The sequence below is a fragment of the Lactuca serriola genome, chromosome 8, assembly GCF_051521515.1.
Source record: "Lactuca serriola cultivar US96UC23 chromosome 8, Lser_US96UC23_V15, whole genome shotgun sequence".
NCBI classification, from domain to species: domain Eukaryota; kingdom Viridiplantae; phylum Streptophyta; class Magnoliopsida; order Asterales; family Asteraceae; genus Lactuca; species Lactuca serriola.
Genome location: NC_136415.1, coordinates 11,838,009 through 11,910,097, shown reverse-complemented (window position 1 = coordinate 11,910,097; position 72,089 = coordinate 11,838,009). Strand labels below are relative to the sequence as shown.

General features: G+C 37.7%; 1 protein-coding gene across 1 annotated transcript; it reads left to right on the top strand.

The window, feature by feature from the left end:
- The first annotated feature begins 43,336 nt into the window (after nt 1-43,336).
- On the top strand, nt 43,337-45,229 carry LOC145070640 (MATE efflux family protein). The gene has a single exon (XM_079017597.1). It carries the CDS (start codon nt 43,419-43,421, stop codon nt 45,027-45,029), a length of 1,611 nt encoding a protein of 536 aa, XP_078873723.1. The 5' UTR covers nt 43,337-43,418; the 3' UTR covers nt 45,030-45,229.
- The last annotated feature ends 26,860 nt before the right edge of the window (nt 45,230-72,089 follow it).

Genomic DNA, 72,089 nt, shown 5'->3' with positions numbered 1-72,089 from the left:
CTGATATGATTCTCTATCGTCATATGATAGGTTCATTGATGTATCTGACTGGTAGTCATCCAGATATCATGTTTTTTGTCTGCTATTGTGCCGAGTTTCAAGCGAATCCTCACGAACGCCACATGACTGCTGTTAAGAATATCTTCAGGTATCTCAAACGAACATCCTCGCTAGGAATATGGTACCCTTCAAGTCCAGGTTTCTTTGTGCAAGCGTTTTCGGATGCTGATCTAGGAGGTTGCGGTTTAGATCGAAAAAGTACAACTGGAGGATGTCAATTTCTTGATGGCAAACTCATAAGTTGGAAATCTAAGAAGCAAACTTGCATCTCCATATCAACTGCTGAAGCAGAGTACATAGCCGCTGCCTCTTGTACTTCACAAGTAATCTGGATTCAAAGTCAGCTTCGTGACTATGACATTAATATGAAGCGGATCCCATTGTATTGCGATTCTGAGAGCGCCATTCGCATATGTCACAACCCAGTGCAACATTCAAAGACCAAACATATTGCACTGAGGTATCACTTCATCAAAGATCATGTGGAAGATGGAAATGTCGAGATACACTTTGTTAGATCCATTGATCAGCTAGTCGACATCTTCACAAAAGACTTGCTTGAGCAAACTTTCAATCGCATTCTTCAAGGCTTAGGAATGATTTTCGAAATCACCTTCGCAGTCATAAGGTTTTGGTAGACATGTGAATTGGTGCGAACGCTGTTCACACTGTGAATTGGTGCGAACACTCGCAGTAACTCGTAGTCAACGGTTCACGCTGCGAACCGGTGCGAATGTTCGTAGTGACTCATAGTCTACTGTTCATCATTCGTGGTTTGGAAGTTCATGTATGCTTTGTACATTTTATTTATTTCTTTTTACTTATTTCTGTTTTTACTTCATTTTCAGACTATAAAAAATCTAAAAATATTTTATTTTTGTTTTTATTTCTTTTTCAGAAAATTGAAAATCCAAAAATATTTTATTTATTTATGTTTTTATTTCTTTTTCAGAAAAACAAAAAAACAAAAATATTTTCTTTATTTTCATCATTTATTTCTTTTTGTAAAATAATCAAAAATACCAAAAATATTGGATAATTGAGCAGGTTTGAAGGCAGATATCTTTGTGATCTCAATTACGAATGATGTGGCAGGTATAAGATTTCTACTCTATACACTAGTTAAGTATCTCTAGAAGCATGCTAATGCATGTAGTCCAAAGCCTCAAAGACTCTCTATGTTGAAGCCTTAATGAATCGATAACACCAATCGTTTCTTCCCAATAAGGTTGTTCATTCACATAAGTCAAGAGCTACCTAACTCTTCTCACAATGAGTTAAGAGTTAACTGCTTGGTCACTTTCGCATAGCAGAGGTACATTATTTCTTTGGAAACACCTCCTATTAATTCTCCATCACTTTCACATTCATAAATGTAACCCTTGACACTCTCAGATATTGCCACAGAGGTTTATGGTTACAAGAAATTATGTGTTTATGATCTTAAATTAGTTATCACCATGAATTGAGTGAAACCCAAAATCCAACACATATTTACAAATTGACGGTGAACAATATAAATGTTCTAGCTTATTCACCAAGGAATTAACGAATGTCCACCTTCATAGTCAATACTATGAAATCTCTTTTTCTTTTTGTGTGATTTTAATGAGACCTTCTAGTCCTAAGATGTTTCTTCCCAATAGATCCAGTTTTTAATTTTTCTTGAGATTTCCATACTTATCCTAGTCACTTAAAATAATTCTAAAGCATACTTGTTTTTATGGCTACACTGGTCAAACAAGTACTTCATCCGAACGTTCGGACTTATATCAAGTGTCGTAGTTTGGTTGAAGATGAAGCCACCATTTAAGCTTAATGAAAAGAAGCCTTTCATTATTTCTAAACAAACATATGATTGTAATTCAACGGGAAACTACACAGACACTTTAGAGTCTCTCTTAACTCCGAAGGAAGAGATCATTGTTCAGGATCCATCTGCTTCATGTCTTAATAGACATCACTAGAATCCCTTAGAATAATGTTGATTTATTTTTTTTATCTTTGGCACACTCTCGCACGAAGATCCATGTGATTTTCCAAAGTCTGGTTCGTGGTACTCATGATTACTTTTAGTTTTGCAGAATTGTTGATAACTATTAATTGCGAGAGTTTATATCTGGATTAATTGAGAAAGGGCGTAACTGAAACAACACTTTAAAATTTGAGCGTGTGAATTTGAACGGATGCCGATTTGACGCTGCCTGACACACGTCACAGCTGTCTTTCATGACTTTTTAAGCGAATTTTCATTAATCGATGCAACCAACCGTCGGGTTCTCTCACTTACTATACAATATAAAAGGATTTTGATGATTCTATAATTACTTACCACTTTCAAAAGAATTCAAAATCTTCCTGTCGATTATACTCTCTCCTATTCATCATCGTCCTCATCAAGCTTCCATGGTCGCTTCATTAGAGACCCCCTCCGTTGCAGAACAAATGGCTCAATCTTCGATTCTCAACCTCAAGACAAACCAGAACCTTATTCTGGAACTTGACCCAACCAAATATGACGGTTTTCTTCAGCCAATCGTCGAGTGCTTGAGATACTCTCCACTGGTCATTGCTCTGACGAAATCGGAGATAGTTCCCTTAATTCATATGTCCAAGGCGTACATCAAGTTACCAAAAGGGCGAGGAGATGATTACTTTCAAAATCTTTAACAAGAAAACCAACATCACCAAATCCCGATTTTGTATCCTGCTAGGGCTTCCTCAACATCGTGAACTGGTTGACCCTGAGACCATCTCCAACTCTTCCATCTTGGAGATGTTTTACCAGATGGGGTACAAGGAAACTCTTACCGTTGTCTCAAAGTTTAAGAAACCAAACCTATTGTCGATGTGGAAAGGACTGTTCACCCTCATCTTCAAGAGTTTTTCTGAGAGGGTCACCGGTTCTGACTGTGCCACCCAAATTTTTATGCCGATTATGTACGGGATCTTCTCCGGCATCAATTTGGACTATGGCCCAGTGCTTTGGGCTTAATTGGTCCAAAGTACTCTTTCCACTACACGGCACGGTGAGATTTCCTGTGCTCGTTTCTGGACTATTGTGGTTAAAGGGCAATTGATAAGCTTAACATCCTCGTCCTTGAAGATTCATGTATGGCTACTATTCAAATCTTTCACACCACTAACATTGTTCTTGCAGATAATTCGAAGTTCAACATTATTGGCTCAATTCCGAAATCTATACTTCGCGATGTCCCAGCTTCAAGTGACGTACTGCGAACCTATCGTAGTCTATCAGTCTCTGGTTTTCGCCCAATGACTGATGAAGTACAGAAGATCCTTGACGAGGCAGACAAACCAAAGAAAGGAGAAAAGAAAAGAGGTGCGAAAGCTGGTCCATCTGAACCTCCTCAATCTTCGAAAAAAAAAGAAGGTAAAAAAGACTGCTTGTAGGCCACAAACTCCAACACTGACTGACCAAGAAGACTCGCAGTCAAACACGGTTTCAGAGATTACAGTTCAAGAAGGAACTCACAAGGAACATGATGATAGTGTTGTATCTTCGCAACCACAAGTCTCACAACCAGTCACTTTGAATCCTTAGGTAACTTTTGAAATACCTACCTCTTTTTCGATCACAGAAGATTTGTTCTAGGATTTCTCTGTTCCTTCACCCACCTCTACTGTCGCCAACCAAATCACCATTTCTCCTTGCCCACCTGTATCTATGGGAGTTTCGCAGACCCAAACCACTCTCGCACAGTCAACCTCGCTATTCACAGATTCAACAGCCACCACAACCGCTACCACTGTTGAACCTCCAGTATCTTTCAACGCATCTGATGTTTCACTTTTGGTACTTCTACATCACCACTCTCACCTCTTCGACAGGACGATCCAAATACAATTTTTGGTGAATAAGAAGAAGACTTTGGAGGCTTCACTTACAATCCCTTCAACATTAGGACTGAGAGTGATGATGAAGCTCCAGTCACCAAAGGGCAACTCAAGGCCATTAACGAGAAGCTGGATTCACTGATACAATCCACCAAACCTCAACCATCGATGATTATTCTCAAGCCACGATCAAGTCTTTTCTTGAGAACCTCACCAAAGAACATACTACAAATCTCGAAAAGACAAATCAAGTTGTTGATGCTTTAGCTTCAATTTGCAAGGAAACGATCGAAAAAATCGATAAACTAATTACTGATGCTAGATCCTTCATGAGCACTTTTTAGAGCTCATTTGAATTAAACACTAAGACAGCGAACGAAGTCATTTCTAGTCTTGGATCAACTCTTCACACAGAGAAGGAAAAGCTTGAAGAAGTTCGCATTTGTCTCCAATCAGACAACTCAGAGCTCAATTCCTCCATAACTTCAAAAATCAACAAGCTTCATCAAGACTTGGCGATTGAGAACGCACTCATAGACAAGCTCGCAATGAAAACGGAAAAAGTGAAAGTTCTAACTGTTAAGCTGGAGCATGCTGAGAAGAAGATCAACAAACTCTTATCTGAAAAGGTTGTAATGAAGAGTTATGTTGCAGATGTGAATGCCTTGCTCTCTAACATAATCGAGACTCATGACTCTATGATCACGATTACTATTAAGAAGCATTTGGCTGAAAAGCTTCACCCTGTGTTCGTTATACTGAACAGGTTAGAAGGTGTTTCGGAGTCAAGTTCACTTCTGAAACAAGGGGGAAAAACTGTGATACAAGCTAAGAAAGAAAACCCCAAACCAACTGTGAAGCCAACTGTCAAGCCAAAGACTATAAATGAACCGAAGGATAATGTCGCTTCGGATTCGAAAGGAAAATAAAAGCTCAATGATGAAAGAATTATTGATGATAGAGAAGAAGAAGAGCTAGATGAGCATGAGCTTAAAAGAAGGAAGGATCGTGAAGCTCAAATGGATGAACACAATCAGATTATGAGAGAAGCAGAAGAAAAGGAAAGAGCGGAACGCAAAGCTCAAGTCACATTGGAAAGTCGAAAGCTTTTATCTCCATTGTGGACTTTGGAGCGAATCATGAGCGAGGCTGTAGACATTCCAAGCCAGTATTGGTTAGAACTAGTTGTATCTTTTGATTTGCAAAACACGCAAGATTTGTAGCTGGATCTTCCAATCACTTCGAAAGCCTTCAAGTTTCGTAGCTTCATCGAAGTTGCGAACGTCCCTCCAATAGATAGCGGTGCAGATCATTTGCTATTATCATTCTACTTGAAGCATATGAAGCCACAATACGAAACCTGGAGTGCGAAGAAGATAACAATCGTAAAGGTTTCAGGTCCAATCGAAAGTGATAGTTTCCCAAATGCTCGCTTTAGGGTTGCTAGAGGTTCTACGAGTCAGGTGTGCGGATTCATTTTTTCCGATCTTCCTTTCTTGGATCCATACGACTGGATTATGCTATTCAACATGTTGTTGAAGGATGAACAGAAGTACGAACTGACTTTCATAAAGTTTGCTTCTATCTTGCTGATAAGCATCTCTACACCACTTCGTGCATGCAATACATCTTGGACATTGTGGGTAAAAGCATAGGGAATAGCAAAGGAGATAAGAAGTGCTTCTCAGATATGATCATGTGATATATCCAAGTCCAAGTTCACAAAGCTCTGCTCAGCGTAGTTTCAAAACTTTTTGAAGTGCAGAAGCGAACTCCACAGTGAAGGTCTATTTTGTATCCGGGTTGGGCCTATTCACCCGTTATTTATTATTAGGGTTTATGTATTTAAGGTGCATGCATGCACTGTTTTATGTAATCGTCAAATTGTCTTTTGTAAACCCTACACGCGTTTACAGTAGCAGTTCTTTATCAATCTCTTCTAAGGTTGTGATTCATTAATCATTCGACATATTTGATATTCATTTTGTGTTCTTAGTTTGTTTACTTATTTGAATCTATCGATCATTCAAGATTTATTCTAAAAAAATGGTCATACATTGCTTTGATCCTAGTACAATAGGAAGATATGGTATTCTCACGAACCACGATCATGACGAGTTCATTATTGAGTTGAAACAACTTTGTGTCCTTGTTGACTCTGAAGAGGTTCTCGAGGTTTATCCAAATCGAACATGTAACAGATCTCTTCTTGAGTATCATTTGCACCATAGGCTGAGAGAGTGTCCCACAAATCTAAAGTTTTACAATGGAATCTGTATTCATATATTCAGGAATAGTCGATTGAACATTAGAGGATTCATCAATGTTATCATCACACCAAATTCGATGCAATGTGTTTCAAAGAGCACTCTCAAAGTATCATAATTTAGTCAGTCGGGATCAAGCACGTAAGGAATGAATGCTTTGATATTGGTGATTTTGTAAGGCATCAATGGTTGGCTTGGGGTCACGTTGGTGGTCATGGTGAGCTCGACAAAATCGAAAAAAAAAAACTAGAAAGGGAAGGCGGTGAGGATGGGTCGACGAAACATAAGGGAAGCAGTGGCAGACTTAGGGGGTTTTAGAGTAGCCACTGCAGCCCTACAAATTTAAAGCACAATGTAATTTTTTTCCAAAATTTTCCGACGTAATGTAATTTTTCTATATGTCGCTTCTAAAATCATGTGTATCACAACTAAGATTTTGCCTTGCATCCGCCACCGAAAGGGAAAATAGCAAAAAAGGAAAGGTGGCTAAAGCTTTGACTGTAATACCATAAAGGATATTATTTTCCAATGAAAAAAATATTGTATTGATGCACCAAATATATAAAGAGAATAACATGGTTTTGAGGCTATACAATATCGACAACGAAAGTGGGCCTAACATAATACACAATCACACATAATTTTTTATAACCTAACAAAATAATAAAGGGGTTAGTGAATGGTATAAAACTATTTCAATAAAAATTTTGTTAAAATTAAACAAAGGAGACCCCGAAGTGTTAATAATTAATAGAGGGAATTTGCAATCCATAATACGTCCATGAGCTACACTCCACATTTGGTGACGGAACACATGCCGTCACATGCTCTTTGACGACCCGAAAACGTTTAACGTCACTACAATTTGTTTTAAGAAATAAAGAGAAATAGTATATGTGCTGCTCTCTATAATTATATTTTATGTCTTTCTGCCGCTTGAAGATCATATTTATCTTTTGAGTTCTGATTACTTTAATCAATAGGAGTGTGTCAGCTGGGTCACACTTTACATATACCACTAAAGTCTAAACATGTATGTATATGCCTAAAAGAAATAATACACAAATTAAAATTTCCAAATATATCATGAAATATGATACATGTATTTGATATTTCAGTTAAAAAGACTTGTTTAAATGCTCATTATTAGACTTGAATATTGTAAAATGAGTCGTATAGTAGATTATTAGAAGTATAAAAAAATCAATTCATATGATTTCAAAATAGGATTTATCCTTATCGTCTTCGTGGGAATGACTCATATAAGTACGTAACTTTAAAGCACCTATTGCGTCCCACAAAGGTAGCCAAATCCCAAAATTAGTCTTTTTATTTATAATCATCATGTTGTTGTTAGTCTATCTAATAGAGACATTGTTTTTTAAATTAAAAGTTTCACGTTCTAAATAAGACATTGATAAATTCTATTAATTTTGAAAAGAAAGTGATAAGAAAATGATTTATCCACATAAAATATAATATTATTATAGCTATTGTACAAATTTGAAATTTTGAAATACTAAATTCTAACACTGATAAATTGTTCAAAAAAATAAAAATGTTTAATGTTTTATTTGCATTTAACTAAAAAGATTTATTTCATATGTATTTGAAAATTTGAAGTCTTTCAATTGATCACGTGTGTAGCATCTTAAAGAATTATCTAATAATGAAAGATAACCCACAATCTAATAATTTATGGAACACAAATATATGTAAATTGCCTTTGTACCGAAAATATCATAAATTTTGGAGCGGATCGATTCAGCTAATCACTTAAAAGGCATATTGATATTATAAGTGCTATTTGGTTTTTTAAAAGCAATATGTTGATCATATATACACATCTATATAGTAGAAGATACCAAACGTTTGTAATGTATAAGAATAATACAGTTAATTTAGTTATTCTTTAATGTATGTAGATTTGTTAAAATAAACAAAAATAAATTAGTTTTTTTTTAACTTAAAACAAGTTTTTTAATATTGAAATTTAAATAGCTCTAATTTATAATAGTGAAAGGTTTCATCAAATTCAAATTATTTTCAATTTCAATTCATATAAGATATTTAATATTGAAATCATACATGCATTCTGTGGTTGGTCAATATTTCTATAAAAAACCATCTTTTTAACTTAATACTTTTATGATTTTATTATAAATAATTAACAAATCTAGATCAAGTTTTATATTATTATTGTATAACACTTTCAATTTTTCATAACCGATTTTATTTTATTTCTTTTATATGAAATTATATTATGATCAATATGTTTGTCAAAATTATTTTGTATTTTAATAAGAGTATGATAATTAGGTCATTTTTAAATAATGCTGAAATAAAAAAAATAAAAATAAAATGATATGAATTAACGGACATGTTTTACATATATTGGTTTTTTCTTGTTGTTAGAATCAGAAAATATTAAAAAAAAAGACATTCAAACTAAAAAAATATTAATGTTTGAACATGTTACAAAAAAGAGACATCGAAAAGAACAAGCATTCAATGAAGAAAAAAAGGCATTCGAAAAAGGTGTCTTTTATGTTAAAAAATGTTTGAAGAGGTTAAAACGCTCTAATCCACATATGTGCTTGGAAGAGGACACACAAACGTGTTTAGGTCTGTGTTCTTCTAAAAAATAAACAGTTTGCAAAGGTATGTGTATGGTTTGCATGGTGTCATTAGTATTTTAGTGTAGTTAAGATTCTAAAAGACAAAATAGGCCAAGAAGAACCTGCAGACAAAGAACAAACAACACCTTAATTACCTTCGTGTTGGTGGAGTTGATTCACTTATAGTTTAGGGAATTCAAAAAAAACAATGCTTAATTCATGTATCAACATCAAAATAGGTTGATTTCCTTGCTCATTCCTTTGCAAAAAGCTACTAATATATGTTAGTGATGTTAGTGTCATTAGTATTTTAATGTAGTTAAGGATCTATTTGAGACAAGTGATATTCAAACCAATGGGGGACCTTTGGTGAAAAGATTGACAACTTGATAGTGTAGTAGGACATGTAAATGTACTTCTTGACAAATAATATTTTTTATGAACATGAATTTCCATCTCAATATGAATATGTTTAGTGTGTGCTTGTTGAACAAGGTGCACAAAGATATATTGCACTAGTATTATCACAATAGACCAATGTAGCCTTTATAATAAGATTAAAAAAATTATTAAAGAAGGCTCTATGGCTAACAAGGTGTTGGATAAGGTGTCTAAGTCCATAACTTATTTGGTATATACTTGACCCGACCCGGCATGGTCCATTTGGGTTGCACTTCACCCGAACAATTTATGGATAATTTTATGAGAGTTATACACATATGTTTATTAATATATTATAAGTTATAATATATTAATATGAAGTTGTGTTATTTAATTAGTCTTAGTCTTAAATTAATTATGAATTAATTTAGAGATTAAAAGGAAGACTAATTAGATTATGGGCTATTAGTTTTATATGGTGTGGGCTAGCACTCATTTGTTAATGGGCTAGGCTTATATGGAAGTCCATGGATGATCCATGGAGCTTTTAACCCATGGATCCTTGGAAAAGGAAAGGTCATGGGTTATTAGGGTTTCACCCTAACCATGTACACTATATAAGCATGCTTATGTTGCATGAAATAGCCACTAGTGTGTGTGCTTGTGTGTGGCCGAAAATATAAGTGTGTGTACACTCTCTTAAAGTTTTCCAAGTGTTTGGGGTGATTTGTAATTCCATTTGAGGCATTCACATTATTGGTGCTTGGCTCTCAAACTCCAAAGAATCAATCTCATAAAAAATGTATGTAATCTCATCTAACTCTTTTATGTTTAAATGTTCCCCATGCCATGTTAGATAGGTTATGAACCTTGGAAAATTATTATTTTGCATGAATTTAGACAAACATAGATCCAAGATTTATTAGGGTTGCATGCACACTTAGGAAGTGTTAGATTGCTCAAAACCCAACAGTGGTATCAGAGCCTAGGCTTGCTTGTTTGATATTTGATGCAAAATAGTGAAAAAGGTTGAAATTGTTGCTGTCTGGCTGATGGACTCGCCGAGTCCATGGGGGGACTCGCCGAGTTCAAGGCAAAATGCATCCTACTCGGCGAGTAGGTTCGTGCACTCGGCGAGTAGAATGATCAGAATGCAGAATTTCGACTTTTGCTGCTGGAAATGGACTAGAAACATTACCCTAAACTGTTTTGGTGTTTTAAAACTTGTTTTAGTTGGTGTAATGGTTGTTCTAATCCATTTACAATAGCATATATCAAAATTCCATGATTTTTATGTGTTCATATAATTCTTGAAATTTTGATGATCATGTTCATGTTCTTATAAATTTAGAAGATGATAGGTATTATTTGCTGAATTGTTTAGAATTAATTCTTGATCATTTATGTGTTTTAATGGAGTCCATAATTTTTCCTCAAGTTATGGATATCCAAAGGTCACTTTTCTTTAACACACACATTTAAACACATAAGTTACATGAAAATGAAGAGTCTTCATTTTTATGAACCTTTAATTCATAAGTTATGAAATGAAAAGTTTTTGATAATTACAAAACTTGCCCTCAAGTTTTGGAATTTGTAAAGTTTCACACACTTTAATAAACTTTAATTCCAACCCTTAGAGTTTTAGTAGTTAAAATTCAACCCTTATACTATTTATAACATTAATGGTTAATTATTATATATATGTATAAGAATAAGTCGTTCTACCGTTAGTAGGCCTCATTCACGAAGTCGGTCTATAAGGTGGGTATAAGGTTGTTGCCTATAAAATGACAATTTAATGGGTGTCCACTCTCACCCACCGCTTGCTTGACTGGTGGAGGGTCGTTAGCCGAACGGGTAGGACAATGACTTTAAATCCTCATTAAAAGTATAATGATTATTATAAAGTAACTAAACCTTTTTAATTCCCAATCTTAGTTATTTTAGGAAAAATGTGAACATGGTGCTAGTCCATGGAATTCACACTTTGTACCTTACCAAGTCGTTGGTGGAGCGTGTGTGGTTAACCGGCACACTAACTTGGACTAGTAAGGATCACGAAGGGTGACTTAATGTTTGTCATAGATCAATGGAGCGTGTGTGGTTAACCGGCACATTGATTAGGTGATAATATTAAGGGTACCAAGTGAATTAGCATGGTTATTCACACCTTGTTTTGTGATCCTCGGCATCCCAGTCACAAAACTTGAAGGGCACAATCGAGATTGAAACATGCCATTGAAAAGTTCAATGAATCTCAAAAGAATCTAGGAATTTCAAATCCAATTAAAACCTAATAATTCATTTTTTTTCATGGTGGAAATTGGTGAATCGTCATTCACCTACCTTTCAAATATATTATTTCTTAGATTACGGCATCCCTCTTCTAAGTATAATATATTGTGATTGGGTCCTAGCCTTAATATTACATTTGGGTGTCTTATTAAGGATTCTATATATCTAATCTAAACTTGCTTTCTTCCTTCAGATGTCTTCCAACACTAATGCTTCAGGCTCTAACCCAACTGGTTCTTTCTCTCTCATGAATCTTTGTGGGAGGGTCATCTTTGATGGTTCCAACTTCATGGATTGGATTAGGAACATCATGATGGTTACTCGTTATGAGGACAAGGAATATGTCCTCGATAAGGAGTTAAAAGAGCTTGATGAGTCTACTGCTACTCCTGAGGAGGTCGTTGAATTCAGGACACATGAGAGAGATGCTACTAAGGTGGCATGTATCACGATGGCCACGATGACAGTCGAGCTCCAAAAGTCATATGAAGATTTCTACCCTTTTGAGATGCACCAAGACCTGATGGAAAGGTACCATCAGAGTGCTCGTCAGGAGCGGTATGAAATAATCTCCTCCATAATAACTACCCGCATGAAGGACGGTGATTCCGTCACGGCTCACATGCAAAAGATGCAAAGGTATGTGGACCGTTTGCTGAAGCTGAATGTGAACATCCCTGAGGAGTTGGCAATTGACATCCTTTTGCACTCCTTACCTTCTTGTTATGACCATTTTCGTATGACATATCATATGAACAAGGAGGAAGTTACCCTCAGCAAGCTTCAAGGACTCTTGAAGACCGCTGAAACTAGTCTTAAGGGCAAGGCGGTTGTTACCTCTACTACTCCTACTCCAACATCTACCCCTGTTTTGGCTATCGAGCAAGGCAAAGGGAAAAAGAGGAAGCACCCTTCGAAGGGTACCAAGGGAAAGTCTCTTGAAGGCTCCTCATCGAAGACCAAGAGCGGTTCTGTCACTCCTTCTGCCATTCCCAAGGATGCTGAATGCTTCTATTGCCATGAAAAGGCACACTGGAAGCGAAACTGCCCTAAGTACTTGCAGGATCTAAAGGATGGGAAAGTGAAACCCACCCATGCAGGTATTTACACTATATTGTCTAATTACTCAACATATTCTAACTCTTGGGTGCTTGATACAGGATGTGGTATTCACATATGTTCTGATTTGCAGGGCCTAAGAAGAAGTGAGGATGTGGAGCACGGGAAGATAAACTAGATCATGGGGAATAGGAAGGCTTCACCTGTTTCCAAGATTGGAGTTTATACTTTTTTGCTTAATAATGGGTTAAAATTAGATTTGAATAAATGTGTGTACTCGTCTGAAATGGCGAGGAATATTATTTCTTTTCATGCTTTATACAAACAAGGCTTTACCTTTTCGTTTGATAATGAATGTGGTGGTATTAATGCTTTCTTTAAAAATGTGTTTTATTTTAAAGCGTTACCTTGTGATGGTGTGTATGAAACTGTGTCGATTGTAGACAACTTAGGAAATAATGTGTTGTATATTGATTCTTCTACTAGTCTAGATAAAGCATCATTGTGGCATTGTTGTCTTGGACATGTAAACAAGAAACGCATAGGCCAACTCCAAAAGAGTGGAGTCTTGGAGTCATTCGACCTTAAATCGGATGATAGTTGTGAATCTTGTCTACTTGGAAAGATGACAAAATCACCCTTCACTGGAACTTGTGAAAGGGGTGAGGGTTTGTTGGACCTAATACATACTGATGTATGTGGGCCATTCAAAACCGCCACAAGGGATGCTAATCGGTATTATGTGACTTTTATTGATGATTTTAGTAGATATGGGTATGTCTACTTAATCAAACATAAGTCAGAAACCTTTGAAAGGTTTAAGGAATTCAAACAGGAAGTAGAAAATCAATTGGGCAGGAACATTAAGATGCTTCGATCTGATCGAGGTGGTGAGTATCTTAGTATCGAGTTCCTTGACTATCTTAAGGAGTGTGGGATTGTCTCACAATTGACTCCTCCCAGGACACCACAGCTGAATGGTGTAGCTAAGAGGCGTAATCGAACCTTGTTGGACATGGTTCGCTCTATGATGAGTCAAGTTTCGCTACTAATCTCTTTTTGGGGGTATGCCTTAGAGAGTGCCGCCCATATCCTTAATCTAGTCCCTACAAAGAAGGTTACCAAAACACCTCATGAGATGTGGACTGGGAAGGTTCCCAATTTGGACCACATCAAGATTTGGGGTTGCGAGGCTTTCGTGAGGCGTGAAACTCATGATTAGCTCGAACCCCGAAGTGAAAGGTGTATTTTCATCGGCTACCCACAGAAATCCTTCGGTTACCTCTTCTACAGACCCAGTGAGAATGTGGTCTTTGTAGCGAGAAGAGGGGTCTTTCGTGAGAGAGAATTTATAAGCCAAGGAGACAGTGGGAGGCAAATTGATCTTGAAGAAATTCAAGAAGCAATTGGTGAAGGAACCTCAGACACTAGCAATCAACCTGAGGAGGAAACTCCTGTTGATCAAGCTGACATGTCTGTACCTCCGAGGCGTTCCACACGGGTTAGGAACACACCTTCGTTTTATTATGGCTTTCATATTACTACAGAAGGTGATACGTTTATCAGCGATAGTACACTGGTAAATTTGGATGAACCTAGCAGTGTTAAGGAAGCCATGGCAGGCTCGGAGTCTGCTAAATGGAAGGAAGCTATGGACAGCGAGATACAGTCCATGTATAACAATCAAGTTTGGAACTTGGTTGACAATGTACCAGGCCGTAAAACAGTCGGGTGCAAATGGATCTTCAAGAAGAAGACCGACATGGAAGGAAAAGTGCATACTTATAAGGCTCGACTGGTTGCGAAGGGTTTTACTCAGACTCAGGGTATTGATTATGATGAAACCTTCTCGCCGGTAGCAAAGATTAAGTCTGTTAGGGTTATGCTAGCCATTGCAGCATTTCATGATTATGAAATATGGCAAATGGATGTCAAGACCGCTTTCCTTAATGGAAAGTTGGCTGAGGATGTGTACATGAATCAACCAGAGGGTTTTGTCAGTGCAGAGTACCCTAATAGAGTATGCAAGCTTGAGAAATCCATTTATGGATTAAAACAAGCATCTCGTAGCTGGAATCTTTGTTTTGATGAGAAGGTCAAAGAGTTTGGCTTCTCGAGAAGTGAAGATGAGTCTTGCGTGTATGTCAGAGCTAGTGGGAGTATAGTTAGCTTCTTGGTACTGTATGTGGATGACATACTACTTATAGGAAATGACATCCCAACCTTGCAGGAGGTTAAGTCCTGGCTTGGGAAGTGCTTTGCTATGAAGGACCTAGGGGAGGCTGCCTACATCCTAGGGATAAGGATATTAAGAGAAAGGAGTAAAAGACTAATTGAACTTAGTCAGAGTACCTATTTGGATATGGTGTTGAAAAGGTTCAACATGCAGAATTCCAAGAAAGGAGATTTACCAATCCAAAGCAATGCCAAACTGAGTAAGACACAGAGCCCGAGTATAGAGGCAGAGATAGCTGAGATGAGCCAATTACCGTATGCTTCCGCTGTTGGCTCGATCATGTATGCTATGACTTGTACCCGCCCTGATGTGGCCTTTGCTTTGAGCATGGTCAGTAGGTATCAGGGGAACCCTGGCAAGGGTCATTGGACCGCGGTAAAGAACATTCTCAAGTACCTGCGGAGGACTAAGGATTGGATCCTTACCCTTGGTGGGAGTGATGACTTGTGAGTATTAGGGTATAGTGATGCCAGTTTTCAGACTGATAGGGATAACTTCCGCTCTCAGTCGGGCTGGGTCTTTACCTTAAATGGAGGGGCAATTTCTTGGAAGAGTTCCAAGCAGGAGACGGTGGCTAATTCGACTTCTGAATCAGAGTATATAGCAGCGAGTGAAGCAGCGAAGGAGGCGATATGGCTAAAGAACTTCATCGGAGACCTTGGAGTTGTACCAGCTATTAAAGAACCTATGGAGATTTTCTGTGACAGCAATAGTGCGGTTGCCTTAGCCAAGGAACCAAGAGATCATGGCAGATCCCGACACATTGACAGAAAATATCACTTCATAAGACACAAGATTGAAGAAGGACTCCTCGTGGCAAAGAGGGTATCGTCAGATGAGAATCCTGCAGATCCCCTTACGAAGGGACTGACGAGGGTTAAGCATTTTCAGCATGCGAGGCGCATCGGGCTGAGGGACGATATTAGTTTTACAGATTAGATAGTTTTCCTGAAACTTGTAAAATGTAATCAACATTTGATGATGAATAAAATTTGTGATTTATTTATGAGTAAAGTGTTACTATCATTGTCAATTATTTACTATTGTTTCAGTTTTGCATGTTTTGACTTCCAGAATAATTAATTTATTCAAACTTCCACAATCGGTCATACGTCGGAAGTAGGTATGAATCAAGATTGTCATGAATTGGGTTTGTAGATGGCTAAAGGTGTTTAGACATGGCAATGGTTGCTGCAACGTTCATGAGTACTCATAAGTTATGAGTATTGGTATAAACCCACGCTCACTTGTATCACTTCATGGAATTTATCTTGAGTGATCGTGAGACGATAATATCATATAAGTCTTCAAACCTAGAGATATGAGTTGTTACCTATGAGTTGGTTGTGCATTGATTGCACGTAAACGCATCAGTAACTTGATGTTATAAAACGTGCCTTTGTGTACAATTTAACAAGTAGTAGAACAAGCATATGAGTCGAAGTTTATCTGTTCCTTCTAGAAATAGAAGCGATATCTGGGCCCCTCGATGATTTTGTGTTGACCCATGTACCGGGCCCGGTCAGAACTAAACTGATGTGTTCAGTAAAGTTCTTTGTCAAACAAATCGGAAATCGAGAAACAACTGCCAGACAATAAGCAAGACATAGTTCCATGTGTTTGTCCGGCTGATATCATGAGAACAGAGGATTATATGATCACTTGTCTTAAAATGGCGCTTCATAGTTCAACAGAGTTTTCGAGAGCTACGATTGTTGGTTGGTTCCTGAAGTTATATAGGCAAATACAATTATTAGACTTATCCAAGTGGGAGTCTGTTGGATAAGGTGTCTAAGTCCATAACTTATTTGGTATATACTTGACCCGACCCGGCATGGTCCATTTGGGTTGCACTTCACCCGAACAATTTATGGATAATTTTATGAGAGTTATACACATATGTTTATTAATATATTATAAGTTATAATATATTAATATGAAGTTGTGTTATTTAATTACTCTTGGTCTTAAATTAATTATGAATTAATTTAGAGATTAAAAGGAAGACTAATTAGATTATGGGCTATTAGTTTTATATGGTGTGGGCTAGCACTCATTTGTTAATGGGCTAGGCTTATATGGAAGTCCATGGATGATCCATGGAGCTTTTAACCCATGGATCCTTGGAAAAGGAAAGGTCATGGGTTATTAGGGTTTCACCCTAACCATGTACACTATATAAGCATGCTTATGTTGCATGAAATAGCCACTAGTGTGTGTGCTTGTGTGTGGCCGAAAATATAAGTGTGTGTACACTCTCTTAAAGTTTTCCAAGTGTTTGGGGTGATTTGTAATTCCATTTGAGGCATTCACATTATTGGTGCTTGGCTCTCAAACTCCAAAGAATCAATCTCATCAAAAAGGTATGTAATCTCATCTAACTCTTTTATGTTTAAATGTTCCCCATGCCATGTTAGATAGGTTATGAACCTTGGAAAATTATTATTTTGCATGAATTTAGACAAACATAGATCCAAGATTTATTAGGGTTGCATGCACACTTAGGAAGTGTTAGATTGCTCAAAACCCAACACAAGGTTCAAAGTCTCAAATGATGATCCCTTGGTAATTAACCTTAACAGTAGAGTCGTACAAAGTGGTTACCATTTTAAGGACCAAAAGATTAAATTATATCAAGAAAAATATAATAATAAGTTGGCGAGCATAAGGTAGTTGGACGTACATCTCTACATCTACGTCCGAGATGACACTAGTTGTGAAAGATTAATATGGATGTAAGCCATGCCTTAATATAATGCATAATACACTTGAGATCATGCACTTATTCCTCTATTAGGTATACATGAATAGACAAATTTATTGTACTTCATAAGATTATTTTGAGTCTCACGAATATATGATATTGTAGTGCTCCTAAAATATTATGATAATGTCATGTAACCTCATCAATCCTCCATCTAAAGGTTGTGGTGGAGGTCCATATCAGCTATACACAATCTAATCCAACTTACATATCTTGGAGTTCCACTTTTTCCCCAAGGGATCATTTGTAGATAAAATCTAAAACTACACATATTATACACGATGTCTTATGGGACTTCGTATTATTAGGGTTTCATACATCTATTAGACGGTATGAATTATTCTAGAAACATCTAGTGGGTCCAAAATTTATAGAAGTAATAGTGGATTGAGTGGTTAAAATTTGATAGTACTTGAAAGTGGATTAAGATAAGAAAAATAGTTATACTAATCAAATTCAGAATCATCTAGAGTTCTATAACATTCATAAAATTCTCAAAAAATTTAAACTTTAAAAATATACTCAAAACCATCATTGTTTACAAATTGTTTTCAAAATAAGTTCTACATCATAGAAATCCCAAAATCGTGAAATAAAAACATGAGGAGGTGCACGATCACACCTTCACCTTCCCGTGATCCTCAGATGTACCTGAAACATGATCCAAAACTGTAAGCCCAAAGCTTAGTGAGTTCCCCCAAACTATCAACACACAACAAATAGCACAAATATAATAACAACATGCAATGGGTCCATAACTAACATACTGGATTACGCCTGAGCCCACAAAATAAGTATCGCTTGCCCCATAGGCCCACAACTTATGTTTGGCTTGCTCCCCGACCTGATCAATCCTCAAAATGAATACCACTAAGCCCTCAGTATGAGTCTGGCATGCCCTTCCCGCCCCTTGCTCGCATCTGGAATGCTCATGACCCCACAGTATGAGTCTGGCATGCCCTCCCCAGCCCTCAGCTCATATTTGGTATGCTCCAGGGTTTGTTGGCTACAACACGGAGTAGTATAGCCTCAAACCCACCCACACAATATGTCGACATATAACAAATAATAACATACTCAGATAAATAAACATTATCACAGGTAACCCTACAGACCTACTAAACTAGCATATCAAGACTAACATGCATATCAATTCCATACTCGACATATCAACGATATCAGGTTATCAACCTAAAGGGTCGGCCTTGGTGCCTTCAACCCGAAAGTACAGTGAGGAAAAGTCACCTCACAATGTCGAACCACGCTAAAAACCTCCAGTTGTTGGCTCACGAAGAATCCCAGACTATCATAACAAAATAAACATCAAGTTAACAATTAGATTACCAATCTTGACTAAGGATTCATGCTTAGGGTAAATATCCATTTTACCCTTTCCCCTATTGGGCCAAGGCCCAATGTCCAATTTTGATTCAAAGGCCTAATTACTTCAAGACCCATGATTAGCCCACTTTTCTAAATTGGGCCCAACCCCTTATTGGGCCTTATCCAAAGGTCCAACTCTCTAACTAGCCAAAAACACTTATATTCAGAAAGTCGAATGAGGGCCCAAGCCATACAAGTCCAAAAGGTGGTCAAAATTTAGAAGACGAAACTCAAGAGTCCACAGACGACATACGTTGGGTGCACACCGGAGGTACGCAGGGCGTACACAAACTTCACATTGACTACCTACGCGAGGCGTACCCTCGCAGATCCAAAAGTCCATTAAGTGCTTAATGGCTTAAGCACTTAAGCCTATATCACAAATCCATGGTCCAAATGCACCCTAGAGTCATAAAGTCTCCAACATTTTGACTTTTCACTCCATAAGTTCTTTATGCAAGGTCTTAACCCATTAAGACCCTTTCTCCAAATGCATGAAACACTTCTGGCCATTGGGACCTCATTTTTATGACTAAGGACCCTTCCTAGGGTCTAAAAGGACAACTCAAAACGTCCAAAATCGATCATGCACAAAAATGGGACTTTTAGGGACAAAAGAACATCACAAATCTACCATGATGAGATCTAAGCACACAAAACATAAAAGGTAGCAACTTTATACCTTCTGGAGCTTCCAAATGAGATGATGATCCAAGATCTACAAGCTTGCGTTCCTCCATTGACACTTTGGTGCACTTCCTTCTACTTCAAGCACACAAATAACACAATTTATGCTCAAAATACTTACTTATGGGGTTAGGGTTTGATAAAAAAAATTTCTCAAGGACTTGGAGGCTGAAAGAGTGAAGCAAAATGATCCATAAAGGTGCTTAAATACTCTTCAAACCCTAAAAATTAGGGTTTCACCCGGACATTAGTACGCCCAACGTACATATGTGTACGCCCTAGTATGCTTAGCGTACTAGCCTTGCTTCAAAAAATCACCATTTTGCCACTAGGGCTTCTTAAGGCTACATCTTTATACCCCAAGGATCCAAAATGATATATTTAAATACCAACGGAAGGAATTGAAAATACCTGAAAGCCCAGGATGTTATAACTCTCCCCCACTTGATCTAGAGTTCGTCCTCAAAGTTTTCTGCAACAAAAAAATTTGGGTAATGCTCTTGCATCTCCGCCTGCGGCTCCCAGGTCCACTCAGAGCCCCTCCGATGCTCCCATTGTACCTTTACCAAAGGTACTTCCTTACTTCGCAAGGTCTTTACTTTCCTCTCCAGAATAGCTATTGGTCTCTCAACATAGTTCAGGCGCTCATCAACCTGAATATCATCCAATGACACAACTGCGTCCTCATCCAATACGCACTTTTGCAGTTATGAAACATGGAAAGTGCTATTAATCTGACTGAGCTCCTCAGGAAAATCCAATCTGTAGGTGACCTTGCCAACCCTGTCAATAACCCAGAATGGCCCAATATATCGGGGATCCAACTTTACCCTCTTTTTGAAGCAAATCACACATTTCCAAGGTGAGACCTTCAGCAACACCATGTCGCCGACTTGATACTCCACTCAGATCGACGTCGGTCGACATAGCTCTTCTCCTGACTCTAAGCAGTCTGCAATATCTGCTTGATTTTATGAATCATCTATATAATCTGAAGGGCCAGCTCAGTCCACCCCATAACCCTGTGACGAACCTCGCCCCAACAGACCGGGGTACAATTCCTTCGCCTATACAAAAGCTCAAAAGGCAGAGCACAAATTCTAGAGTGAAAACTGTTGTTGTAGGAAAACTCCATAAGAGGCAGGTTGGAGTCCTAGCTCCTACCAAAATCAATGACATAGGATCGCAACATATCCTCAAGAGTCTATATTATCTGCTCACTCTGTTCGTCGGTCTGCGGATGATAAGCTAGAAAGTGCGCCCTCGAGCCCTCTGGGGCTGCGCCTGACCTGACTCCCATCTATGGTCCTTAAAGTAGTTGACGCTAGAGCCTACGTCGGCCTAGAGGCAAGAGATGGGCAGTTGGCCTTCACATGGCCAACCTGATCGCAATGTAAACAAATCCTAGAACTGAGTGTTGGAGCCTGCTGGCGGCAATCCCTCGCCATGTGGCCCTGCCGGCCACAATTGTGCTACCCAAATGATGATCGACAGGCACCCTCGTACACCTTGCCGCACTTCCCATAAGTGTGAGCCCTTTGGCCCCAAATCTTGTTGGATTAGTGTCTAAGCCCGTAACTATATTTGGTATGTACTTGACCCGACTGTGCATGGTCCTTTTGGGTTGCCTTCACCAAAGCAACTTGACAAGGTAATTTGATGAGAGAGAGAGAGAGAGAGGATAATATGATTTATAAATGTATTATAAGAATAATATATTAAAGGAGAAATCATATTTATTTAATTAGTATTAGTCATAAATTAATTAGGAATTAATTTGGTGACTAAAAGAGTTAATTAAATAAAGGGGCATAAACTGTCAAATGTATGATAGTTGAGTTTTGGGCTGGGAAACCTAATGGACTAAGGGGGAACGAAATTATGATGAAGGATCATCATATTTTCGTCCAAGGCCCTATTCCAGAAGGTTCCTTGGTCTACTTGGTGACTAAGTTGTCCATTAGGTTTTAGACTGAAACCCTAGCAGCCTAGAGTACAAATAAGACCCCTAGCCTTCAATTTTCAGCCACATGCTTCCCAAGAGAAACCCTAGGCCAAAATTAAGCATCCTCCCTCCTCTCTCATAGTTTCCTTCTTGCTTGTGGTGTTTGTGATCCACTAGAGGAGTTACTATTGTTACTCTAAGCTCCAAGAAAGAAGATTCAAGCTTCCATTGAAGAGGTAAACATCCAGATCTGATTCAATATGTTAAATTATGAAATATGTATGCTAATTTAGGGTTTGTAAGTCTTGGATATATTGCATGTACAATAGAGAAACCTAGATCCAAGCATTAGGGTTTGTATGAGCACGTAGGATTGTTCTTATGCATGAAAACCCATCAGTGGTATCAAAGCCTTGATTGGTTTATGTTGTATGTGATGCTATGATCGATTATTTGCTGAAAAACGTTTTCTGGCCCTCTTTTCGAACTGACTCGGCGAGTCACTTCACGGACTTGGCGAGTCATCCCTACTCGGCGAATCGAGTGAGTGACTCGGCGAGTCGGAGCGTCAGACAGAGGGATTTTTGGACTTTCTTGATGTTTTGCTGAAGGATAGTTGCCTTATATGTTTTTAATTGATAAGATTCAATTTTTATTATTATTGAAAGATTATCCTTGCCAAAACACAAGATAATTACCAATTGATTAAATAATAAATTCCTTAAATGATTAAAATTTATTATTTGAATTAATTGGGTAACTTATCTTGCAAGAATATGGATTAGGTCAAATATGGATAATCATTGAATTAATTGTGTGATTTATATTATTTGTTTGTTTGATCCCTTATGTTTTGAAAAGTTCAAAACTTGTCCTCAAGTTTTGAAATTTAAATTTTATGATTAAAAGATTAATTTTGAATGATTTAAATTTCAAACCCTTAGAATTTTACAAGTTTAAAACTCAACCCTATACTATTATATTATTACAAGATTAATTAATATATATGTGTAAGAATAAGCTAGTCTTATCGCTAGTAGGCCTCATTCACCAAGCCAGTCTATAAGGTGGGTATAAGGTGGCTGCCTATAAAATGTCGCTTAATGGCTGTACACTCACACCCACCGCTTGCTTGACTGTTGGAGGGTCGTTAGCCGAACGGATAGGATAGGGCACTTAATTCCTCATTACCAGTATAATGAATTTACAAAGTAACTATAATGTTTTTACAAATTCCCAATCTTAGTTACTTTAGGGTAAAATGTGAAAATGATGCTATTCCATGGAATTACACTTTACACCTAGTGGAGCGTGCGTGGTTAACCGGCACACTAATTTGGGATTGACACTGGTGGCGAAGGGTGGCTCGATGTTTTTCATAGATCAATGGAGTGTGTATGGCTACCCGACACATTGATTGGGTGATAGAGACATTGAGTGCACCATGTTGGTTCGCATGGTTATTCACAACTTGTTTGCGATCCTCGGTATCCCAGTCACAAATTTGAAGTGCATATTAAGATTTAAACTTGCCATTGAAAAGTTAAATGAATCTCAAAGATCTAGGAGTTTTCAAATACATTTAAAAGTTAATCTTCTTTTTCATTTTTCATGATGAAAATTAGTGAATCGTCATTCACTACCTTCAAATTATTTACTTTCAGATTACGACATCCCTTTTCTAAATTGTAAATAATGTTGTTGGATCCTAGCCCCAATTTCTCATTTGGGTGTTTAATTGGGGATTCATTTCTAAACAAACTTTGTTCCTTTCTATTTCAGATGTCTAACGTAAATGCAAACAACAACACTTTTGGGTCATTCTCGCTAATGAACCTATGTCAAAAGGTGACATTTGATGTATCAAATTTCAACGAGTGGATGAGATACATTCGTATGATCACTCGTTACGAGGACAAAGAATATGTCCTTGACGAGAAGCTTGAAAAGATCAATCCAGAAGTCGCTACTCTCGAAGAGTTGGTTGCCTTTGAGGCCCACGAGCGTGATGCTACGAAATTTCATTGCATCATGCTGGCCACCATGAACCTCGAACTCCAAAAGTCCTATGAGGACATGTATCCGTATGAGATGCATCAAGATTTGCTAGACAGATACCACCAAAGCGCAAGGCAAGAGCGCTATGAGATCATTACTAACATGATAACCGCTAAGATGGGGAGTGGAGAATCCCTGACCTCATATTTGCAGAAAATGCAGAGGTATGTTGATCGTCTTCTCAAACTTAATGTTAAGTTTGATGAGGATTTGGCTATCGACATCATCCTCTACTCCTTGCCTTCCTGCCACAACCAGTTCAGAATGACCTACCACATGAATAAAGAGGGGGTCTCCTTGAGTAAGCTTCATGGACTACTGAGAGCAACCTCAAGGACAAATCTGTTGCATCATCCCCTGCTATGGTTGCTCCCGTGTTGGCAATTGGCCAAGGGAAGGGAAAGAAGAGGAAGGCTCCTTCAAAGAGCTACCAAATGGGAAAATCTCGTGATGGTTCATCCTTTAGTGGGACCAAAGCAGGTTTTGCTAATCCCTCCTCTGACCCTAAGGAAGCAGAGTCCTTCTATAGCCATGAGAAGGGCCACTGGAACGAAGCTGCCCCAAATATCTGCAGGACATTAGAGATGGGAAGATAAAACCCACCTATGGAGGTATGTATTCTATTAAATCTAACAACTCATCACTTGCTACTTCATGGGTTCTTGATACAGGATGTGGTTTCCACATTTGTTCTGATTTATAGGGCCTAAGAAGAAGTAGGGAGGTGGAACATGGGAAGATAAACTTGATTATGGGAAATAGAAGATCGTCGCCTGTGACCAGAGTCGGAGTTTATTCTCTAGTGTTGAGTAATGGGTTAAGATTAGATTTAAATAATTTTTGCTATTTGCCAGATATGACAAGGAACATCATTTCTTTTCATGGATTATATAAACAAGGTTTCAGATATTCATTTGATAATAGTAATGGTTCTATTAATGTTTATTTGAATTGTGTTTTTTATTTCAATGCATTACCTTGTAATGGGATTTATGAATCTGTGTTAGTTGTTGATAATTTGGGAAATGATGTGTTGAATATTGATTCGTCCAATAGTTTGGGCAAAGCATGCTTGTGGCATTGTCGCCTTGGCCTTGTAAACAAGAAACGCATAGCCCAACTCCAAAAGGATGGAGTTTTGGAGTCATTCGACCTTAGGGATGATGACGTGTGTGAGTCTTGCTTACTTGGGAAGATGACCAAGTCACCCTTTACTGGCACTTGTGAAAGGGGTGAGGGTCTATTGGATCTCATACACACCGATGTGTGTGGGCCCTTTAGATCCACCACAAGGGATGCTTTCCGCTTCTACGTGACTTTTACGAATGATTATAACAGATATGGAGATATCTACTTAATCAAGCAAAAGTCAGAAACCTTCAAAAAGTTCAAAGAGTTTATGAATGAAGTGGAGAATCAACTGGGCAGGAAAATCAAGATGCTTCGATCAGACCAAGGAGGAGAGTACCTAAGTCTTGAGTTTCACGACTATCCAAAGGAATGCAGAATCGTTTCGCAATTGACGCCTCCGAGAACGCCACAATTGAATGGTGTGGCTGAGAGACGTAATCGGACCTTGTTGGACATGGTTCTATTGGATAATGTGTCTAAGTCCATGACTATTTTTGGTATGTACTTGACCCGACCCGACATGGTCCATTTGGGTTGCATGGCATCATGCATTTGGATAGACTAAATGAGAGAAATAACACTTGCGGTTTATTAATATATTATAAGTTCTAATATATTAATAGTATTATTTAATTAGTATTGATCAAGAATTAATTTGGAATTAATTAAGTGATCAAAAGATAACTAATTAAATATATGGGTTGATTATGTAAATCATCCATAACTTATATAGTGGGCTAAAAGGCTCCATGGATTATCAAGTTGGGTTAAACCCATAGGATGCTCCATGGGAGTTACAAAACCATGGGTCATGGAAATGAAGAGTCATGACACATTAGGGTTTACATGGTGTAACCCTAGATGTGTCATACTATATAAGTAACACCTTCTCCACTAAAATCGGCTACACTAAGAACATAAGAGGGCTAGGCCGATTTTTCAAGTGTGTGCATTCTCCCAAAAGTCATTCCAAAGGCATTTGGTGTTGTGTGAAGCATTTGAGGCATCACACTTGGGGTGCTAGGCTTACAAGGTTTCAAGGAATCAAAATCAACTACAAGGTATGCAATTCTAGCCATCCTTTTAGGATAAAAGTTCCCCATGTATGCTAGATACGATTATGAACCTTGGAAATCATATTTTGCATGTATTTTAGACAAACATAGATCCAAGGTTTATTAGGGTTGCATGTACACTTAGGAAGTGTTAGAATGCTCAAAACCCATCAGTGGTATCAGAGCCTAGGCTTGTTTGTGAATACTTGATGCAAAATAGTGTTGAAAATCGATTTTTTTGTTGTCTGCACAAGGGACTCGACGAGTCCATGGGGAGGACTCGACGAGTCCAAGTGAAAATGCAACCAACTCGGCGAGTCAGTTCGTGTACTCGACAAGTTGGTCATGCAGAATGCAGAAATTCAATTTGTGCTGCTGGAAATGGACTAGAAACATTACCCTAAACTGTTTTGGTGTTATAAAACTTGTTTTAGATGGTGTAATGGTTGTTCTAATCCATTTACAATAGCTAATATCAATTTTTCATGATTATATGTGTTCATGTGTTCTTGTAATTTTGATATGAATGTTCATGTTCTTATGAGTTCTTGATAGATCATAGGAGTTACTTGTTTATATGATTAATTCATGATCTTTATGTGTTTTAATGGAGTCCTTAACTTGTCCTCAAGTTATGGATAACCAAAAGCCTCTTTGTGTTAAAAGCTATTAAAAGAACACATAAGTTATAAAATAAAGAGTCTTCATTTTAATAACTCATAAGTTATGAATATGAAAGGTTTTGTAAAGTTACAAAACTTGCCCTCAAGTTTTGGAACAAGTAAAGTCATGATTAAAACTTTAGTTCCAACCCTTAGATTTTTAAAAGTTAAAAATCAACCCTTATACTTTATAATATTATAAGTTAATAATAATAATAATATATATATATATATATATATATATATATATATATATATGTATAGGATCAAGTCGTCTTACCACTAGTACGCCTCATTCACGAAGCCGGTCTATAAGGGGGGGTATAAGGTTGTTGCCTAAAAAATGGCAACTTAATGGGTGTCCACTCTCACCCACCGCTTCCTTGATCGGTGGAGGGTCGTTAGCCGAACGGGTAGGACAAGGACTTGTAAATTCTCATTAAAAGTATGATGAATATTATAAAGTAAATAAAATGTTTTATTAAATTCCCAATCTTAGTTACTTTAGGAAAATGTGAATAAGGTGCTAATCCATGAAATTACACTTTACACTTTGTTTAAGTCGTTGGACTTAACAAGGTAGGTAAATGGTGACTTAAGGTTTATCATAGTATCGGTGGAGCGTGTGTGGTTAACCGACACATCAATTGAGTGATGAACTTTAAGGGTACCAAGTGATTTGCATGGTTACTTCACACCTCGTTTTGTGATCCTCGGTATCCTAGTCACAAAACTTGGAGGGCACACTCGAGATTGAAACATGACTTTGAAAAGTTCATTGAATCTCAAAAGAATCTAGGAATTTTTAAGAACCAATTAAAAACCTAATATTTATATTTCGTTTTCATGGTGGAAATTAGTGAATCGTCATTCACCTACCTTTCAAATATGTTATAGCTTGGATTACGACATACCTCTTCTAAGTTATAATATATTGTGATTGGATCCTAGCCTTAATATTACATTTGGGTGTATTATTAAGGACTCTCTTAATATCTAAACTAATCTTGTCCTCTTCTTTTATATGTCTTCAAACAATGCTGCTTCTGGCTCTAATCCTAATGGCTCCTTTACCCTTATGAACTTGTGTGGGAAAGTCACTTTTGATGGATCCAACTTCAATGAATGGATCAGAAACATCAGGATGATTACCCGCTACGAGGACAAAGAATATGTCCTCAATACGGGGCTTAAGGAGATTGATGAGACCACTGCAATTCCCCAGGAGTCGCTGACTTCCGGGCACATGAAAGTGATGCTACCAAAATGACATGCATCATGTTGGCCACCATGACAGCAGAACTCCAAAAGTCCTATGAGGACTTCTACCCTTTTGAAATGCACCAAGATCTGATGGAAAGATACCATTAAAGTGCACGACAAGAGAGGTATGAAATCATCTGCTCCATGATAACAACCATGATGAAGGACGGAGACTCCGTCACGAGCCACATGCAGAAAATGCAAAGGTATATGGATCATTTGTTGAATCTTAATGTGAACTTCCATAAGGAGCTTCGAATAGATATCATTTTGCACTCCTTACCCTCGTGCTATGATCAATTCCGCATGACATACCACATGAATAAGGAAGAAGTCACACTCAACAAACTTCAGGGTGTGACAACCTGAAATTTATTCCATCACTGTAACCCGTTTCTGTCAATAAAACTCGTCTTTATCGAATTGTTCCGTTAACATTTTGGATTAGGTTATTTAAATTGGGACTTTTATTATGACTTCATGAGTGTCCAAACACATTAGAAACACATAAACACCCTCGATATTCTTTTTAAAAGTTTCTAATTCACGACCACGTCGGGTTACGACAACTTAATTGGGTACGACCAGAAGCTCCGTTTAACGTCGGTATCAGTTAGATTCCCACCGGGCCACAAACTCGAACCCTATATAAGGGTGAGTGGACTTCATTTGAAGCTTTTTCCCACTCTTATCACTCTCTCTCTACAACTCAAATTTTGATCCAAAATCACCTCTTTCAAGCTCCAAATTGGTAAGTGACCTATCCTAGCTTATAGATTAGCTTGTTTAGCATGCAAATTCGGGTTTAAATCATCCAAAACTCTCAAGAACTTGTGTTTACGGCCCAGGAACAACCCCAAACCGCAAACACCCATAAATGGGGTTTTGAAGCCGCAAAACCCTTCCAAATCACTTCTAGTGCTTAACTATGACTTACGGGCTTCCATGAATGGACTTAGAACACGAAAATCTTATCATTTTGGGAGTAAACATGAGTTTACGGCCCAAGAACATTCTTGGACCGTAAACACTCATTCATAGGCCGTAAACACCATTTAAGGTGTTAAATTTCCCCTTAAACACCTCCTATGGCTTGAGATAATGTCTAGAATCAACCACCATCGAATTAGGGACCTTAAACTTGAAAGAGACCTAGACCTTAAGAGAGTATGGTCGTAAACCCCCAAGGGAATGGTTCTTTGGCCGTAAACTCCCTTAAGGAGGTCAAATGGTGCCCTAAGTTCCCCTTATGGCTTGGATTAATGCATTGAACCTTATATTCTTTCATTTGAGACCCCAAATCATACAAGAAAAGGGTCAAGTAAGAGTTTACGGCCGTAAACTCTATGTTTATAGCCGTGAACTCCTCAAAGTGATCAAATTGAAGCCTTAGTCACTTCCTATGCCCTAAAATTGAACCTAGCCTAATTCCACAAGTGTTGTAAGACCTTTAAACATCCAAGAACACACCACCCATGAGTTTACGACCGTAAAATCATGGGGATATGGTCTATGGGCTGTAATCTCCTCTAAGAGTTTACTCTTGAAAAGTAAACTCCATAACTAGACCCCACACCCCCTTAGATGCAACCCGGATCATTCCTAACACTTGAGATAAAGTGTTTTCGCGCCTCAGAATGTAATATCTTACATAATTAGTAGTTCAAAGTCTAATTAGATACAATTATGTATCTCCTCATGTTACATAGGATCCTCGCGTGTGTTCAAGCCCTAAACTGACACTTAGCATCTTATCCGGCACATTTCTCGTCTAGTGAGTTCATACCTCTACACCATTTTCCGTGTTTTTCATGTTTTCAGGGGGGAATACAAGCAAAAGTACAAGGAAACTTGTACTCAAAACTTATTATTTCGTATGTTATAGTTACATGCTCAGTATGCTTTTAACACTGAAATCCGCATTAACCAACCGTTTAACTTGCAGAGTTAGTTTTCAAACTAATTGCGAAACTCATTATAAAATGTTATATTTTATATTTCACAAAGGATTTAATGTCATTAATAAAACAGGATTTTCCGCATTATTACTTGTAAATTCGTTATTCTTAAGATTGGAGACACGTCCTCTGAAACACTCCATAGAGATACGCGAATGGAGGACCGCCCCTGTAACCAGAATCTCTTAGAAGGAGAGCGCGACTTGAGTGTATAGATCTATACGGGGCTGACTACCTTCGAAATGAAGTGTACAAAAGTCATAAAATGATACTGGCCTTCTTGCCATATCTAGTTTATCATATGGTTATAGAACTCGCAACTTAGATAATGGAGATTTACTTTTAAGTAATAAAGAACCTAGTAAATTAATACGCTTAGGAAATTAGTTTACAACCTATTTATTAGTTTTATATACGTGTTAAAACTAATGTACTTTTCAAGGATAACCAGACCTTCAGGATACTTCACTTAAACGCTACAAGTATGGTAGATACTTGTACACTTCATTTCGAATCGATAACCAACCACCAACTTTTAAGGAAAATAAGGGTTTTTCCTGGAATAACTTAACTTTTCTTAATCAGGCTGTTTAACCAATGGATAACTAAACTACTCTTATAAGAAAATATGGGATTTTCTTGGATAACAACTTTTTCATGAAACCAAATGCAAACTGATTCTTTCACCAGAAACAAACCGCTTATGAACTCACCAACTTTATGCTGATATTTTTAAAACTGCTTGTATTCTCAGGTTCCCATTAGACAGGTATCCCACGTTCTTTTGGAGAAGACGGAGCGTATATAAGTCACGTCTTTACTTTTGTTCGTACTGATGTATATATAAAACATGTATTACTTTACTTTTAAAGCAATGTAAATATTCTTATGTAATGTAATGGTTGTGTTTACTATGGTTACTATGTACATTGGTTGTGATACTTTACATGACGTCCTCTACCCTGGAACGTTTCCGCCATCGGTTTCGGGGTGTGATAGATTGGTATCAGAGCCCTTGTTTATAGTGAACTAAGTATACCGAACCTTACATGGTATATAACTATAAACACTAAGGGGCCAAAGTGCTCTGAACTAAAAGTATACTTTAAAAATATAAGTATTTTTACTCCAAGTATACAAGAATACCTAAACGCTAGAAACCATAACCATGAGTAGAACAAAACATAAGTAATTGGGTGTTGTGCACTGTGGTTAAACCTGGGCAGTTATGTAGTCGTGTCTAGGGTCAATATAGCCTGATCAACTATATTCTTTCGAGACACGGCCAACATGTGCTTGGGAGTGACTGTGGTGTGCAACAGGCCTAAAACTTACCAAATATCCAAACAACAAGTCGTCGTCGCAACAAACCATAAAAAACTATAGGAGTATTTTAGCCAAAGCCGAATACGTTGTAGAAATTCATTACGAGTGTTGCTACTCATTTTTTCCTTAGAGATAGTTTACTTGCTTTGGTAACTCTTTCCTATTTTATTGCTTATTAGAACACTCTATCTGCCATAATGAGATATCTCTTGTTCCATATCTCTTGATTCAATTCAGAGGACTTATCATCCTCTCTTTCCTGATAATTTTAGATCAATATGCCTCCAAAGAAAGAACCCAACTCAAGGAACAACAATCCTCCGCTACTACATCCTTCTCAATTCGACCCTGTCATATTTCAGGCAGCTACTACTGCCGCAGTGACGACTGCAATGTCACACTTGAACCCCAGCGGTCTGGCGGACTAGGAAGAGACACCCATTCCCAAGATCATGAAGGTGATCAGGGACACCGGAATGAGTGTAGTCAAAGTAAGAAGATATTTTGGAAAAAGCGAAAGGGTCAGAGTTCGCAAGGGCCCTCCAAGAAGCACAAAACTGTGGCAGTCCAAGCTGCTACTACTCCTGTCGCTGCTCCTACAGCTCAAGCACCTACCAATAGGTATGCTGGTAACCTGCCTCGGTGCGACAAGTGTAGATACCACCATCGTATCCCTGGCCCATGCCGTGAGTTGATCTGCAGCAGCTGTGGAAAAAAGGGCCACACTGCTCGAAACTGCAAAACACCAACCACCAATCAATCAAGCTTCCGGAGTGGGTGTCGATCAGGCCTGCTACAGGTGCGGTGAAGTCGGGCATTTCAAGCGAAACTGCCCAAAAGCAACAACAACCAACAACATTGGGATAGTTCTAACTATAAAACAGGAGGAGGCAGTCGCCGACCCCACCATTGTCGCAGGTATGTTCCTTCTCGAAAACTCTTATGCTTGCAATCCTTTTCGATTCTGGTGCTAAAAGAAGATTTGTTAGCCATTCATTCAAACATCTTCTTAAACATAGTCCTCAATTAGTAACTGAAGTATTTATCGTCGAGATGGCTAACGGTGAGAAAGAGAACATTAGCAATATATTCATAGGCTGTACCCTTACCCTGAACGATCACTCCTTTCCCATCGACCTAATTCCAGTTTCCATAAAGAGCTTTGATGTTATCTTTGGCATGGATTGGTTGAGTCTCAATCATGCTGATATCCTTTGTTACGAAAAAGCCATCCGTCTCAATCTTCCCTCTGACCAGACTCTCATGATCTACGACGATAAACTTAGTTCCAACCTTCGCATCATTTCGTGCATCAAAGCTCAAAAACTTCTGCGAAAGGAGTGTTACACATTCCTAGCTCATGTGATCAACGAGAAACAGGAAGTTAAAGACCTCGAGAGCATCCCCGAAGTCTGCAACTTTCCTGATGTCTTTCCTGAAGAGCTTCCAGGAATTTCCTCCCAAACGTCAAGTCGAGTTTCGCATCAACCTAATTCTTGGAGCTACCCCCGTAGCCAAGTCCCCATATCCAGCCAGCTCAATGAGCTACTTAGTAAAGGGTTCATCGGACCGAGTTCCTCACCCTGGGGAGCCCCGATATTATTTGTGAAGAAGAAAGATGGATCCTTTCGGATGTGTATAGACTACCGTGAGCTGAACAAGTTGACTGTCAAAAACCGTTATCCTCTTCCTCGAATAGATGACCTCTTCGATCAACTTCAGGGAGACAGCTATTTCTCGAAGATAGACCTTAGATCAGGGTGCCATTAGCTGCGATTTCACGAGAATGATGTTTCCAAGACAGCATTCAAGACTCGATATGGTCACTACGAGTTCGTAGTGATGCCCTTCGGTCTAACCAACGCACCGGCAGTGTTCATGGACGTGATGAACTGGGTGTGTCGTCCCTTTCTGGACAATCTTGTCATCGTGTTCATTGACGACATACTTGTCTATTCCAGAAGTGAAGAAGATCACAAACAACACTTAAGGCTAGTGTTGAAAACTCTTAGATCGGAAAAGTTGTACGCAAAATTCTCCGAGTGTGAATTCTGGATTCGGAAGGTAGCTTTCCTTGGTCACTTGGTAAGCGAGGAGGGTATACACGTGGACCCGTCCAAAATCAAGGCGATAGAGAATTGGTCGGCACCGAAGACACCCACAAAAATCCGTCAATTCTTGGGTCTCGCCGGCTATTACTGCAGATTCATTAAGAATTTTTCCAGAATCGCCAAACCCCTAACCACTCTAACACAGAAAGGTGTACCCTTTTGTAAGTCATTGACAAAGGTCAGAGATCATCGGCAAGGACAGAGTTCGACAAAAGATTTTGAGAGCTACGATTGCCAGTCGGTTCTTGAAGTCATACTTGCAATAATAGTTTTAGACTTATCCAAGTGGGAGACTGTTGGATGAATGCCTAAGTCCATAACTATAATTGGTAAGACTTGACCCGACCCGGCACGGTCCATTTGGGTTGCATGGCATCATGCATTTGGATAGACCAAAGTGAGAGAAATAACACGTAAGGTTTGTTAGTATATTATAAGTTCTAATATATTAATAAGATTATTTAATTAGTACTGATCAAGAAGTAATCTAGAATTATTTAAGTGATCAAAAGAAGACTAATTAAATATATGGGTTGATTGTGTAAATCATCCATACTTGTATAGTGGGCTAAGACTCCATGGATTATCAAGTTGGGCTAAAACCTATAAGATGCTCCATGGATGCTCCATTGTATATTTGAACCCATGGATCCAAGGAAATGGAAAGCCATGACAATTAGGGTTTACCCTAATTGTCGCTAACTATATAATCATCTTATTGTTGACAAAATCGGCGATTAGAGAATATGAGAAAGGGCTAGCCGATTTTCATGATGTGTGGATTTCTCTCTAATCTATTCCAAGTGTATTTGGTGTTGTGTGAACCATTTGAGGTGTCACACTTGGGGCACTAGGCACTCAAGCTTCATGAAGACATACATCAAAGAGGTATGTAATTCTAACTTGATATACTCATATGAATCAATGTTATTATGCTAGTTAGGATGAATACCTTGGAAAGTTCATATTTGCATGTATAATAGAGAAAACATTGATCCAAGATATTTAGGGTTGCATGTACACTTAGGAGTGTTAGAATGCTCAAAACCCAACAATTCTAATGTGATATAATCACACTTTAGCTTGTAGCACTTCTAGCGACCGACTGCTTAATTTTAACGATGATTATGGTACTTCTGTTGATCATTTCGATTATCTTTTCCTAAACTTGGATGTTATGTTGAACTTACTTTGTACATTAGTAGGACTCGATTCGATTATCTTTTCCTCATAGTCATTATTGAAACAAAGGTAATTATGGAAATGAGTAAAATATCTCGACTACTTAATGTCTTAGTAACCTTGTGGTTCTTCCTGATCCAAGTACAAGTCTCGTGCTTCTCGTAGTACAGGCCCATACTACCTTCCACACCTACTCATACTCGTCCCAAAATTTGTCTTGTATTTTCCCCAAGTCACTCCACATATGAAACAATAAATGGTTTAACATATATTCAAAGATTTTATTACTTTAGGATTGGTGATAATCATCTTCACAATTTTTTACACTTAATGCCTCATATAATAGGCTAAATACTACAATACTATCTATGAGGGATGACTAATTTGAACTTGGGTAGCTTCCTATCTCTGATTTCCTAAAGTATAATATGTTTCTTCCTTTATTGTCTTTATCGTCTTTTGTAATGCTCGTGCTGCTCCTTTCTTCTTTGGGCAGTCCTTTGAAATATGCCCTTGTACTATACACTCGAAACACATTCTCTTTTCGTGTTTGCATTCATCTGAATAATGATTAATCCATCCATACTTGTAGCATATCATTTTCTCCTTGCATTTCCCAAAGTGCTCCCTTCTATATTCTTTGCACCATCTTGCATCATTGTTATCTTTGGGCTTCTTGTCGTTGGAGTTATATTTCAAAAATATACCATTCTTATTGGGTTTCTAAATTCCTTCACCCTTCCTTTTCTTTCCAACTTCTACTTTTTGGTGGTCCTCCCCTCAATTATAAATTCCAAGGATCTGGCCACTGGGACGGCTGCTTCCAAGGTGTTTGAGCTTTTTACCAAAGGACCAAAATCCATTGGTAATCCATTATCAAGCTTCTCTATCTTCAAGAGATCATTATGAACTAGATAAGGGACTAATTTCATCTTTTTAGTAAAGGCTACAACGTACTCTCTGACGCTCATCTCTCCTTTCTTCAGGTTCTGGAATTCATTAGCTACTTCCAGAAGGTCTCTCTCTGAGAAGTATTCTCCTTTTAACCGTAGAAGAAATTTCTCTCATGACATCTTCCTTGCTTCTCCTTTTGGTATAGTATTAGCCAGCCGCTTCCACCAGCTCAATACTTTACTCTTTAGATGTTTGATCATGAAGATTGTTTTCCATTGATCGATGCAGTCACAACTCTCGAACACCATCTCAATTTCATAGATCCAATCGATTACTGCTACTGATGTTGGTTCTCCAGAATGACTTGGTGGTTAGGATGCCATAATATCTTCATACTTGTATCCATCTTTATCAACCTCTTTCTTGGTGTTGTCCTTCCTAACACTCGGTGGTTCTACATTCCTACTGTAACCTTCTTCCTTGGGCCGACCTTTATTTAAAATGGTTCTATAACCAGTGTAGTGGGTTCTTTTCTATCCTCTCGTATTATTTTTCTAATCTCCTCCATATGTTCGGCGAACATTTCTAGAATCATAGTTTGAACTCCTGCTATCCCAACTAGTACAGCTGTTGATATAACTGCTAGCGCATGTTTATCCATATGTTGAGGCTGGGGTTCAGGATTTTGGTCTGCAATAACATTTCCTAATCCACTAAGTATGCTCACCGTGACATCCTGTACAATGAATTAGGCGTTTAGCATACCCAAACGAGAATATATTATGATAAGGAAGGATTTATTTATGCTTAGACGTATAAGTTCTCCTTATCACTTTGAAACGTTACATGTCAGTTCTAATGCAGTAATCATACATTTAGAATCCTGAACTTATAGGTTTCCTAGTTCTAGGTTGGCAACAGACCTTATCTGTCCCCAAGTAATAACAATATAGGTAAGAACCTAAGGCATTCTACACATATCATTTAGCATATATTTAGCATTTAGGGCATTTTCCTAAAGTATGTTAGTGCATAACATAACATATAAGGCATTCAACCTATGTCATGCTATATATATATATATATATATATATATATATATATATATATATATATATATATATATAGTTTAAGGCTTATACCCTAAAATATCCTAGTGCGGTTGTCTAGTCAAGTATACAACCTAAAATACTCTAGACACATACCTAGGGGTGTTCAAAACCGGATATCCGAAAATTTGGATTGTTGATTTTTGATATCCGAATCCGTATCCGAAATTTCGGATATCCGAAATTTCGGATACGGATTCGGATATTAAACCGGATATCCGAATTTCATTAATTTTAAATAATATCCACATCTGAACATCCGATCCGTAAAATCACCGCAACTCTTAAAATTAATGATAACAACTATGTTAAATCTTGCGACATAGATGGATATCGATAGCAACAAATAAATATATGTAGCATTACTTAATAGTTTTTGATTATAAGCCAACGAACCAGGATTATAACAAACAAATATATAACGATTGTAAATGGAAAGGTTTGCAATAAAAGTTTGGAAAGAATGGTCACGAAAAAGTTGAAAATGGTGGGGAACATTACTCCATTAAGCATGTCAATGTTTCTAATTTCTCATTTTAAAATATTAAAAAATAAAGAAAAATTATTTTTTTCGGATACGGATATCCGAAATATCCGAAACTTTATAAATTCACTATCCATATCCGAATCCGAAAAATCGGATATCCGAAATTCGGATATCCGAAAATCCGGATATCCGAAATTTCGGATAATTTCGGATCGGATTTTTGGATTTTCGGATCGGATATTTCGGATGCGGATATTTTTGAACACCCCTACACATACCTCACCTTCATTGCTTAATATTTAAGTTTAAGTCTAGAAATCTTCAAAATTCCTAGTTCGCTTAAACTAATGTTCTGATACCAACTGTGGCATCCTCTAATTCTCATAAACAATTAAAACTTTATTTACTCTTTAAAAATCATTTATTATTATTTGCGGAAAATCCTAGTACAAAAGATCATTTTGATTACAAATATTTGTTTCTAAAATTTTAAAACTCTAAGGATGTCATAATCAATACAGATACATAAGTTACAACGTAAAGACCTGCTAGTCCTGAATACTATTACATACTGTCTCTTAATCACTCAACATCCTAATCAAGTTCTGGAAGCTTAAGTCTTGATACTTATGATGCATACAAAATGAGTGTCCCAAGTTAGGGAAACCTAGTGAGATACATAGGAATTCTAGTCCCATAAAATTGATATGATGATATTCCTTAATTAGAAGACCTGCAAAAACCAATCGTTACCATACAATATCCACATAGGCTTACATTACTACATATATATATTCCTATCGATCATCATAGAGCCTAGTCCACAATTATTAGGGAGAAATTTTCTCGTTTGATGAACTGTTTAAAAGGTTTGACTATACAGCTAGGGGCTTCCTTGGCAAGTGTAAGTCTTAAGGCATATTAACCATCAGAGTATTTGATGAATATGGTATCCCATTCCATCTATGTCTACAAGTAATGAGCTCACACTAGCAACGTAATTTGCAAGAACGTCTAAAATAATCAAGTGTTGTCACCTATTCTGACCAGTGACGAGACATACCATTACAATTGCGTGATTTGGACCCACTATTTCTGGTCATCCAAGGGGAATACTATAATGTACTCCCGTACGAAGCTACTATACATCAGCACCTAAAAGTGTCACAGAACAAAACTTTACTCTTTGTTCCTAGCTTACGCACATTCTTCTAATGAGACTACACAATATCAAACTTAATTGAACTAGGTATCTTCCATAAGTCTAAGTTTATCCTTAGACTAGATTACAATTTCTATAACCAACTTCGAATACCAACTCTATTCTTGGGCGACACTAACCTATCTTTAGTGTATATATATTCCATACAGAGTATTAGGTATTTTTATTCATTTCTCTTCATAGTAATTATTATATATTATTATCTATTTATCCAGATATAAAATAGAACCATATCTAGTTCGCACATAACACTTTATATATATATATATATATATATATATATATATATATATATATATATATATATATATATGTCCTAACACATAGTCCAGACAATAAGCACATAATTCACATATGACTTCCATCAGATACTTAATACTTTAATTAATACTTGAATTAAATCATGTTCATGAAAGGACTATGCACTCACTTGATAAAAGTGGATGAATAACGATTTTAGCAGAGCTTCACTTCATACTTTGAAAAGACGTATATGCATAAAGTACTAAGCCTTAGTCTAGTTTCATAATCCTGGTGACTATAATAATTATAGTCTAAATTCCTCACTAATATCAACTTCTACATCAAGATCTACCAAGTAAGGATCAACCAGGCATGACAATTGTGAGGCAAGACCATTTCGGCATATAGCCTTTCTGATTTCCAACAACCAAGCCAATGTGACCCTTCTAGACATATCTCCTATAATTAGACCAATCGGTATTATAATTGAATTTACTGATAAGTCTTATTTATAGGTTCATAACAACAACTATGACTCTAAATATAAATTGCACTAAAATAAAATATAGTGTAATTTAACTTATAGATATTTCCTAGACAAAAGTCTGAAAATTGCATTAGCAGAGCTTCCACTCGAAATGTACTACTTGGCAGGCACTTAGGGACCTTATAGCACCATTGGAATACCGAAAACTAAAGGAAAAACGAGCCAAGGCAGAGAGAATTCGAGAGAGGAAGGTATAGGATGTGTGGTAAACCGAATGGGCAAATGGGGGTATTCATAGGCTGAGAATCCCTCATGTGCGCTGCACCCCAACCAGATACGCACCACACACTGGCTCTAGTTGGCAGCTAAGGTGCTGACATATGTCCCTTCTCACCTGGAGCAACGTGGCACTTCTAGCAGCTGCGAGTCGTGCTTCTTTTGCGAAAAGTGCACTCGATATTTTTCAAAAATTTGTAACTTCTTCATACAAACTCTGTTTTTGACGTTCCTTATATCCCCGCATAGCTATCGACGAGATCTACAACTTTTATTTAGACTCTGTCGACTATTTTTGAATTTATTTTTAATCTGGTAGTTTTAACATGCTTCAACTGTTAAAATCCGTTAAAAATTCATAACTCTCTTATACGACATTCATTCTCAACTGTTTTTATATCAACGGAATCATATGGACGATATCTTTAACTCTCGTTTAGATTATTTTTCCTAACAATCAACCGATTTATACTTCGGTTTCTGAGTCGTATATTGTTGCGCTGAAAATTCGAAAAATCATAACTTCTTCTTACGAAGTATGATTAGGACGTTCTTTATATGTACACTCTCAGTTTAACAACTACTACGACTTTTGTTTAGATTACTTAGGCTAAAAAGTAATTTATCAAAAAAAAATCACTTTTTACAATACGCAGAGTCATGCCAGTTTAACTGCGAAATTTCGGAGAATCATAACTTCTTCATACGAAGTCAGATTTCAGCGTTCTTTATGTGTGAGGAATCCTTATGGAACATACATTAAATTTTGCTAAGGTTACTTTTCATAAATAATCTTCTATCAAAAGTCATTTTTATGCCTTATTATATCTTAATCATTTGGCCTGAATCTGCGGGTGTTACATTCTTGCTCTTTGACATTTCAGTTCATAATAGTAGATACAGGAGTCTTTGAAGTTAGAGTTTTTTTTATTGTCATGTTAGTTCCAAAGGACAATCAATCACACCATGCAACTCATTTATGGACGTTTTAAGGTTCTTCATATCAAAATCAGAATGAAATGATTATATTTAAATGTCAGCTGGTTGATCATGATGACCACAATTAATTTCTAATTAAACAAAATTACATTTCTGTTCAAAATATGTTTCATAACTATTCATATAGTTTTTTGAATGTAGTGGAGGGGGGATCTTCAGTATGAGCATTCTCATAGGCATGATTTCTCTATTCGTTCATGAGAACAACTCTCAAACTATAAATTTTACTAGATTAATCATCCTACCACCTAAATTTTTTTGAGGTATTATTGCAGTATAGTTTTGTTCTTTATCTTATAGAGATCCTTCAATATAAATTCCATTCTAGTTTGATTTTTCAATCCTTAATATAAGTATTAACCCTAAATAGAATTATCGATAAAGGGTAGGATCAGTATTTAGCTTTACGATGTATAAAGGGATGTCGTAAACACACCACAAAGTTATTTAAGTAGGTAATGCATTTTACTAGTTTCAATCTTTTGAAACTCCTAGATCTTTTGAATAAACCATTCAAAACCGTGTGACCCTTGATATAGAATTATTTTTGTGTTGACGTGCTGGTTAACCACACACACTCCATCAATAGAATAATTCCACGAGTGACACAACATATTAGACTTATATTTTCGCAAATGACATGTCGGTTAACCACACAAAGCTCTATCATTAAAATATAAGTAGTATGTATGTTTTCATGGGTAACACATGCCTCACATTTTTAGACATATAAAACGAGAATTTTGTTTGATTACTTGACTAGCACTTTTAATTTTGAAAATCAAAATACAATCGAACCCTTTCGGTAATTTCACTCTCCAAAATATGAAAGGCAGTGGGGGTGGTAAGCGCGGAACATTTTAAAAACGAACATCATTAGGAATCATAGAGACTTCATTAAGCATTAGAGGTGACAATGGGTGACCTGGGTTGGGTTCGGGTTCAACCCATTTAATAATTGGGTTGAAAATTTCAACCCAACCCAACCTGTTTATTTAAATGGGTTGATATTTTCAACCCAACCCAATATTTTAGATAAATAAGTTATCACCGGGTTGACATGTTTATGTAGTTCCCAACCCAACCTATTAAATAAATGGGTTAAACTTGGGTTAACTCATTTAAAATCAATTAAATAAATTATATAATTTAATATTATACCACTTAAATTATAAAACATAAATAAAACTATATATATATATATATATATATATATATATATATATATATATATATATATTAAAGTTAAATGGGTTAACGGGTTGAAAATGAGTTGATATTTTTTACCCAACCCAACCTATTTAATTAAATGGGTTAGACGGGTTGACCCATTTAAGTTAAATGGGTTGAAAATCTCAACCTAACCTGCTAATTTTGGGTTGGGTTCGGGTTAGGTTGGCGGGTTGTGTCGATTTTTGATAGCTCTATTAAGTATTATAACTATTATACATATAGTAATTATCCAATATACTAAATTAAACCTTTTAAATTTATATTGTTTCCTCTTAAATGTTCAAATTTAATTCTTTAATTAAAATAATAATTAAAGTTTTAATTAAATCTTTTTTAAGTATTTTAGTTTAAATCTTTATTAGACAATAATTAAGATTTTATTAACACTTTAAATATTCAAATTTATATTCTCTAACTAAATAATATTCAAGATAAACATTCAAGTTTAAATAATATTCAAATTTAATTAATTTAATATTCAAATTTAAATTCTAATTAAATAATATTCTAAACTAATCTCCTTATTTGAACATTTGTATTTAAGCAATTAAAATAATTTTTAATCAAAAAGCTAATTCATAATTTTTTGAAAATATAGGAAAAAGCGGAACCTGAAAGTCAGGTAGGTGCACCACATCCAGAAGGGAGTGTGCAACCCTCTTTTACTAAGCATGTTTCTTTTCAGTTTTTGTTTCTACAAAATACGTGCCAAAAACTAAAACCTTGACTCTGATACCACTGTTAGGTATTTATTGCATCAAAAACACTATCTAAAGGTAACAGAATAATAAAAAATTTACCTAAGTGCACATGTATCCTAGAATCTAGGTTTTACTAGTTTTAGCAACGTACTTTGAAATCAATCTAAAAGAACAGAATACTTATCTCTTAATCCTTAGATCAAGTGATCAACAACATTGCAATAGATAGAGACCGCAAAGTAGAACTTCTCTCATGTAGTTAGACCAAAGTCTCCAAAAGCAAACAAGGAATAAACCCTATTAGGGTTTATGCAAAATTCACTAATCTTAGGATAATGGTTATGAATGTCGTCCATATGAGATAGGAGAGAGGGGTGAATGGAATTATGAGGGAATCATCATCTAGGGGTTGATCCCTAGCATCCTATTTATAGACATCAAATTAATCCTTAAACAATTCAAATTTCTAAAGTATAATCCTTATCATATTCAAAACCTGCATTATCCTTATCAAGATAAGCATAAATTCGTCCACCGTCTTTCTCTGAATGGTTGTAGAATATTCCAATTAATCTCAATAGTTTATTAATATTCAACACATTTTAATTAATTAAAATTATTTAATTAATTACCAAAATATTTTCTAATTAATTTATTATTTCTTTAATAAATTAAGAGCTTATTTTTCTCTATTTCCTTATTGCTATTTGTGTCATGAAGCCAACCAAAAAAAACCGTGTTATTATTTAGAAATATATTATCAACTAGTTAATGACTTTGGACACTATTTCCAATAATGATACTTCTTTCACATCAACTTTCACGCACCATAAACAAGAGGGGGATGTATTCATCGTCATCACGTCATCAAGATATTACAAATGAGAGAGAGAGAGAGAAAGAGAGAGAGAGAGTTAGTGGTGGTTCAGGCCATGCATGACCACACCAACGTTGATAACACCAACACCATACCATAAGAGATGGTGCACACGACCACATCACTGCTACATATTTAACATCCCAAAATGCTTTAAGTTATGAAATAGATAAAAAACCAATTTTATGTTGATATGAAAAAAAAGGAGGAAAATAAAGAAAAGATACTCACCACCCTACCATCAAATTTATTTTGTAATTAATTTTAAATGGAGAAAGTAATAGACATAATCCTAGGTATCTTATTGAGATAATAATAATAATAATATTGTTATTGTAGATACATGAATGCCTATATATAATAATATAATGTAATATGCATGTAAAGTAGAAAATATATTGAAATTAAAGTAGGTTTAAAAATCATGATTGGCATACATGTAGATGTAGACAAAACCAACCAGAAGTGAGAGCCTTTCTTTGGCCCCTTTAAATACCCACAACTCCTACACTTAAACCCCTGCAATTCCCCCCTTTCTCAACACAAACAAAAAAAGGATAAAAGACAGAGTCTTCAATCTTGCAAAACATGTGCCAACAAACTTCCTCACCTCCATCTCCCTACGTCAAATGCAGTTCAACCCAAAAACAGCCCGATATCTTCGGTCCTTTGATCCCCAAAAATAAGCAAACAACACCTGATGTCAAGCCCCACAAATCTCATCTCTCTTTAGCCATAAAGGAAGCCATTGCTATAGCCCGAATCGCGATTCCGATGGTCCTCACGGGAATGTTACTGTATTCACGCTCCATGATCTCCATGCTCTTCCTTGGTCACCTCGGTGAGCTTTCACTCGCCGGAGGTTCACTCGCCATTGGCTTTGCAAACATCACTGGATACTCAATTCTTTCCGGCCTCTCCATGGGAATGGAACCCATTTGTGGCCAAGCTTTTGGTGCCGGAAAACACACACGCCTTGGCCTCTGTTTACAGAAAACCATTCTTCTTTTACTTTTGACCTCATTTCCAATTTCCCTTTTATGGATTAACATGAAAAGAATCTTGCTTTTTTGTGGGCAAGATCAAGAAATCGCAACAATGGCACAGACTTATCTTCTTTATTCCCTCCCTGACCTGTTTGCTCAATCTTTCTTACACCCATTACGAATTTATCTTCGTTCGCAGTCCATAACTTTGCCTCTATCATTATGTGCGTTTCTTTCGATCGTTCTTCACATACCCATTAATTATCTCCTTGTTACGAAGCTCGGATTGGGGATTAAAGGTGTGGCGCTAAGCAGCGTGTGGACGAATTTCAACTTGGTAGCTTCATTGATCATTTACATATTGATTTCTGGAGTTTACAAGAAAACATGGGGAGGTGTTTCGAGAGAATGTTTGAGAGGATGGAATTCGCTTTTGAATTTGGCGGTTCCGAGCTGCATTTCGGTTTGTCTGGAATGGTGGTGGTATGAGATCATGATTTTGCTATGTGGGTTACTGGTAAACCCGAGAGCCACCGTGGCCTCAATGGGGATATTGATTCAAACCACCGCGTTAATTTATATATTTCCGTCGTCTTTGAGCTTCAGTGTGTCAACTCGGGTTGGTAACGAGCTGGGAGCGGGTCGACCAGTTAACGCTAAGCTAGCAGCCATTGTTGGATTGTGTTGCAGCTTCGTTTTGGGTTTCTCTGCTCTGTTTTTCGCCGCCGGGGTAAAAGATTTATGGGCGGTGATGTTCACTCAAGATAAAGAAATCATAGCATTGACGTCGTTGGTTTTGCCGATCATTGGTTTATGCGAGCTCGGAAACTGCCCGCAGACGACGGGGTGCGGCGTTTTGAGAGGTACAGCACGGCCGAGCATCGGAGCTAATATTAATCTGGGATGTTTTTACCTGGTTGGAATGCCGGTGGCAGTGGCGTTGGGATTCTATATGGGGTTTGATTTTGAAGGGCTGTGGTTGGGCATGCTGGCGGCGCAGATGTCTTGTGTGGTGACGATGTTGGTGGTGTTGTGGCGGACGGATTGGGAGGTGGAAGCTCATAGAGCGAAAGAGCTAACACAGGGTGGCGGCGGCGACGATTTTGTTAACGATGATGCTGACAGCGAAGAAAGTAAGGAGGAAAAGTATATGTTAATCAAAGCTGCAAACAAGGAAGAAGAATCTATGGGTTTAGGGGATGATTTAGTTTAATAATTTGATTGGATTAGGTATATTTAGAATTTTATAATTAGGTATGTGTTGTATAGCATAGAGTGGTTGGGAGGTATATTATTTTCATCATCTTTTCTCATCGTTTAATGTTAATCACTAAGAGTGATTAACCCAAGAAATGTAGCAGAAAATATTTAATTTTACCTCCTCCAAAATAAACATACTTACTTCTAAAAAAATGATCTATCTTTACTATGTATTGTTATTTATTGATTATCTTTAAGATGTATAAAAATTGTATGCAGTTTTTCCATACACAATCTTTCTTATCTCGACACCAAGAGAGATTTTCAATAGGATATTTAGCGGGGGCCTTTGGGGTTTTGCTTATTAAAACTCTTTTTTTTTTTTTTTTTAATTAAATATCTATTAATTTATTCGATGTCAAAATATATTAAAAGTATATATATTTAAATTAGCGTATTAGTATCTACACTTAATAAACTGTAAGTTGTATTTTTATACTAGTGAAATGACTAAAAATAATATCTTAAGTATTTTTAATTATTTTTGGTTTTTTTTAATTCACATTTATAATAATATTCAGTAGAAAACTAATATTAATAACTTAATAACCAATAAACAGTATAACACTACTAAATTATGATTATTTTTTTACCACATCGTTGATTAAATTTTTTTACCACGTCATGAGAATTGAGATTTAGTCCTTGCTTTAGCTTATTTTATTGTTTATCATTAGGGTTGTAAATGAACCGAACGAACACGAACAAATGTGTGTTCATATTCATTCGTTTAAGTTAGTTGAACAAATAAACGAACAAATTTTCATGTTCATGTTCGTTCGTTTAAAATTTTACTTTATTCATATTCGTTCGTTTATGTTCGTGAACAAGCGAAATGAACATAAACGAACGTAGATAAATAAACTTAACTAACATACATAAACATAAACAGTGGCGGGCGCATAATTTTTTGTAGGGGTGACACTAAATTTTTTTTTTTCCAAATAAATCTAAATTAGTAGTGACATTCGTATTTTAAGCCGGTGAACATAAACGAACATAGATAAATAAACTCCACTAAGGTCCGCCACTGAACATAAACAAACATAGATAAATAAACATAACTAGCATATATGAACGTAAACGAATATATGATATAGTAATGTAATCAAACACAATTGAATATATATATATATATATATATATATATATATATATATATATATATATATCCAGTAAGAAATTTTTTTTGGTAGGAAGGTAAGAAGTTTTTTTTCTACATATTTTTTTGACGAACAAAAAAAATGAATCACTAGATGATTCATTTTTAAGATGATTTACAAGAAAAAATTCCCAAAAAAACATATTTATGATTCATTTTTAAGTAAATTAAGAAAAAATTCACTTTTGTAACAATTTTAGTGAATAACAACAAAATCATTGTATAAATGAATCATCGAGATGTTTTTTTGAGAATTTTTTCTTGTGAATCATCTTACAAATGAATCATCTAATGATTCATTTTGTTTGTTCGCAAAAAAAATATGCAGAAAAAAAACTTCTTACTTTCCTACCAAAAATTTCTTTCTTATTTGATTTTGACTCTCTCTCTCTCTCTCTCTCTCTCTCTCTCTCTCTATATATATATATATATATATATATATATATATATATATATATATATATATTAACATAAAATAAACTTAAATGAACGAACATAAATGAACATAACCGAACAACATAAATAAACGTTCACGAACATAACTGAATGAACAAGATCATTGTTCATGTTCGTTCATTTAACTAAACGAACGAGAATTTATGTTCATGTTCATTCATTTATTAAATAAACGAACATAAACGAACTTCCCGCCGAACGGTTTATAAACATTTCGCCGAACGTTCGGTTCGTTTACAGCCCTATTTATCATTAATAGTTGACCCAATAACCAAACATTATATATATTTAAAAAAAAGATTGGAAACTGTATTTTTTTATTGTGGTGCAAGCCTTAGCTTTTCCTCAATGAAAAATTTGTGAAAAAGAACCAAAGTAGTTCATAATTATAAGGTGGTTTTCGGGTTGGAGGAGGAGGCTGACGTTACCATTGGTACCACCTAGATGTCGACCTCGAGCAAGACTAGGTACTTCAGAAGGGAATAATATCGTGTTAATTTACCTGACGACTGTCTCTCTCAAGACTCTCTCTATGCTTTACTTACTTGTACATCATGCATAAAAGCTTGTGCTAAAATATGTTTGTATGTTTTTAATTTGTTTGTTAATTAGTTTTGTATAATTTTAATATTATGTGAATTAGTTTTATAAGTTTTTAATACAACCATACACTTATTGTTTTTTCATAGCTACACTGTGACATCCCCAATTTTCACAGTCCGAGATGACCTTTTTATTTATGCTTATTTTAAAAACAGAGTAGTTCTTAATTTGTCCTATAAAAATATTTCTAAAGAAATATTTTTCATTGATTATTAAAAGTTGGGATGTCATAACTGATACAAAACATAATCATAAACATAGTCATTGTAGGTCTTAAATTAACTTATTGTACTAGTGTCCTAAACTCCTTGAATTTGTCATTCGATTGTACCTTCGTACCGCTACATGTGATATAAAGAAATATAGTGGATCACGTTTGGGATTCTGGTGAGTACATAAGGTTTTCAACCCACAATAGTGTTATTTATTTTTCTCAACAAACAATTAACTCGATTACTTATTCCCGTTATTCTCACTATCTTATCCTAAAAGGCTAAACCCAAGAGACCTACCCTAAGGATCTTTATGAGTAGACACTATTACTTTGGGGAATCCAAAGCAATATGCATCAATAAGGTAACCCTCAGGGGGATAGAGTACCCGAAAGAACAACGTTCATTTTCCCTAAAAAGTATGATCATTAACACCACGTGTTGGTGTTCCACCAGATGATCTAGAATAGTCAGTGGTAATCATGTATACATTGTTAGAGGACTGGTCCTGGTAATACAATGTGTAGCCTCTCACCATTATTTTATTTTCCCCAAATCCTTCACTACCCAACCCATTATTTTATTTTTCCCCCAAACCGCTCTACTACCTAATGCAAATTCAAATATTATAAAGTAATTTATATAAGTAAAACCATATCATATTATTACACATAGCACAAATATTAAGAACACAAATAGTAAGCAAATATAGCAATTAATAGATACTTTATATCTATGTGTAAGCTAAAAGTACCAACTATGCACTCACCTGCTAAAAGTGGATGCCCCAGAATTTGTGCAGCATTTCGCCTATCTCATTGAATTTTCCATTGACGTAACCAAGGTATGATTATTACTAAGTATTAGTCTGATATTCCTCATGACTAATAGTATTCTAGATTCCTCAACAATCTCAATGTCTACATCAAGATCTATCAAGTAAGGAATAACCATGTAGGATCATCTCAGAGGTAGGGTCCGTTTGGTATACATAGTACACTGTTTGGAAATCTCACTTTAAACACCTCAATAAATCTCACCTAGACATCATTCCTTTAAGTAGACCAATCAGTATAATGAATTTGAGTCATCGATAAATCTTGATTACAGGTTAATAATAACGATTGTGATTATAAATATAAGTTACATTGAAAGCAATACAAATGTTGCTTAACTTACAAGGTTTTCTAGCAAAAACTAGAAAACTGCACTGACAGAACTCTTACTTGAAAGTTACTAGTAGTCGCGCTTCTAGCTACCTCAGAGCCTAGCTAAAAGTTTCAAAAGTCCGAAAAAGCTGGAGCTTAAGAACCAGAGAGTTTTCAAAAAGAGATAAGAGAGTTTGGGATAAGAAATGAAGAAATTCATGGGGGGCATTTATAGCTGGATAGGTGCGCGCCGCATGAAGACAAGAGGTGCGCTGTGCAAGTCGGCCGACGTGGATCCTGCCCCTTGTCGCCACGTGTTAGGTCCAGATTCGTCCACATCACCATGTAGGCAACCTGCTTCGCGTCGCGCCCCTTGCGCCCATGCGAATTTCTGATCTTTCAAAAATCATATCTTCTTTATACGAGCTCCGTTTTCGATGTTCTTTATATCTTTGCATAGCTATCGACGAGATCTACAACTTTCATTTAGACTCTGTCAGCTAATTCTCAAATTATTTTAAAATTATATTTTTATAAGCTTAGACTATTTTAAACCATAATTTTTCCATACGACATCCGCTCTCGACTGTCCTTAAACCAAAGGAATTGTATCTACAAGATCATCAACTCTCATTTAGATTGTTTCGGCTAACAATCAATTGATTTCTATTTTGATTTTTGTGTCGCGCACTATTGTGCTGAAACTTCAAAAAATCATAACTTCCTCCTATGAAGTCAGATTTTGACGTTCTTCATATGCAAGCTATCAATATAATGACAACTATAACTTTCGTTTAGATTATTTTCCTAAATAATCTTCTATTTGAAAACATCTATTTATTGTTGTGACAAATTATTATTCTTTTATTCTTTAACCATCTAGCCCTATCTTGCGAACATTATATACACTTATTGTCTTCACATGCTTATCAATAGACATAAGACTAACATTAAAGTCAGGAGTACAAAGACATCAAACAAGTGTAATGTCCCAACAATACAAGGTAAAATTTTTATTTTTGCCAAAAACCAAAACCATTCATTCAATCATTCAAAAGATAATTAGAGTATAAACTATAAGGTATTCTCAAAACATCAAAGTAAAGTTATAAAATAGATTTCATGGAAAAACTCTAGGGGATGCAGTGCAATCAAGCCAGATCCTTCCCTTTAGAACCAGAAGTGCCTGAAACTATTAAATATAAAATCGTAAACACAAAACTTAGTGAGTTTCCCAAAGTACCACATAATCATATGGGCCTAGCCAAACATACATAACAAGCCCCCACCAAGAGTGTAACGGGCCCCACCCAACTCACTTAGCGAGCCTCGCCCAACATGTATAACGGGCCCCACCCACATATATAACAGGCCCCGCCCAACATACATGCAAGAGTCATAAAGATAATCTAGCATCCTATGCAATACAATAAGAAGACTTACCTCACACTTTGAAGTCAAAAATACCAAAGCTCGTACAATTGCAAAACCGGTGCTACATCCCACCTAACGAAACACACAAGGTCAAAACTTTAGTCTACCCTATAAAAGTAGTAATTTGACCGGAAGTTTACCAGGTCAAAAGTCAACGGTCAATGGTCACCATGTTATGGCTAACTACTGGCCACGTCATAGTTACTCAAAATAGTCGCGACCAACTCTGCCACCGCATCATGGAAAACATGTCACCACGTCGTCGCAACAACATGACAAAAAATCGTAAATATAAATTTAAACGGGTAAAAAAGGAAATTAAAAGGGGGAAATTAAACACTTATAACCTAAACGCTTATGTTTTTTCTTCAAAACATTGGTTCCTCCAAAAATGAAAAACGTATAACAGGCCACAAATACCTCCATGGCAGGTAACCCTCTATCGATAGCCGACTGCTTCTTTTTTTTTTTTTTTTTTATATAGTTGTGATCGCGATGAAGCATAGAAAAGTTGAATTCAGAAAAGTCAGTGAGTTTTTTTGTGCTCTGTTAAGCTATTTACTTTAATGCACCTCCATTTTTTTCTTATTTTTTTTTACTTTGTTTTAACGTCGATGAGTGGATTCAACCAAACAACTCTATTAAAATATCATGGGTATGCATCAAAATCCATAACAACACTATAATTACTTAGTTATGTTTAGTATTATTTAGTTTTGATATTTTGATTTGCGTGCTTGTAGAGCGACGTTTTTCTACTTTGGCATATATATTGTTTGTGATAACATCTTTTATATAGTTTCATAAGAATTTTCTAAAAATTGGTCAATTTTTAATGTTCCTGTAATCTTACAGATTTATTCTATGTTATGTATTTACATTTAATAAAACGAAAAAAAAAATATTTTTCTACCAAGGTTTGAGTTATCAGCTATCATACAATTTATCTATTTCCAAGATTTTTGATGTTCTGATGCATATTTTTTTTCCAATACTACTTCATGTATTATATATCTATTAAACTTCGCTTCTAGTTTTATTTTGTCTCATATAATGTGATACTATTATTGCATTAAAAAAATTTAATTTTATTCATGAAAGTTTATGAGTCATCATGTAATTTTTTTTATAAACAATGTAGGTTACAATTTGGATTAATGGCATACCGTTTCAAGCATAGTGGGAATTGATCATTTCTTGGTGGCACGTAGTGGCGGATTTGTGTCATTGGATGTGGATTAGGCATAAGTTGTACCGAAATATGACTATGGATGCTTTTATAGATAGCCTTAAAAAAATTCTCAATTAAGTTATATGCATGTTGACATGTTTGTGTTCAAATGAGATATATCAGAAAGAACCAATCTTTTGTTGATACATGTTTTAATTTTTTTTATGTTGATGGGATTTATGTTTTGTTTGTAGTTAGATAAGATTTATGAATATATGTTTAGTTGTTAATGTAGTCAATGATTTATATTTATACATGTCCATGATTGAATATCTTTGAACATAATCATTTTATGGGATTCATCCATACATGTTCATTACTGAATGTGTATGAATATGATCAATTTTCGTGTTTCTAAAGAAAATGTGTATGAATATGATCAATTTTCGTGTTTCTAAGGAGGTAATCACATGGATGATGAAAGCTTTTTTTGTTATATTATTGTTTACTTTATGATTTAGGAAGTGTGCTTGAATACCAAACCATGTAACCCCGTTATTAATAATGAATAAACGAAGTAGTAGTGTTATATTTCTATGTACTGTTCGATATTCTATCCTACAAATCTAACAACCCTAACGTCGCACAGCCCAACGTTTCCGCCGCCGGCCTAGGTGTGAGAGGTTGGTATCAGAGCTACACGTTATGGCATACTAGTAATTCCTTATGAACTACGACTATAACTTAGGGCATATACTCTAACTAGGTTTAGCCCTTAATCCTAATAACTAAAAGTATTAATGTTAATTACACTACTGATGGACTACTTAGGGGAGAGTTGTCTGGTTTGAATTGTCGCTTGGGTGGCTAGATTTCAGGGCGAGTATATTCTACAATGGTCATGCCCTCCGACACTTCTCACCTGACCAATCCTTACTTGATAGTCTTGAAGTACAAAGCATATAATTAATAAAATACCTTCAATAAAACAATAATAAATTATAGAGTATATATATAAACTCTTATAAATATATCTTAATACCATAAAGAACATCCATAAAAACCATAACTCAAGATTTTAGGTCAAGAACAATATCTAGGGTTAGTACAGTACAATGGATGTAACATAACTAGACCTAGAATGTGCAACTAAGTTTTATTATGGTCTGATCAACGCACTCCTAAACCTGGATACAGTAGTTGACAAAGTACACATTTTACAATTTATGGATCGATAGCTTAGTTCGATTAGTTGAGAATCTTGATTGGAGGATTAGATCAAGACTTACTACTCGAGGATTCGACACATAGCTTGCGTTTCACTTTTGAGGCTGCATGGATTGATGGTCTAGAGTTTTGTATCTAACATACCTATGTATAGAGATTCAAAGGAGACTCGGTACTATCTATTACATACTATAATTAAATATTATATGTATATCTATGCTACCTCTCATAAACATCTAACATGTTTGATGTCTTATGCAGGTTCACAGAAGCTAGATAGTCGACATGGGTATATGGATGGTACTTCCATTATTGGAAGAATACCAGGTGGTACTTATCACGTCATAGCCAGATGACCCTTATGACCCATGGATACTAGTTCCACCTTCACCCATATTACCAGAGGAGTCATTCGAGGAGGAGGAGGAACCTGAGTAAAAGGAGGAGACATTCGAGGAGGAGGAACCCCTCGAAGAGGAGAAATCACTTGAGGAAGCAAATGAAGAGGGTCCAAATTATAGTTCCCCATATATGGATTCATCATCCAATGATGACCTTGTAGATCGTGTTGAGATGGAGTTTTATGTAACAACGTAAATTTTCAAAATAATTTTTCATTTTTAAAACATTCATTCATTCATAAAATAATGTTAAACACATTGTATCAAATGTTATTGTCACAAAACATCTCCCCAGAATCTCTACAAAAACTCCAATGCGTGTGTGTACGAATCATGCCAGCGCCTTCCCGCGCTCATCAGTAGTACCTGAAACACATAACACAACATCTGTAAGCATAAATGCTTAGTGAGTTCCCTAAAACACCACTTACAACACATATGCCACTCGAGGCTATTATACGACCCTCCGGTCGATGTGTCTCAGCGGGACCCTCCAGTCCTGTAGCTTGTTGGACCCTCTGGTCCGGTCATAGCTCGTTGGACCCTCCGGTCCGATCAATATCATCATACAACATACAAATATCACATAGCACATAATCTCATACATAACACATAAGACCCTCTGGTCTTCTCATAGTACCACTCTAGGTAATGTATAGTGAGAAGACTCACCTCGGTGTCTCGGTAATATCTGACTCGGAAGAAGTGTGATCTAGCCTTCGCCTAATCACATAAAGTAATACTCTCATGAATACAAACGGACTCGACCCTAAAAGTCAACAAGGTCAACGGTCAAACTTTGACCTGACTCGTCGAGTGCACTAGGGCAACTCCGCGAGTCTACACGTGTCCACTGACTCTCTCAGACCCTCTGTTGTCAAGTCGAGTATTTCCCCCAACTCGACGAGTTCCACCTGGCATGAATCGTGGGGCCACCCCGACTCAACTCGCCGAGTCTCAAGAACAACTCGGCGAGTTCCAATTTGGACTCAGACCGTTGACTCTCCCTGACTCACCGATTCATTCCCCTAACTCGACAAGTCCACTCACTGAGTGATTAACGGGCCACCTTTATACTACTCGCCGAGTCTGTTCTTCGGACTCGGCGAGTTCATGCCATGCACAAACTCAAAACGACTTCTGAGGTCAGATGTGTTCCATACAATCATAGATCTGGCCTCCCCAAGCATGATAATCACGTAATGTTCGGACCTTGACACACATATAACATCTAAATGGTCCAAAATGGTGATTTAGCCCCAAAAATGACATTCCAAGCTCAATACTCCCAAAATGACTCATAAAGCTCCAAGGTTTAAGGTCTCTGGATCTCTTTGGGTCCAGATCCAGAACACAAACTCAAGAAGGGACCAACTACTCCACTAAATCAACCTTTAAAAGGGTTAGAAAACCCTAACACTAAGAATCAACACCAAAAACTGAAGAAGGTCCGAGAATAATACCTCAATGCAATCTCAAAGAGCTCAAAAACCACCACAATCGCACCTCCTTCAGCCTCCTCTTGCCTTGAACACTTCCTTCTTGCAAAAACATCCACAAAAGCTCAAGATTGCCTCTCCTTTCCTCACAAACGCTCTAGATCTCTTTAGGGTTTCTCTCTGGGGGTTGGAGGCCGCAAATGATGGCCATTAGGCCCTTTAAATAGGTCTCAAACCCTGGAAATTAGGGTTTCATTAAACAGCATGGACTCGCCGAGTCCACTCACGAACTCGCCGAGTCCAGCTGTGAACTCGCATACGAATCCGCAACCCTACTCGGCGAGTCTAGATGCCAACTCGCCGAGTTCCCCCATAAAACCCAAAAATAAAGGAACAAATATCATACCTGGGAATCTGGGTGTTACATTTTAGGTTGAGGATGACACCACCAGGGAGAGTGATTCGAAGCCCTTACAACTAATAGAGGCTCTATCATTCACACCATTACTTTCTCAGCAATCATTCAGACTTCGTATAACAGGTCCATGTTGAAAGAATTACCCTAGGAAATCGCTCCCATACCCTTCCAAAAGAGAGCAAATTATCACCTAGAGTCTCAAAAAGTCCAAGCCGATTGCTCAAGTTGATGAGGGGATTGAGGAGGTAAGCATCAAAGTTACGAGGTAGGTGAGTCATCTTAGACCCCATTACGAGATCCCATCCCAAAGTACCTGACCGATATGACGATATCTATATTAGTTCCAAGAGTAGCTCAGCATGCAAATATGATACATCATACGGAGGAGGATCTTTGGTCATTGCGGAGGAATGTTAGATTGCTGAGTGATTGAGTTCGTGAGTAAGAGCAGGGATGAGATATTTACAATATGAGAGTCCTTCATGCCTAGGATCATATTGAGGAGGCTCATGATTAGATACAGTCACAACAATGTGAGATAGGAGTATTGCAGTAGTATGTGGAGGAGTTAGAGCAGAGAGTTATAATATTAGAGATCAGGATGGTTACTACAGAGGCGATGATCGATTATCTTCATTTCCAGATGGCACATATGGTTGTGTTGGTCATAGTTTATTTAGGGATTTGGTAGTTAACTCTAGCTAGGAAAGCTAGGAGCTGCATTTTTGGGTTTAAAGGATGGAAAGCTGTAAGCAGATAGTAATATACGACTATATGTTTTGTATGTAATATAGGTGCTTTTTCTACTCAAACCACTTTGTTTTAAGGGAATTTGAAAAATCATGTTGTATAAAGTTGAATTTATACTTAAACCTATGTTAATATATGAAAAATATGCGTTTCACAAATGAATACCTTGCATTGTAAAATGATTGCATGCACTATAAAAAACTTACTTGATTGATATTTTATTGCGATGCTTGAATTATTCTGACCCTTACGAATTAATAACCAAATGGTCAAGGGATTCTAATATCTCATATTTACGTAAACGCTAATATAAAATTATGCCATGTACGAGAGCCAATCGAAACCACCCAAGTCCCCAAAATAATCCAGACCCTATACCTATGGACCCAATAGTTGTTGAAGGAATAGTATCCAAAAGAGTCCTGTCTGCTATGGCTAATTACGAAATCAATAGGAATACAAGATTAGGAGGTGGAACTCGAGGAGAAAGATCCCAGAGAGACAACTGAGGCGCGCCTAGCACTTGTTCTTATTAAGGATTTTATGAACTGCAATACAAAATCCTTCTACGGAAACGAAGGTGTAGTAATGCTAATGTCATGTGATGGAGCAAACTGAAGAATCTCATGATAGAGGATTATTGTCCATTCAAGGAGACGTAGAAGCTAGAGCAAGAACTATCGAGTATGGAGATGAAAGAAGCAGGTATGGTTGCCTACACAAATTGTTTTAATGATCTAGCTACCTTGTGTCCCGGGATGGTCACTCCGGAATACAATAATGTAGAGAGATACATTTGGGTTTTGCCCTTGCCCATTTAAGGATTAGTTACCGCCTCTAAGCCGGCCACCTATAATAGTACCAAAAAGACGTCCTTCAGCCAGACCAACCAAGAAATTTTTCGTGGCACCATGGTTCAAAAGGATGATCTTCCAAAGGCGATGAGTAACAAGAATAAGGTTGGACAAGATTCCAGGGGAAGGGCTAGGCAGCCGTCAGAAAACAAGCATGAAGTAGTTCAGGCATATGCAGTTACAAAAACAACAACCGAGACTACCGCTTAGAGGCAGTATGCAGAGGGTAGTCTAAAGTGTAATTAGTGCGGTTATCATCACAACGGTGCTTGTTGGATTTGTAGAAACTAAGTTACAAAGATCCACCTTTTTTAGAAGTGTAGGTTTCCAAAACTTGCACCAGCACCTATGAGAAATCAAGGAGCCGCAACAGCAACATGAAGTAAATCTTGTTATGAATATGGGGAGGTTAGGCATTACAAGGTAGACTGCCCAATATTGAAGGGACAAGAAGGAAATGCCAGAGGAAGGGCATTTTTCATAGGAACAAAGGACGCCGCCCATGACCCAATAGTGGTCATTGGTACGTACTTAATTAACAACCTATATGCAAACGTACCTTTTGATTCTAGTGTCGATAGAAGCTATATTACCCCTAAGTCTATGAAATTACTAAAAAAATCCATCTATTAAACTTAAGGAAAATTATCTATTAGAAATGGCCAATGGTTAAATTGATATCACCCAGGAAGTACTAGAGACTTGCACTATAGAGTTAAATAATAACACATTTCTTGTTAACCTCATGCCTATGTTTATTGGAAGCTTCGACGCCATAATATGCATGGATTGGTTATCCCCTCTTCACTTTGATATCTTATGATTCGATAAAGTAGTGCGTCTTTCTTTACTGAGCGGAGAAAACTTAATCGTCTATGAAGCCAAGCCTAGTAAGAATCTTAGAATCATTTCGTGTATGAATGCTAGGAAATACCTGCAGAAGAAGTATTAGGCCTTTCTAGACCACATTGTCGATAAGAGAGATAAGAAGAAAGAGATCAAGGAGGTACGTCAGGTGTGTGACCACCTTCACATCAAGTCTTGTTTAGGATTGATATGATTCCAGGAGCTGCCCCCATAGCAAATTCTACTTATAGATTGGCATCGTCGGAGATGCAAGAGCTCTCTATCTAACTAAATAAACTACTTGACAAATGATCATCAGACCAAGCTTTTTTCCTTGGGTATTATTCATCAAGAAGAAGGATGGATCTTTCTGTATGTGTATCAACTACCATGAGTTGAATAAATTGACCATCAAGAATCGATATCCACTTGCTGGAATAGATGATCTTTTCAACTATCTTCAAGGATCAAGTTATTTCTCTAATATCGACGTAAGATCGGGATATCATCAAATCCGAGTCGTGGAAGAGGACATTCCAAAGACTGCGTTCAGAACACACTACAGTTGTTATGAATTCCTAGTCATGCCGTTTGGGCTGATTAATGCCCCAACTATTTTCATGGATCTTATGAACTGAGTATGTAAATCCTACCTGGATAAATTCATGATTGTATTCATCGACGATCTTCTGATCTACTCACGAAACGAGGAAGAGCATGTGCATCATCTACTAATGATCTTGGAATTGTTTATGAAAGAAAATTTGTATGCCAAGTTCTATAAGTGTGGATTTTGGTTAGGGAAGTACACTTTTTAGGGAATGTAGTTACTAATAAAGGAATCCACATTGATCCTTCCAAGATTAAAGTTGTGAAGCACTTGGAAGCGCCCAACACACCAACCAAAGTGCGTCAATTCCTTGGTCTTGTAGGATATTATCGAAGATTGATCGAGAACTTCTCTCAAATAGCCAAACCTCTCACAACACTAACGTAAAAAGAGATAAAATTTATTTGGGGAGACAAAAAAGAAGATGCTTTCCAAAAACTAAAGGAAATGTTGTGTAGTGCACCAATATTATCCCTTTCAGAAGGCACCTAGGATTTCGTCTGGTATTGTGATGCTTCACATCAGGGATTAGGATGTCTTCTGATGTAAAGAAGGAAAGTTATAGCTTACGCCTCACGCCAACTCAAGGTTTATGAGAAAAACTACACCACCCATGACCTATAGTTGGGAGTTGTAGTTTTTTCCCTAAAAATATGGTGTAATTATCTTTGTGGACCAAAATGCTCAATGTATACGAATCATAAGAGTCTTCAGCACATCTTCGATCAAAAGGAGCTCAATATGAGACAACAAAGATGGTTAGAGTTGTTGAAATATTGTGAAAAATGTGAGGTCTATCATCACCCATGCAAAGCCAATATAATCAGATTACATGGTGTGTAGTTATCCATTATCTCACAAAGAGATAGTAGATTCAACTCACAATTGTGACGAAGCCTACAGAAATCTCTTGGTACCCATCTAGACATGAGCACAACCTGTCATCCTTAGACCGACGGTCAAAGTGAAAGAACAAACCAAATGTAGGAGGATATGCTTAGCGCATGTGTGCTAGATTTTGGAAATGCATGGGACACTCATCTACCCTTGAATGACTTCTCATACAATAATAGCTATCACACCAGCATCAAGGTTGTGCCATTTGAAGCTCTGTATGATAGTAACTTTCGATCACTAATATGTTGGGTAGAGTAGGAGATACGCGGGTAGCAAAGGAATATACAGGTGATACCTTGCTAACAGGCACATAAATCATCCATGAGTCCACTGAGAATGTCGTACAAATACTAGAGCATTTGAATACCGCTCGTAGTCCTCAAAAAAGCTATGTTAATGTCATGTGCAAACCCCTTGAATTCCAAGTTGGATATAGTGTTATGCTAAAAGTCTATCCTTGGAAAGGAATCATAAGGTTTGGGAAGCAGGGTAAGAAAAATCCATGGTACATAGAGTCATTCAAGATGCTCGCACAGATCAACCAAGTAGCTTACCAGCTCACGTTATCCCAAGAACTTAGCAGTGTGCATGACGTCTTCAATGTGTCCAATATGTAAGGTCCTAAAACGGATCATTACCAATGATCAAACAATCAAACAATCAATAGAAACAAGAATATGAGTAGAAGAAGAGAAATCAAGCTTGCACACGTTTATTACTGAAAAATGTCTGGTACAACTCGATATACTAGGCCGTGAACTCTGTGGCATCAGCAACCAATAATGACCTAAACAACCTCTATTTATAGTGGACTTGGGCCGGAAACTGGGTTTATAGCCGTAAACTCACTACAAGTCCGTAAACTGACTAACAACCTACTAAACCACCAAAAAGACTCAAAAGAACTATTACAATGAAAGCCTAGACCAAACCACTAACTGCCCTTCAATCTCCCGCTTGGTTTGGTGCTAGACTAAACTCAGTCTTTGTCGACCACCATCACATCTGACTTCCCCATTGCTCCGTTCCACATCTGTTTGTTAATGATATCAACAACCATAGCCGTATATTCTTTGGCAGCTGGCTCAAAGATGTCTTCTGCAACTTTGATCTGATGTCTCAGCTGATGTATATCCCATTTTCCAAACTGAAGCAAGTCTCTTTTGTCATATAAACGAATGCATCCTTTTTCAAGCTTTATGACAGCAGAGGCTGTAGTTTCATCAAACACCCAGTACAACATAGACCATAGAGATCCATCTGGATGATTCTAAAGAATAGGAATCTGCTTTACTTGATCGGTAGCAGGCCACATCACAGATTGAAGAGGTTGATTGGTTTTGGGATCAATTACACTTGGGTATATCTTAATAATTGACTCTGCAGTCTTCATTGAAGGAAAACCCTTAAGCACTTGATCTTCCAAGAGATGCTTGAATTGTGTAGCCTTGGGATTTTTGGAGGGATTTGCAAAAGGAGCATGTGATAACTCTGAAAGATCAACTCTGGTCCCAAAATTGAAATGATCAGCATCTTTATATAGTTCAATGTTGCCACTCTTCTGTCTCACAATCCACATATTTAAAGTGTCGTGAAATCCCCATGAGATGATCCCTGACCTATCACCATATACATTTACGAAGCGATTCTCTCTAAGATCTTTAAAAGTGATGTTGGGCTGATCCCCAGGAGCATTCTGATTTGAGCTCCTTTTAAACAAAAATTGACCCCTCTCAGCAGATTCAACCAGTTTTGCACGTTTAAAGGCCACAACACTCGGAGCTTGAGCTGGCTCCTCCTCAAATCGATCTACAACACGAGATGTTTGAGCAGATGTCACAATGGGGTGAGCTTGAATATGCAGATTGATCCTTGACTCATTAGCAGATGTCTTGAACTTGTCACTAAGTTCATCTTCTAGATTTTTCTTCAAATCAAAGTAACTTGAAGTGAGGAGATTAAAGTGATCTTGGAGATCAAAAATCTGCTTAGTCTTCAAAGTCTTGTCATTTTCAAGATCAGACACTTGAATCTTCAGCTTGGCATTTTCGCTCAAAAGATCAGTCACTTAGGTATTGAGCTTAATGTTCTTTTGATCAAGTACATTCATTTTCTTCTGAAGCTCATCAATGGATGGATTATCTTCTCCTGAATGACCTTCTCTAAAAGAAATTCCTTGTCTAGGATCACGTATTCTTCTTTTTGGAGGAGGTTGTGAGATCTGGGTTGTTGCATTATCACTCTGAAGTGGTTCTGTGGTAGGTGAAACAATATCAAGGGGAGGATTCCCTGGCATCGTCACCATTGGAGTCGTTGTTTCTGATGGGTTTTAGCCATAAGAACTTTGCTATGTGCGCATGCAAAACCCTAATGCTTGGATCTAGGCTTTCTAATTAAACATGCTTTGAATCCAAGACTTCTAATGACTAATTAGGTATAAGAACAATATTAAATCAGATCTAGAATCATACCTTTGAATCTCTTGTTTGATCTTGTTGTCTTGGAGCTCTAGAGTCACAATTGTCACTCCTCTAATGGCTTACAAACACCAAACATCAAGGAGGATGATTTGAGAGAGAGGAGAGGGGAGGAATTCGGCCAGGGGTTCTCTACTTTTGATCAAGTGCCCATTTCCCTTTGCTATAGGGTCTATTTATACTTGTAGACTCCTTAAGGGTTACAACTTAAACCCTAATTGGATAATCTTCTCTTAAAGCAATCCAAATCCATTCCTTAGATAGCCTTGGACGATTTTAAGCTATCCCTAGCTTCTAGAATTCGTCCAACCCCTATCCAATATGGACTTACAGTCTAAAGTTTAACTATCAAACAATTGATAGTTTATACCCTCTTATTTAATTAATCTCTTTAAGTCACCAAATTAATACTAATTAATTTATGACTTATATTAATCAAATAACAATATTATTATTCTTTATATTATTCCCATAATATATAAATAATATTTATTCTCTCTTAATAAATCATCCTATCAAGTTGCTATGGTGAAGGCAACCCAAAAGGACCATGCACAATCGGGTCAAATACTTGCCTAATATAGTTGCAGCCTTAGACACTATTCCAACAGTCTCCCACTTGGATAAGTCTAGTAACTATATGCACAAGTACAATTCGATTTGCAATCGTAGCTCCCAAGACTCTGTCAAACTCTGATCTAATCAATCTTGTCCTTTAGATAAGGGATTGTACAGTCCTCTGTTAGATATCATGCTGACAATTCTATGGAATGATTAGTCAAGCATTTTAGGTTTCTCGATCTCTGATTTATTTGACATAGAACTTAATCGAACACATCAATTCAGTTCTGACCGGGCCCGACACATAAGTCAAATCAAATCATCGAGCGGCCGAGATATCGCTTTTACCTTCTTGGGATAAAAGTTACAGATAAACTTCGACTTATATGCATTTACTTATTCATTAATCAACTATACACAACAATGCATTTTATAACACTGAGTTACTGATGCGTTTTCGCATTATCAATGTACAATCAATTAACAAATAATAAACCATATATCTAGGTTTTCAGACTATATGATATTATCGTCTTGCGATTACCCTTTTATATCATATTCCATAAGGTGATTCCAGCAAGCACGGGTTTGTTCCAATGCTCAAAACCAGTTCATAAGCACTCATGAACGTCGCAGCAATCTTTTGCTATGTATAATACCATTTAGACAATCTACTCACCAATTCACGACAATCTTCTCTCATATCTATTTCCAACATATGAACGATTGTGGACAATTTGAATAATTCGATTATTCTTACTAAACTCAATTATTCTGGAAGTCAAAACATGCAAAATGAAACAATAGTTAAACAATTAACATAAGACAGTAACATTACTCATAAATAAAACTCCTTTATTTAATCATCAAATGTTAATTACATTTATCTATTACATGTTTCTAATACTATCTAATCTATGCTAATATCATCCTTCAGCCCAATACTCCTAGCATGCTGTAAGTGCTTAACCCTGCTCAGTCCCTTCGTAAGCGGATCTGCTGGGTTATCTTCTGATGATATCCTCTTCACTACGAGTTGTCCTTCTTCTACACGATGTCTAATAAAGTGATATTTTCTGTCGATATGTCGTGATCTACCATGATCCCTCGGTTCCTTGGTCAAGGCAACCGCTCCTTCGTTATCACAGAAAATCTCCATGGGCTCCTTTATGGCGGGTACAACTCCAAGATCACCGATGAAGTTCTTCAGCCATATTGACTCCTTCGACGCTTCGCTCGCTGCAATGTACTCTGATTCGCATGTTGAACCAGCTACGATTTCTTGCTTGGAACTTTTCCAAGTCACTGCTCCTCCATTCAGGGTAAAGACCCAGCCCGACTGCGAACGGTAGTTGTCCCTGTCGGTCTGAAAGCTGGCATCACTATACCCTCGCACCTTCAAGTCATCACTCCCTCCGAGGACTAAGAACCATTCCTTCGTTCTCCGAAGGTACTTAAGGATATTCTTCACCGCAATCCAATGGGCTCTGCCAGGGTTCCCTTGATATCTACTAACCATGCTCAAAGCAAAGGCTACATCAGGGCGAGTACAAGTCATAACGTACATGATTGAGCCAACTGCGGAAGCGTATGGTACTCGGCTCATTTCTGCTATTTCAGCTTCAGTACTCGGACTGTGAGTCTTACTCAACTTGGCATTACTTTGTATCGGTAGATCTCCCTTCTTCGAGTTTTCCATACTAAAACGTTTTAGTACCTTCTCTAAGTAAGTGTTCTGACTAAGTCCAATTAGTCTCTTACTTCTTTCTCTTACTAACCTTATTCCCAAAATGTAAGAAGCCTCTCCGAGGTCCTTCATAGCGAAGCACTTCCCGAGCCAGGACTTAACTTCCTGCAGAGTCGGGATGTCGTTTCCTATGAGTAATATGTCATCGACATATAGAACAAGGAAGCTTACTATACTCCCACTGGCTTTGACATATACACATGATTCATCTTCGCTTCGTACAAATCCAAACTCTTTGACTTTCTCATCGAAGCAAAGATTCCATCTGCGAGACGCTTGCTTAAGTCCATAAATGGACTTCTCAATCTTACACACTCTATTCGGATGCTTCGGATCCACAAACCCCTCTGGCTGAGCCATGTAAACTTCCTCAGCCAACTTTCCGTTAAGAAAAGCGGTCTTGACATCCATTTGCCAAATCATGAAATGCGGCAATAGCTAGCATCACTCTAATAGATTTGATCTTCGCAACTGGTGAGAAGGTCTCATCATAGTCAACTCCGGGAGTTTGAGTAAAGCCCTTCGCGACCAATCGCGCTTTATATGTGTGTACGTTTCCATCCACGTCGGTCTTCTTCTTGAAGATCCACTTGCACCCAATGGTCTTACGTCCGGGCACATTATTGACCAAATTCCAAACTTGGTTATCATACATGGATTGGATCTCGCTATCCATTGCCTCTTTCCACTTTTCAGACTCCGGGCCTGCCATGGCTTCCTTATAGCTATTAGGTTCATCAAGATTTATTAGTGTACCATCACTAATATACGTGTCCCCTTCGGTAGTAATATGAAAACCATAAAACTGGGGTTGAACTCTAACTCTATCGGAACGTCTAAGAGGTAAGGATTCGTCAATTGGTTCAACCAGAGTTTCCTCCTCGGGTTGAGTGCCAGCGGTAGAAGTTCCTTCATCTATCGACTCTTGAATCTCTTCAAGCTCGATCTGCCTCCCACTGTCTCCTTGGCTTATGAGTTCTCGCTCTCGGAAAACTCCTCTCCTTGCAACGAAGACAACATTGTCCTTCGGTCTATAGAAGAGATATCCAAAGGATTTCTGTGGGTAGCCGATGAAAATACATCGCTCACTACGAGGTTCGAGCTTGTCGTGTGTATCTCGTCTTACGAAAGCCTCGCAACCCCAAACCTTGATATGTGCTAATGAAGGAGCTTTCCCTGTCCACATCTCATGAGGTGTTTTGGCAACCTTCTTAGTAGGGACTCGGTTAAGGATATTGATGAGATTAAAACTTAATCTTGAAGATCGATTAGATCTTAAACAGGTAAATAATGATTAAACAGTAAGAACACGAAAATAAAGAACAAGTCAAGAATGAATCAAACGTGTCGAATGATTATAAAATAACCCTCAGAAGAGCTCGATTAAGAACATCAACTGTAGAGGATTGGAGGTTTACAAGAACGATGAAAGAAATCTGTAATACAATCGTAATACTATCAATCGATCTATCAAAACTTCTCAAATCATTAACCTAATATGCATGCAAGCATATTCTTATATAGTAAACCTCACAAGCTCACGGTTGGATAGGCCCAAACCGGAGCACAAAATAAATGGACTAACAGCCGAGCCCAATGACGCAACACATAGACGAATCTTCAACCCAACAATCTCCCCCTTTGCGTCAATTGGAGCGAGATCTTTACTTGTTACTTGGGCCAGCAGCGGCAGCAGGTACTTTCTTCTTCACGGTCTGGAACAGACGAGAGATAAGAGCCAGTATCGTCTGTCTAAACCTAATGTACCATTGGATCATATCGTTGAAGTACTTGACATTGTCCGCTGCATTCTCTTTACACCTTCGGATGATCGACAGCACATGCTCTAGACAAGTAGTGGTGTAAAGATGTTTGTCTGCTAAAGCAAAGAGACATTTCTGTCCTTCTGCTCTAGTGAACATGACCGAATTGCGCTTCGGGTCGATCTTGCCCATCTGCATTTGATTGAGATCACTGGCCGATCCCACAGGAGATATCTTTGGTTTCTTCTTGAAGACTGTGGCTACCTCCTGATCCGTTAGGGCTACCTCCATGATGTAATAGACTAACATCCTTTTGAGATGGTCTATAATTGGACCATATTCGGCTTCATTCGTCAAAAGGATGTTATGCAAAACAATCCAATCATGAGGATTTAGGTTCGGTAGATCTGCCAAGGATATAAGATGTTCAGTTCTTGCAGACCCTCGAATCACCCTGAACCGAAAATTGATGAATCTTTCTTCGGTATAAGGCTTCAAAACCCGAACATTCACTATCTTCTGAGCGCTCCATGTTTGATACTGTGGTTGAGCAGCCTTCAGATAGAATTCGATTAGCTCCCTATCCACCTCAGGATTAGGATGAGGTACTTCAAAAATATTGGAGAAGGCGTGGAAGATAAACGCCTTTCGAGTCAACGGCATGTCGAACTGCGAATCGACAGAATTATAGCAGTCGAAGTAGATCACCGGCTCGAGCCATAGGATGCTAGGAGTATCTATGGCCTCCTTTATCATTCTCTCCCGAGTCCAGGCAGGGAAGAGAGTCTTCCTGCTCTCAAGGAGATCGTGGGCTTCTTTGTTCTTGCGTTCGGCTTCTTCAGCCTCTTGCGCCAGACGAATGTAGTCATCATCAACATTGCGACTGTTTTTGCGCTTCAACATGTCCGCAATGGTTTCTTTATCTTCATCTTCATCTTCTTCCTCAGCTATGTTCTTTCCTTTATCCTTCACACCCGAACCCGAAGTTTGACCAGTTGGAGGTGGTTCGGTTGTGTGAGTAGCTTTGGAGGAAGGAGGTGGTTTCGATCCGGACTTCACTTCTCCCCCTTGTTTCGGATCGGACACGAAACTAGGTAAGCCTTCAATTTTGCTGAGAAGGTCCAGGGCAGGAGCAAGTTTTTCAGCAAGGGTTCGCCTTACCGAATGATTGAGAATCGGATCGTGTGCTTCCAGGATGTTGGATAGGGCAGCGTGTACATCCGAAACACAAGATTTTATAACCTCCCGTTCGGATCGAAGAGCTTCAATCTGTTGCTGAGAGTTTGAAAGTTGAGAGCTCTTGACCTTTAGGGCGGTGGTTTCACTTGCCAGAACGTCCATTAACGAATTCTCGGCAGCAAGATCCGCTTGAAGTTTAGCGAGACGCTCGTCAATGGAGGCACGAAGGGCCGAGTTGTCATCACTGATAGATTGGCGAAGGGTAGCGAACGACTGTAACTCCGTTGAGACGAACTTGGCCAATTGCTGAACGATTGGTTCCAAAGTTGTCTTGGTAGAATCAGCGCTCTCCTGTAAGGACTTCAACAGGGAAGAGGTGTCAGTGAATAGTTTATCGACTTTTGCGGTCGCTGCCTCACATGCTTTTGTGGAGGCGTCTATTGCTGCAGTGGCTGAAGCGACAGAATCATGCTGAGCCCTGGAAAAGGCATCAACAATCTTCTGAAGAGCAGCTTCAGAGAGAGAGGACTGAGTGTTGGAAGATGAAGCAAGAAGTAAGTCAACCTTCTCGTTTAGCTCCTTAAGATGCTTCTTCGTTACCGGAGCATCGTCCTCATCGTCGCTTTGAACCTGAAACGGACTAAAGTAGACCGAATCAAAGGTCATATTTTCCCCTCCAAGGAAAGGATTATCTCCATCAGAGGCATGATCTGGAGATGGTGGGGGTGGGGATGCTGGGGGTGTGGTGGTTTGGGTAGGTTCAGGTTGAGTGTTGGTGGGGGTAGTTTCGGGTGGTGGTTGAGTGTGGGTAGGTTCGGTTGTATGCTGGGTTTCGGTTTGAGGTGGTGGTTCGGTTACAGGTGGTGTTTCGGTTGCATCGGTATGAACCCCCATATTAGATACGTTGGTTGTAACCTTTGCAGTTGTTGTAGTTGTATCTGTGAAAATGGGTGGTGGTATAGGGAACGAGGTTTGAGGAATGGTGGTAGTGGGGGTTATGGTGGGAATGGAAGTAGGGATTGTTTGAGTAGGAGAAGGAATGGGTGAGACATGAATTTCCATGTATGGGGGTAGGGGATCGGGGTGGGGTGTTGCCTCTTGGAGGGGTTTCGCCTCTTTGAGAGCCGTCCGAACCTGAACGTTCGCCTTCTGAGTCACTTGAAGAGGAATGGATGACAAGCTTTCGCTTCGGTTGAGTCTTCCTTCTCTTCGACTGCGGAGATTGTGCAACTTTTGTTGGTTTCCTCTTTCTGGGAGAAGGACCTTTAGCAGCTTTGGTCACTTGCTTCCCTTTATCCGCCTTTTTGCCCCTGTTAACCGGTTTGTCAGCATCATGGATGGACTTGAGCATTTCCTGTGTGAGTTCCCTAGGTCCAGTTGCCCTGAACTCCTTAATTGTCCGGATGAGCCTGCTGTCAGACAGAACATCGCCGTACATTGTCTCCGGAATAGAGCCAATGAAAGAAAACTTGGATGCATCAGAGACGATGATCTTCGTGGTATGAAAAGTACCGATCGAAGACATCGATGCACCAGCAGCAGTGGGGACATCAAATTTGTCCATCGCCCATTTGGTAATGAGAATCCAGAACCGGGCATACGACACCTCAGAATGTTGTGATGAAGAAGAAAGGCTCTGGATGAGCTGTTGCCAGAGAACATACCCATAGTCAAGATTGAGCCCGTTGTAGATGCCATACATAATCGACAAGAACAGTCGACTAGAACCATCGGATCCTGAGCTCCGTTCAGATAAGCCCTTGAAGAGGACTGTGAACATGCCGTTCCACTGTGGCGGCAAGCAGGATTTCTTGAACTTCGCGACGGAGGTGAGCGCCTCCGTGTACCCCATATTATAAAACATGTTGTAAAGATGCCCAATCGGAATCGTCTCCGGATTGATTCTTGTAGGATCAGCAGCCAACCCTAGCAATGTGCAAAATCGCTGTCTAGAAATGGAGGTTTTGTGATCAGCAACCTCGAAGAACACCCTCTCGACTGCTTTGTCGTAATGTGCAGTCGCATATACCTGCGATAGAATCTCCATGGGCACAGACTCAACCCTAGAAAGAGCTGGAGCGATTTGTGAGTACTTCAGGCACTCGATGATCGGCGACATATAAGAGTCGTACGCCAGAGGGTTTAGGTCGATCACCAAGCATTGTTGAGGGCGAATAGGAAGAATGTGTGAGGTCGCATGGACTGAAGATGAGTCTGCCATTGTTGAAGGTAGGAAGAAGAAGATGAACAGTAAAGCTTTTGGGAGTTTTTGCTCTCTTGGAAATTCGGATGCAGTAAAGAGGTAAATGGGAGTGGAGACTGCCTTTTATAGTGGGTGAAAGGAGAGAGAAATATCTGTTCAAATCTTCTATGGAAATACGAAAAGGTTTCCGGAATGACAGATGTGTGACAGTTAAGGCATGCGATGATCACGTAGGAGAGAGAGTGTCAGATTCCTAGGAACACGCCGCCCAACAAGCGCCGTTTCAGAACAAACCGTTTCAATTCCACACGCGCCTTGAGTGCCAGAGAGGAGCCGCTTGAAATTCGCACACGCGTCCATGATGTCAGTAAAAGAATGGGCGTTTCAAATTCACACGCGTCCCCTTTTTAACCGTTGTTTGAAATTTTAATCCTTTGATCTCCCGCCTGAGTCAGCAACCCTTCGTCTTATCTTGTTTTTTTTTTTTGAATCACATCTTGATAATTAACCACCAAAGCAAAAATACAGCCTGTAATTATTAGTAACGGAATTTTGGAAAATCAATGATTTTCGTGCTAAGAGTGTAAAAAAGAAAAGAAATAAAGCAACTCTTTTTAGGAATAAATGGGATGTCAATAATGACACGGACCAAATGATCCCGGGCACGAATCTCTGCCTTCAAGATCAAGAGAGACCTTAAAGTGTTTATGTGGATTCCCGTTGAATGACGATCAAACACTTATTAATAAATGTTGAAAGGCTTCTTTTAATTAGGCTATGTAAGGGTGGCTTTCGCTTTGATGCAACAATTCTAATCTTGATATAAGAAAGAAAGTGATCAAAGTACTTGTGAGACCGGTGTAGTCTGTTGAACAAGTAGGTAGGAATAAATTTTAAATAGCTTGGAAAATATAAAATCTCAACAAAAAAAAATGAAAACTGGATCCCAAGGGAAGAAATGTGATGGTGTTTAACAATTTCATAGGAATCACACAAAATAAAATTTGAGATTTCAGCTAGGTACATTCGTCAATTCTTTTGGTGAAAACTTGAGCAAATTAATTGTTCACCGTCAATTCAGATTAGGTGTTGAATTTTGGGTTTCACTCAGCTCGTAGTGGCACGAAACTAAGATCATAAACACAGATGTTGTGTAACCATAAACCTCAGTGGTAATTTCTGAGAGTCTCAAGGGGTACATTGATGAAACGAATGTAATGGAGAAATGTGATGGAGATGGTGTAAGGAATGAAAGTACCTTTGCTGCGAAAATAAGGACCAAGCAGAAAAATCTTATCTCATGTGAGAAGAGAGTGAGGTAGCTCTTGATTAGAATAAATGTGACAGCCTAATTGGGAAGACAAGGTTTGTTTATACCAAGTCATTAAGGCTTTTATTCAGAATCTTATGAGGCTTGAGACACATACAGCAGCATGCTTCTAGGGACACTTAAGTAATCCAACAATTATATCCCCGTAAACGAATGAACACTTAAATAAAAGAAGAAAATATTTTTGGAGTTTTTGATATATAAAATAAAAAAGAAAATAAAAAAAATAAGCAAGAAAGAAAAGAATAAGATTTAGAAAGAGAAAAAAAACTTTGGAAAAATTTGGTAACCGAACCCAAATGTTCGGTTGGTCTCGGTTGAGAAAAATGTGAAAAACCGAACCCGAGCGTTCGGTTGGTTTCGGTTTGAGAAAATTTTGAAAAACCGAACCCGAGCGTTCGGTTGGTCTCGGTTAAAGAAAATTTTGAAAAACCGAACCCGAGCGTTCGGTTGGTTTCGGTTAAAGAAATTTTTGAAAAACCGAACCCGAGCGTTCGGTTGGTCTCGGTTAAAGAAAATTTTGAAAAACCGAACCCGAGCGTTCGGTTGGTTTCGGTTAAAGAAAATTTTGAAAAACCGAACCCAAACCTTCGGTAGGTTCCGGTTTTGGAAAATTTTAAGAAACCAAGGAATTTAGGCTTGCAATACTGTGGACAATAAGATAAACAACTTTGTACAAGAAATATACAACCAAGAAATCTACCTATGTGGTGATGAGCGAGTCAGATGATTTAACCGAACCTGAACGTTCGGTCAATTTCGCTTCTTACGTTTGAGGTTGAGAGGTAGTTTGAGGTACTGACTCTGATTCCATCATACCTAGCCCTTGTAAAATTATGTTGAATGATGCTTCAGGAAGAGCTTTGGTAAAGACGTCAGCCAGTTGATCAGTGGTTCTTACAAAGTGTACTTCAACGTTTCCATCTTCCACATGATCTTTGATAAAGTGATACCTCAGTACTATGTGTTTGGTTTTGGAGTGTTGCACTGGGTTATGACAGATCCTAATTGCACTTTCAGAGTCACAATATAGTGGGATCTTCTTCATATTGAGTCCATAGTCTCGAAGTTGACTCTGGATCCAAATCACTTGAGAGGAGCAGGATGCAGCGGCTATGTATTCAGCTTCGGCAGTGGACAGCGACACGCACGTTTGTTTCTTTGATTGCCAGCTAACCAACTTCCCGTCAAGGAATTGACAGCCGCCAGTGGTGCTTTTTCTGTCGAGTCCACAACCTCCAAGGTCTGCATCTGAGTAGGCTTGAACGAAGAAGCCTGAGTTGGAAGGATACCATAGACCTAAGGAGGTGGTTCGCTTCAGATAGCGTAGAATGTTCTTTACTGCAAGCATGTGAGGTTCGCGTGGGTTTGCCTGAAATCGAGCACAATAACACATAGAAAACATGATGTCAGGCCTGCTAGCAGTAAGATACATTAGTGAGCCTATCATTTGACGATAGAGCGTGATATCAATAGCCAGTTTGTCTAGGGATGGAGTTAGTTTGGTGCCGAATGCCATTGGGATTTTGACTTTGGAGTCTCCCATCATTCCAAACTTTGCTAGGAGAGTCTTCGTGTAAGCTTCCTGATTGATAAAGATGCCTTCGGGTCCCTGTCTAATATTTAAACCAAGGAAAAAGTTAATAGGACCCATTGAGCTCATTTCAAATTTAGTCTCCATCAGCTTTCTGAATTCAGCTGTTAGGCTGGGATTCGTTGAGCCAAAGATGATATCATCGACGTAAATTTGAACAATCATAAGGTGGTTACCTTCCTTTTTGCGAAAGAAGGTTGGGTCAACCGAACCTTGTTTGAATTTGGACATTTTTAAGAATTTAGTTAGCGTTTCATACCAGGCTCTCGGAGCTTGTTTGAGTCCATACACAACTTTATCCAGAATATAGCAATGATTTGGATATTTTTCATTTACGAACCCAGGAGGTTGCTCCACATACACTGTTTCTTCGAGTTCTCCATTAAGAAATGCACACTTGACGTCCATTTGGAAAACTTCAAAGTTTTTGTGGGCAGCATAAGCTAGAAATATTCTTACAGATTCCAGCCTAGCTACAGGAGCGAAAGTCTCTTCATAATCAATCCCTTCCTCCTGGCAATATCCTTTTAC

What these genes read in the sequence shown, in the direction of transcription:
- LOC145070640 (XM_079017597.1), top strand. Translation starts at nt 43,419, where the DNA reads ATGTGCCAACAAACTTCCTCACCTCCATCTCCCTACGTCAAATGCAGT.